The sequence below is a fragment of the Hypanus sabinus genome, chromosome 10, assembly GCF_030144855.1.
Source record: "Hypanus sabinus isolate sHypSab1 chromosome 10, sHypSab1.hap1, whole genome shotgun sequence".
Classification (NCBI taxonomy): Eukaryota; Metazoa; Chordata; class Chondrichthyes; order Myliobatiformes; family Dasyatidae; genus Hypanus; species Hypanus sabinus.
In genome coordinates this window covers 63,602,318-63,674,406 of record NC_082715.1, presented here as the reverse complement: position 1 = coordinate 63,674,406, position 72,089 = coordinate 63,602,318, and positions in this window count along the sequence as shown.

Genomic DNA, 72,089 nt, shown 5'->3' with positions numbered 1-72,089 from the left:
ATCAGGCATCGAGCCGGGACTCTTCTTCGAGGGATAGACACAGACAATGGGCATGAACATCGAGCCAGAACTCTGCCTTCCACTCAGGCACCAAACCAGGACTCTTCTTCAAGGGGTAGACACAGACAACGGGCATGAACGTCGACTCAGGACTCCACCTTCAACTCACCCCTGGCAGATTGACCTTGCCCGGACCCACTGTGGTGAAGGAAAGCGAATTGCTGGTACTCTGATGTGGGCTGGATCACTCCGGCTTGTCGTAGCGACGGCGACTTACTAAGGCTTCTTAACACTCTCGCCCTGAACGGCTAAAGCCAGGGGCTTATAAGCAGCCAGTTCGGGTCAAGATTAGATCACCTTAGTTGCCAAGCTCAAGGGACATATGAAACGGAATTAGAAGGGAACAAAGAGTCAATGGTCTGGATCATAACACAACCTAACTAAATTTAAAGGGGAACCGATCCGGACCATGACAGAGGGTCAATGGCAATTGGAGATGATAAGTGACTGGAGTGTTGCGATGGGTAACCATGAAGGGACCAATGGAGTGGGACAAGAACTTAACAGGTTTAATGTGTGGGGGGAGACCTCAGGAGGACAGCCAGACACAGTTCCCAGCCAGGGTAGTCTAGCTGGGCACTGCCAGTTGTTGACCTAACGACAATATTCACGGTTGGAAGCTAGGATAGCCCTTTATGCCCTCTTTCAACCATTCCAGCATTGGCAAACCAGGGCCCTGGCATTGGCTCCTCTGCAGGGAACAATGGGGGTTGGTAGCCATGAAGCACTTCAAAGGTGACATACCTGTGGCAGAGCAGGTATGTAGATTGTGGGACAGCTTGGCTCAGAGCAAATACTGCTTCCACGTGAAAGGGTTAGAGGTGACAAAGCATCACAGAAACCTTTCCACATGCTGATTGTTTATTTCTGACTGACTTTTGGTCTGTAGATGACAGGTAGAGGACAAGCTGACTGAGGTACGGAGGAGGGAGCTGAAGGCTGACCAGCAGTGGGAGACATATTGTATGTCCCAGACTGACACAATGAATTGTGGGAAGATGTGGAGGCAAACTACATGTTGGAGAACCGATCGTGCCATCTCCATGGATGACAGGTGTTTGGGGAGGGGAATGAAGTGGGCCGCCTTGGAGAACCAGTCCACCAATGTCATGTTCACCATGTCCCCCATCAGAAGATGGCAAACCCATGACAAAATCCATCGTGATGTGGGACCATGGATATTGAGGGAATGGAAGGGGCCACGGGTTGAGGACAGGCAGCAAAGAAATGACATACACATTGGCAAGATGGTGCCAGTACACATATACGACCAATGATAATGTCCTGTAGACAATATGTGAAACAACTTTTTACTGTGGTTCTACTGCTAAGCTGTATGTTTGATGTCTTCTTTGAATGGGTTCCATGGTGTTTCTGTATTTCTTTTTTTGTGGGTGCTTGCAGGAGGATGAATCTCAGAGATGTATTCTGTATATATACTTTGATAATAATTTTTTTTTTAATTGTTTTGAGTCTATGATCATGCTAGGCCACCAACACAGAAAATCCAGTCTGTCATGTGCCTGAATGGCCAGAGAGGGGTGAAGGATGGGGCCTAGGATGGAGCTCATGGCCACTGGCAAGTATAGCCGGAGCAGGCTTATGCTGAAGGCTGAGTGAATCTGGTTGTCAAGGCCCCAGATGATTGAGGCAAGAATCTGAGCAGATGGAATGATAGACTAAGGTAAATCTTCGTTTCCACTGTGTTGAACTACCATGACAGGGTATCCACCTTAGTGTTCTTGGAGCCAGGTAGGTAGGAGATGGCAAAATTCTATTGCTCAAATAAGAGAGCCCAGCAAGCCTGACATGAGTTGAGTTAGTGGGTCTGGTGTATGTATTTGAGGCTCTTGTGGTCTGTTCAAATCAGGAAAGACTCACTGTTTCCCATAAGCTAATGTCTCCTTTCCTCCAAGTCCCACTTCACGATGAATGGTTCCCAGTCTCCAACTCCATTACGTTCTTTTTAAAAGTTGAACTTGCATGAGAAGAAGACACAAGGATGTGTCTTCCTGTCTAGTCCTCACTGAGAGAAGATGGCCCCGGCACCATGTCAGATGCAGCTACTTCTACCACAAAAGTCCAGATTGGTTTGGTTGGCAGAGAATGGTGATGGTGGTAAAATATCTCTTGAGCTCCTTGAAAGCATGGTCCACAGCAGAATGTCAGATTATCCATGAGGTGGCTGGCTTGATGAGGGAGGTGAGAGGAGTGGCAACTTGGCTGTAGCTTCTGATAAAATGGTGGTAGAATTTGGAGGAGACCAAGAAGCACTCAAGATCTCTGAAGGAGTACAGCGGCTGGGGCCATTCAACAATGGTGTACGGTTTCTCCGCGTCCATGGTTGTGCGCTGGGGTGAAAGGACGTAACCCAGGGGGGATATGACTGGGGTGCAGATCTGGCATTTATCTAATTTGCAGTCCAGTTAGTTTTCGAGAGCTGCTAAAGGACTGAATGGATGTGATGGATGTCATCAAGGAGATCCTTGGAGAAAATGAGGATGTCATCAAGGTAGACGAACACATTCCTGTGTAGCATGTCTCAAAGGATCTCATTAATGAAGGCTTGAAAAACAGCTGGACTATTGGAAAGGCTGAAAGGCATTACCAAGTATTTGTAGAGGCCAGTGGGTATTCTGAAATCCGATTTCCACTCATCCCCCAGTGGACTGGTTTGTACGTGGGATGGAGAAGTATGCAAGACCAGAAGACATAGGTTTAGGCAAGGGAAAAAGGGCTTAGATCACAGAGTCACACAGCACAGAAACTAATATTTCAACTTGCCATCTCTTTGGTGAACATCAAATAATCCCACTTTCTGCACTTGTCTATAGCATAGTATTCCTTGGTGATTTAAGTGCTTGTCTAGACAGTTCTTATAAGTTGTGGTGCCTCCAACATCTACTCAGGCAGTTGAATCACCGTGCACAGAAAGCTACTGGTCCAGTGACGGCAACTGGGTTTAGTGTAGATAGGTATTTGATGGTTGACATGGACACAGTGGGCCTTAGGGTCTGTCTCTTGGCAGCATTTCTCCATGGAAACAATTAAACTACTGGACAGAAAAAAATCAAACAATCTGCGTACAAAGGCATACAGTGAGGAAAACTAAGTTTTTTTTTGGCTTATTCAGCAAGCGCTACATCAAAATAACTTTTATTGAACTCTGCTTCAGATGTTTCAAAGAACCAGGCTATCTGCTTTTATGTCTGCTGTATATAATTATTCATAACCTTAACAGTTTTATTCAAGGTCTGACAAACAGCATGTGCCAAAGAGTTACTTTTCATCCTCTTCCATAGCATTCCTTTATTTTGGAATTACATAAGGAATATTCCGCTGTATTTGGTGCTCTGATTTTCAATTCAGTGGAGTATTTAGCTGCCACTCATCACATACCCAGTTTCACAGATCTATTATCATCAAACCCATTAAATTCGTCCACACTTCCCACTGCATTGGGAAGGCAGCCAACATGATAAAAGAGCCCTCCCACCCTCTTCTCCAACCTTCCATCAGGCAGAAGATATAAAAGCCTGAAAACTCATACAAACAGGCTCAAGGACAGCTTTTGTTCCTCCATTGAACTTCTTGATGTCACTATCCATCTCATTGTGAATCTTGCACCTTATCTGTCCAACTGCACCATTTTCTCTGTAACTGTAACACTGCAGTATATTTGCATTCTGTTTTTTTTCCCCCCATTTTGTACTACCTCACTGTACTTATAGGTGGAATGATCTGTCTGGGTGTTAAGCAAAACAAAATTTTCAAAAGTGTCTCAGTACATGTGAGAAGAATACACCGATTACCTGTGTTACACACACATGCACGCACGCACGCGCGCACACACACACACAGACACACACACAAGATGCTGGAGGAATTCAGCAGGTCAGGAAGCATCAATGGAAATGAATAAATAGTTGACATATCAGCTGACATCCTTCTTCAGGACTGATTACCAAAGTTAGCTCATTTCCTGGCATTGAGTAGAACAGCTCCATTGTCCTTGTGAAACTTCCCCCACTGCAGCCCCAAATGCAGGAGCCTATTTGTAATTGAATATACTGTAACTGGAATTAATGCAAATTGAGAGACATATTATGTCAAGTGGAGGAAGCTATGGAGAGGTGCTGATTTTACAGAACTGCCCAAAATTAAAACCATAATCATAGTGTCAGGTCATTAACAGAAAAAGATACATTATTCAACAAAGCTCCATTCATCGCATTGTGCTGGCCTTCAGCCACATTACAATTATTCCAATAGATAAAACAACTGAAAATATTAAATGAACAGTTTGTATTCTCTCAATAAAATCAAGACCTAAGAAGATGTTAAAAGGCAGCAAACAGAAATTATTTTCAATTGGGACTCTGTACTCCCTGTAAAAATGTCTCAAACAGGTCATTTGAATACATAAATGCTTATAGATAAAAACTATTTTAAATTTCATATTTTATACCCAATATCTATCATTTAACTTCAGGTCTGAATATGTTAGATGGAGCCTAAGTATACTGTACATCAAGTACTGTAACTTGAATATATTGAAGAAACTTAAAAGTTAATATTATTTATTATATATAACCATACAACAATTACAGCACAGAAACAGGCCATCTCGGCCCTTCCAGTCTGTGCTGAATGCTTATTCTCACCTAGTCCCACCGACCTGCACTCAGCCCATAACCATCCATTCCTTTCCTGTCCATATACCTATCGAATGTTTTTAAACGATAATATCGAACCTGCCTCTACCACTTCTACGGGAAGCTCGTTCCACAGAGCTACCACGCTCTGAGTAAAGAAGTTCCCCCCTTGCGTTACCCCTAAACTTTTCCCCCTTAACTCTCAACTCATGTCCTCTTGTTTGAATCTCCCCTACTCTCAATGGAAAAAGCCTATCCACGTCAACTCTATCTATCCCCCTCATAATTTTAAATACCTCTATCAAGTCCCCCCTCAACGTTCTACGCTCCAAAGAATAAAGACCTAACTTGTTCAACCTTTCTCTGCAACTTAGGTGCTGAAACCCAGGTAACATTCTAGTAAATATCCTCTGTACTCTCTCTATTTTGTTGACATCTTTCCTATAATTCAGTGACTAGATTAACAATAATTGCTTCAGCAGTTTGCTTCTACTTACCCCTTACATTTTCTTAAAAATGATCTTATATTTTACAAAACGATTTTGAATTTGTGTGTGTGTGTGTGCGTGTATGTGTGTGTGTGTGTGTGTGCGTGTATGTGTGTGCGTGTGTGTGTGTGTGTGTGTGTGTGTGTGTGTGTGTGTGTGTATGTATACATTTTTAATTGTTATCCTACCAAAGATCATATTTCTATTCTATTGTGTTTTAGATGTGCACAGGAGGCATCTGAATGTGACTGTGTTTACCCACCACTGACATGCAATGTTTATAGGAAAAGCAGAGAGATAATGATGAACCTCTATTAAACACAGGAGATGCCACAACCAGAGAACGGCATCAATTTCTGATGTCAGTTCTGAGGAAATGTAGTGAGGGTTCTCAATAGAGTACAAAATATTTACCAGAATGTTTCCATGAATGAAGATCACCTGGAGTGACACGAGTTGCTTTGCTTAAGAAAACATCAAAACAGATCAAGATATGTGAATTTCATCTGAAAGGAATCCAAAATGGAGAAATTGAAATACCTAGGATGGTGAACTACAAAAAAAAAACAAACTCAGGAAAGAAATGGAAAGTCTAGCTAAAAAGCCTATTAAATTACACAGCTTTTGTTTAATGATCAAAATAATTATGAATGATGTTAGGGAAGCAAAACAATTATTATTTTAGAATTTGTTAGGCAGCTGATCCACTTAAATCCATAAAGCACATATAAAAACAAGCAATTCATGTACCTTTCAATTGAAATGTTCAGATCTAGCATGGCTGCTGATAATATACTGACTATGACTCTAACCAGAAATATCAAACTACTGCAGCATGTATCCCTCCCCCATCCCCGACAGGAGCACCATCAGGATCAGGTTTGGGTTTAATATCACTGGCATATGGCATGAAATGCATCTTTTTGCGGTAGCAGTACAATGCAATGTATAATTAATTATGTAATGCAAAAAGAGAGCAAAAAAATAGTTAAGTAGTGGGTTTATTTCCATTCAGGACTTGGATGCAAAGGGGAAGAAGCTGTTCCTGAAACATTGAATATATGTCTTCAGGCTCCTGTACATCCTCCATTGATGGTAGCAATTGATGGAGCACGTCCTGTGTGATGGGGATCATTAATAATGGATGCCACCTTCTTGAGGCATCATCTTTTGAAGATGTCCTCAAAGCTGGAGAGACTAGTGCCCATGATGAAGCTGGCTGAGTTTACAACTTTCTGTAGCTTTTTCTGATCCTGTGCAGTGGCCCCCTCCATACCAGACAGTGATGCAATAAATTAGAATGCATTCTACCATACATCTGTAGAAATTTGTGACAGTCTTCAGTGACATACCAAGTCTCTTGAAACTCCGAAAGGAATATAGCCACTGTTGTGTCTTCTTTGTAAAGCATGAATATGTTGGGTTCAGATTGGATTTTCAAAGATGTTGACACCAAGGAACTTGCAAATGCTCACCCTTTCCACTGCTGATCTATTGAAATGGTGTGTTTTCCTTCGACTTCCTCTTCCTGAAATCTACAATCAATTTCTTGGTCTTACTAACACTGAGTGCAAGGCTGTAGTTTTGACACCATTCAACCAGCTGATCTATCTCACTCCTGTACACCTCTTCATCACCATCTGAAATTCTGCCAATAATAGTTGTGTCTTCAGCAAGTTTATAGATGCCATTTGAACTGTACCTAGCCTCAGATTCGTGGGCGTAGAGTAAGTAGAGCAGTGGGCTAAGCATGCATTGTTGAAGTGCGCCTATGTTGATTGTCAGCAAGGAGAAATGTTCCTTCCGAACCGCACCCACTGTGGTCTTCCAATGAAGAGGATCCAGTTGCAGAGGGATGTATAGGTGCTCAGGTTTTGGAGCTTATTCATTAGAATTGAAGATGATTGTGTTGAATGCTGAGATGTAATCAGGAAGAAGCAGACGTTTCCCCATATGCCAGAGCTCACAGTGTCCCAACACAATATTCTAACAAAATGCAGTGTTAGTAAAGGTGTGCTTCTATAAGAAAAAACTTGTGCTCTATTTTGTACTAATATATGCTGGAGGCCAACAGATTTTAAAGTTACCATATACTGCACAGGAAAATACCTAAATATGTATTCTCAGTCAGTGACATTAAACATGCCACCTTTTTATAGTTGCAGATGATGGAACCAGTCCCCAAAGTGGAATAGTACACATAGGCATTGTTATGTAGGATCTATAGCACTACTGTCAAGGGATGAATTTCTAGGTAGAAGCACTTATTGTTTTGCTTAAAAGTAATTCAGACACATCATCCTTAATTACAAACTCTAATTTGCAGACAATTGATAATAAACCTGTGTGGCATAAATATTACTTACCACCACAACACTGATATATTGTTTGGAACCTACTGCACGTGGTTATGGACTGCCTTCATATATCAGCCAGGTTAATGGTGCTCAAACTCACTGGAGTGAGCAAAAAACATTTAACAGCACAGCCAGTGTACTGTTTCAAATCTCCTCTTCTTGTTGTGCAGCTGGCGGTAAGGCCTGGGTCCACATCATGGGAGGTTCATTTGGGTATGGCAGGCAATAAGTAGTGAAGCCCCCCACACTTCTGCTTCAGAAATCCATTCGGCACTCTGCATGTGGATCCATGGTTGCTATTGTGGAGCATGATGACAACAGCTCTGAACTGTATAAAGGTTTCATTTTCAGTGGATTGTTTCCCTTATCGAAGCCACCAATTAGATGACTGGAATACACTGTGTAGGAGACAGTGTCTCAGAACGAAGGACTCATGTGAGATCCCCCGGTGAATGTAGAGCACCGACCTGTAGTTAAAACTATTCAAGCATTAAAAGGCAAAATCTTCTGCAATGCCAGCATAGGTTCGGATGTTGGCATGAAGCTTTGAAAGTGCATCTGTACAGCTTAATAGCATGGGGAAGCCCTACGTAGTTGCAAGACAGGCTGCCTGAGCTGCCTGCCATTCTCTTCCCAAGCAGGAGGTGAATTCCCATCTTTTTAAACAAGTCTCTTGTACTAAACTTTTTCATAGTGTAAGGCACTACAAATTAGGAGATAACTATGTCTATTGTCAGAATCATCCCACACAGAAGTAGTAGTTAATGTAAAACTTCCAGCACTGCCATCACTCATCTCTTATTTAAACACCTACCAACCTTTTAGTCATTCCCAATAAACCTGCAACTCACTGAACATCCTTTCAATGGTCTAGTTGGGAAGGGGGTTCTTATGATTCCAAATCTAGTTTTCCCATACATTGTTTGCATATGTGCTAGTTGAATCAATGTGAAATACTTTAGAACAGAAGGACTGAGTAAAGACTGATGTCACCCAAAGGAACCAATGTATTTAGAGTAACACACAAAATGCTGGAGAAACTCATCATGTCAGGCAGCATTTAGGGAGAGAAATAAAGAGTTGAAGTTTACGGTCGAAACCCTTCATCGGGTCTGTTGAATTATCTTGGGCTGAAACATCCATTCTTTTCTCCTTACCATAGATGCTCTCTGACTACTTTCAAATCACTTACTACCTTTCCTTTCGGTTAGTCCTGATGAAGGGTCTCGGCCCGATACATCGACAGTGCTTCTCCCTATAGATACTGTCTGGACTGCTGTGTTCCACCAGCATTTTGTGTGTGTTGTTGCTCTCTGACCTGTTGAGTTCCTTCAGTATTTTATGCATGTTACTCTGGATTTCTGGCATCTGCAGTCTCTCTTGTACTTAACCAATTGATTTAACTTGCCAAGCACAATAACTCCCACTAAAAATCTGAGATCACAATTTAGGAATGAAATGCAAACCAATCAGCTGCACAGCTCAAACACAACTATTGTTGGCAGAATTTCAAATGGTGACTAGGAGGTACACAGGAGAGATAGAGCAGCCGACTGAGTGGTGTCAAAACAACAACCTTGTACTGAATTTCAGTAAGACCAAGGAATTGTGGACTTCAGGAAAGAGAAGTTGAGGGAACACACACAAGTTCTCATCGAGGGATCAGCAGTGGAGAGAGTGAGAAGTTCCTGGGTGTCAACATCTCTGAAGATCTGTCCTGAGCCCAACACATTGATGCAATTACAAGGAAGGCGTGACAGCAGCTGTATTTCATTAGGAGTTTGAGGAGGCTTCGTTTGTCACCAGAGACTCTGGCAAGTTTGTACAGATGTACTGTGGCGAACATTCTAAACAGTTGCATCACTCTATAGTATGGAAGGGCCACTGCACAGGATCAGAAAAAGCTGCAGAAAGTTGTAAACTCAGCCAGCTTCATCAAGGGGAACAGCCTCCCCTGCATTGTGGACTTCTTCAAAAGACGACAACTCAAAAAGGTGGCATCCATCATTAAGAAATCCCATCACCCACGACATTCCCCCTTCTGAGTGCTGCCATCAAGAAGGAGGTGCAGGAGCCTGAAGAGGCACACACAACATTGTAGCAACTGCTTTTACCCTTCCTCCATCGAATTTCTGAATGGACAGTGAATCCATGAAAACTACTTCACTACGTTTCCTCTTTTTGTGCACTTCATATTCAATTTAATGTTTTAATATATATTGCTTATTGTACATTATAGCTTTATTTTTAAAAATATGTATTATAACATACTGCTGCTACAAAACAACAAATTTCACAATATATGCCAGTGACATTAAATCTGATTTTGATTCTGATACATAAGGAAAGCAACACTGTGTAGCCAATTCTACTTCAAACGCCTATCTGGAACAAATCACAAACTCATGATATTAGTATGCCCAACAGCTTTCAATAGAATGGATTTATAATCCAGTGTCGTGACTCCCTTATAAGTAGTTCATTTCAATTCAGCAGCATCATACTTAAACACAAAGGATATTGATGAATATAGCTATCAGAAACTGCAAAATGACCAATCACTGAAGTAAGGAAATCATTTCACTTTCACTGCACGTCATATTCTATAAGATTTTATGTCATATATCAAAGGCAACAGAGTGTGCAAATACTGGTTGTACCGAATATAGATTCTCCCGCTGGAATACAATCACATTGAAATCTGGAATCTGCAGTCTCTTGTGTTTCCATTATAATCACACTGAACCACTCTCAGAATCATAGTGTGCAACTACCAGACACTGAAGGAGAAAAAAAGCAATCAACTTCAAGGTATCCAAAGTGTTCTGCAATTAAATATCCTTTCTAAGAATGATGGGGAATGGAACAGTGCAAACAAGATGCAAATAAGACAGAGTAAAGCCATACATCAATATAATATACAGTATGATTTTTAATTAGGAAATACATTTTAGATTTCCATTGATAAATGGTCATGGGATTTCAAAGCGTTGGAATTTTCCATCGCTCTATGAATGAAAATACTTGTGTAAGAGCGTAAAATTATAATGCCTTATGCAGAAATCAGATCTCAAAATTTTGTCACCAGGGATTAATCACAGTGCAAGGCCATTTTTCTAATGTAATTTTTGATAAATATTGTTCTTACATTCATGGGATATCCCCATGTCAAAACCACAATTAAATTGTTATTTAATTATAATATTTCATTTATCTAATCCATTTGTGATTCATGATACTCATTTTTATGTAATATTCCTAAAGCCTTATTTACTCCCCCTTATTTCTGCTTTACTTCAATTTCTTTTAAGCAATTCCCACTTCAATGTAACAGAAATGCTGTGTTATCAAGATCTGTCATCTTTGAAGTTATAGCTTTCATCTCTCATTCTAATTGGTTTAATGGTTGCCATACCAATGAATTGGTGCAGTCCGTTATCATTTGTTTATGGTGGGCTGGATGATGGAAGAATGGAAACCAAGTTTCCAAATAGATCAACAAAGTAGACCTTTCTCATAACCTGCCACTACACAAGCAAACAAGTGTTAAAAATTATTTACAGGAATCAAGATTTCAAAAAGCAAGCACATTTCTAAAATTAATGCATCTTGAAGGATTGGAAAAGGGAAAGAAAGTAGAAACTGAAAAATGGAAGTTGTTCATTCTTGCTCAAGTGATGTTTAAACTTCTGTAATCATAAAATGAAATCCAGAGATTATGCTTGAGAATGCTCTCTATAGCGCTCAATGTCCTAGTGAATCTCCCAAGTCCTTACTCCAGGAGGCAGCCCCACTCCAGCAATTCAGGCAGAGCTGATCTGGGTCAACATATTAGGATCACAGAAATAGAGGGAGACATATCAGCATCTTCTGGCCAGGAGCAGATAAAAACCAATAGGGTAATTGAGATAAGAGAGGGCAAAATGAGATGAAATGCATAATAGAGATATCTAATAACCAGGGAAAAGGGAAAAAGAAATATCTGTTTGCAGCCTTTCCTGGACCAGGCAAAAGGAGGGAGTGGTCAGGTATGAGTAACCCATTCCTTGGCCAGTTAGCAGCTAGATGCAGAGTAAGGTTACTGCTAACCAACAGGACAAATTAGAAATAGCATCACTTTATGTGTGGGAAATCATGAGTATTTTGAGGAGGTGGGCAAGAGGATTGATGAGAATAGGGTGGTAGATGTTGTTTACATAGACTGGCAATGCTTTTCCTATAGACCTGAAAGTGAGATAACATGGGATCCAGAGTGAGCTATCCAACTAGATACAAAATCAGCTTGGTGGAAGGAGTCAAATGGTGATAGTGGATGGGTCCTTTTCAGATTGGTCACTTCTGAACAAGGGTGTGCTGCAGGGATCGGTGCTGAATCTACTGTTGTTTGTCATATATATTCACAATTGGGATAAGAATGTAGGTGGCAAAGTTAGTAAGTTTGTAGATGATACCTAAACTAGTGATGTAGTGGACAGTAAAGAAGGTTTGTCTGAGGTTACAGCTACCCTTCCTTCTTGTAGGCTATGTGGAACAGTCTAATTTCCAAGCCATTACTGGTAACAATCCAAACTACTTCTGCACTGCATTGGTATCTTTTATAAGCCTATGGACTCTCACAGCTATCTTGACTGTACTTCTTTCCACCCTGTCACTTGTAAAAATGCCATTCCCTTTTCTCAGTTCCTCTGTTGCTGCCACATCTTTCCCAGAGTGAGACTTTCCTTTTCAACACTTCAGAGATGTTCTTCAAAGAACAGTGTTTCCATTCCTTTACCATTGATGCTACCCTCACCTGTACCTCTTCCATTTTCCAGACATCTGTCCTCTCCCCATCTTCCTGCCACCTTATCAGGGATGCAGTTCTTACTTAACTACCCTCCTGGTGTTCATCTACCATCCCATGAGCCTCACATCCAGTACATTGTTGTCCACAACTTTTGCCATCTTCAATAGGATCTTTATCTTTATCTTCCCCACCCCCTGCCACTCTTCATTTTCTGTGGGGATCGCTCTCTCCACGATTCCTTTGTCCATTTGTCCTTTCCCACCGATCTCCCTCCTGGAACATATTCATGCATACAGAACAAGTGCTGCACCTGCCCAATCACCTCCTTCCTCACCATCATTCAGGGCCTCAGGCAGTTCTTTCAGGTGAGACACCTGCAAGTTTGTCAGGGTCATCTGTTGTATCCAGTGTTCCTGGTGCAGCCTTCGGTACATTAATGCGATACAACATAAATTGGGAAACCGCTTTGTTGTGTACTTTCAATCCAACTGCAACAAAAAGAATTTCACAGTGTTCAAATATTTTAATTCCTCTCTTGATTCCTGTTCTAACTTGGCAGTTGGTGGCCTCCTCTACTGCCATGATAAGGCCACTCTCAGTTTGGAGGAGTAACACCTCATATTCAATTTGGGTCACCTCCAATCTGACAACATGAATATTGATTTCTCCAATTTACAGTAATTTTTCTGCCCCTCCCACCCTTCTTTCCCTTTCCATTCCCTATTTTAGCTCCCCTCTTACCTTTCCTTCTCACCTACCTATTACCTCCCTATGATGACCCTGGTGATATGACCCTATGATGACCCTTTCTCCCATGGTCCATTCTCCTCTCCTATCAGAGACATTCTTCTTCAGCCCTTTTCAAACCAGCACCTCCCAGCTTCTCATCCATGCCCCCCACCCATCTCTCTCTCCCCTCACCTCACTTTACCTATCAGCTTCTAACTTGTACTCCTTCCCCTCCCCCACCCCATCTTATTCTGGTGTCTTTCACCTTCCTATCCAGTCCTGATGAAGGGTCTCAGCCTGAAGCATTGACTGTTTATTCTTCTCCATTGTTGCTGCCTGGCTCGCTGAATTTCTCCAGCATTTTGTGTGTGTTATATGGCATGCTTGCCTTCATCAGACAGGGCATAAAGTACAAGAGCAAGGAAGTCAAGTTGCAGCTGTATGAAACAATAGTGAGGTCACACATGCAATATTGTGTGCAGTTCTTGGTGCCACGTAATAGGAAGAATGTAATTATGCTGGAAGGGGTTCAGAAAAAAATCACCAAGTTCCAAGACTGGAGGATATAAATTGTAAAGAGACATTAGATATGCATGAACTTGCTGGATTTGGAGGTTTAGGGATTAGCTTATACAGGTACGTAAGACCACGAAGGTCATAGAGAAGGCCATAAGACAGAGGAGCAGAATTAGGTCATTCCATCATAGCTAATTTATTAACCCTCTCAACTTCCATTCTCTTGCATTCTTCCCATACACCTTGACACCATGACTAATTAAGAACAATCAACCTCAGCTTTAAATATACTCATTAATGTAGCCTGTACTACCATCAGGGGCAATGATTCCACAGATTTACCATGGCGAGAGAAATTCCTCGTCACCTCTGTTCTAAATGGATATCCCTCGAAACATCTTCCCTACATCCACTATTCAGATCTTTTAATATTCAATGAGATCCCCCCCATCTTCATTCTTCTAAATTCCAGTGAGTATAGGCACAGAGCCATCAAACACTCCGAATATGTTAACCTTTTAATAACTTGAATCATTCTCATGATCCTTCTCTGAACCCTCTCCAATGCCAGCACATCTTTATTAGATAACAAGCCCAAAGCTGCACACAATACTTCAAGTGCGGTCTGACTAATGCCTTTTAAATCCTCAACATTATGTCCTTGCTCTTATATTCTAATCCTCTCAAAATGAAAGCTGACATTGCATTTAGCTTCCCTACCATGGATTCAACCCACAAGTTAACCTTTAGTGAATCCTGCACATGAGCTCCCAGGTCACTTTGCACCTATGATTTTTGAAATTTCTCCACATTATAAAATTGTCTCTGACTTTGTTCCTTCCATCAAAGTAATGCACATGACCATATACACCCCTACACTATATGCCATGTGCCACCTCTTTGCCCATTCTCCCAAACTGTCTAAATCCTTCTGCAGACTCCCTGCTTTCTTAACACTACTTGCACCTCCACCTATTTTTGCAAACATTGCCACAAGGCCATCAATACCATTATCCAAATCAATGACATATAACATGAAAAGTGCAGTCTCACCACTGACCCCTACAGAACACCACTGGTCACCAGCAGCAAATCAGAAAAGGTCCATTTTATTCGCAGTCTTTACCTCCTGCCAGTCACTTCTATCCATGATAGTATCTTTTGTGTTATACCATGGGCTCTCAACTTAAGCAGCCTCATGTGTAGCACCTTTATTCCCAATCTTTCTCTTCTGCCAGTGACCCAATCCTCTATTCATGCTAAAATATTTCCTGTAACACCAGAGTCTCATTTTGTTAAACACCCTCATGTATGCCATCTTCTCACAGGCCTTCTGAAAATCAAAGTAAAGAATATCCACAGATTCTCCATTGCCTATCTAACCTGTTATTTCGTCAAAGAATTCCAACAGATTTTCAGGCAAGGTTTCCTGTTAAGGAAACCATGCTGACCTTGGCCTATTTTATCACGTGCCTCTTAGTACTCCCAAAACTCATCCTTAATAATGGACTCCAACATCTTCCCAACCACCGAAGTCAGGATAAATGGTCTATAATTTCCTTTCTTCTGCTTCACTCCCTTCTTAATGAAAGGAATGACATTTGCAATTTTCCAGTCTTCCTGAACCATTTCAAAATCCAGTGATTCTTGAAAGATCATTACTAATTCCTCTACAGTCTCCTTAGAACCCTGTGGAGTATTCTGCACCTTGACACTCTCAAATTTCTGGAATGCTGTGAAAGTCTTCCAAAGTGATGACTAACACAAAATATTCATTTAATTGGTCCACCCCTTCTTCATTTCTTTGTCTCCCATTACTACATCTCCAGTGTCATTTTCCAGCAGTCCGATATCCATTCTTGCCTCTCTTTTACTCTTTATATATTTGAAAAACTTTTGGTATCCTTGTTTGTATTATTGGCTAGTGTACATTCATATTTCATCTTTTCTCTCCTTATGGCATTTTTAGTTGCCTTCTGTGGGTATTTCCCAATTCTCTAGCTTCCAACTAAAGTTTGCTCTATTGGAGCCCATCTCCTTTGTTTTTATGGTGTCTTTGTATTCCCTTTAGAATACATTTTCATCTTTGGGATGTATCTATCCTGTGCCTTTTGAATTGTTCCCAGAAACTCCAGCCATTATAGTTTTAGACCATTAGATACAGAAGAATTAGGCCTCATGGCCATTGAGTCTGCTCTGCCATTTCATCGTGGCATCTATAAAACTCTGCCTCAAATATGCAAAGAGACCTGGCCTCAACAGCTGCATGTGGCAAAGAATTCCATAGATTCACCACTCACTCTCCAAAGAAATTCCTCCTCATCTCCATTCTAAAAGGACACCCCTCTATTCTAAAGCTGTGTCTTCTGGTCTTAGACTCTCCCACCAAAGGAATCATTCTCTCCTCATCCACTTGATAGGTTACAATGAGGTCACCCCCTCATTCTTCTGAATTCCAGTGAATACAGGCTCAGAGCCATCAAACGCTCTTCATATGACAAGCCATTCAATCCTGAAATCATTTTCAATAATCTCCTTTAAACAATCTCCAGATCCATCACAACCTTTCTAAGATAACGAGCCCAGACCTGCTCACAATACCTTAAGTGAGGCCTCAGCACTGCTTTAGAAAGTTTTAACATTATCACCTTGTTTGTATATACTAGGCCTCTTGAAACGAATGCTAACATTGCATTTGCCTTCCTCATCACAGATTCAACCTGCCAATTAACCTTTTGGGAATCCTGCACAAGGACTCCCAAGTCCCTTTGCACGTCAGTTTTTTGTCTTTTCTCTCCTTTTAGAAAATAATCAACCCTTTCATTTCTTCTAACAAAGTGCATGACCATATGCTTCCCAACACTTTATTCCATTGGAGATTTCTTTGTCCATATTCCTAATCTGTTTAAGTCCTTCTGTATCCTCCCCACTTCCTCAAGACCACATCCCCTCCAACTATCTTCATATCATCTGCAAAATTTGAAACAAAGCCATCAATTCTATCATCTAAATCATTGACAAATAATGTAAAAAAAGAATTGGTGCCAACACAGATCCCTATGGAACACCACAATTCACATGCAGCCAGTCAAAAAAGACTCCCTTGATTCCTACTCTTTCCCTCCTGCCAATCAGCCACATTCATGCTAGAACATTTCCAGTAATACCATGGGCTTGTAGCTTCCTAAGTAGCCTCATTTGTGGCACCTTGTCAATGGCCTTCTGAAAATGCAAGTACACAACAACAAACGATTCTCCATTATCAATGCTGTTTGTTATTTCTTCAAAGAATTCCAGTAGATTTGTCAGGCAAGATTTTCCCTTGAGGAAACAATGCTGACTGTGGCCTATTTTATCATAAGTCTCCAGGTACCTTGAAAGCATATCCCTAAGAATTGACTCCAACATCTTCCCAACCACTGAGGTGAGACTAACTGGCCTATAGTTTCCTTTCTTCTGCCTCTCTCCCTTCCTGAAGAATGGAGTAACATTTGCAATTTTCCAGTCTTCCAGAACAATTCCAGAAACTAATGATTCTAGAAAGATGATTACCAATGCCTCCATGATCTCTTCAACCACCTCTTTCAGAACTCTGGGGTGTACTCCATCTGATCCAAGTGACTTATCTACCTTCAGACCTTTCAGTTTCCCAAGAATCTTCTATCTAGTTATGATAACTTCACACACTTCATGATGTCTGACATCTGAAACTTCCTCCATGCTGCTAGTGTCTTTCATAATAAAGACTGATACAAAATACTTACTCAGTTTGTCTGCCATTTCATTATCCATCATTACTACAGTATCATTTTCCAGTGGTCCAATATCCACTCTCGCCTCTCCTTTACTCTTTATGTATTTTACCACTATACCCTTTCTGGTCTTCTCCCTCTCAAACTGCAGGGTGAATTCTATTATATTACTATCACTGTCTCCTACAGGATCCTTTACCTTACACTCCCAAATCAAATTTGATTCAGATTTGATTAGGAAGCTTATGTGGATGATTAGGCAGATAAGTGAATGGCCAGTTTCATTGCCAGATTAGAGCAGCCTCAAACATAGAGGGATTGATTGAAGAGGAGTTGGGAAATATTACTGAGGTCTTAAGAGGCTGTCATAGTCCAGTCCACTGACTCCTTGTTTCTGTTGATTTCCTTTTCCCCATGTTTTGCCTGGTTCCTTGATTGAGGCACTTGATCCTCATTCGAACCGGCAGTATAGAGACTCTGGCATACATCTACTCGCTGCTGGTTCATCACCTCAGCAGTGAGGCTATGCTTGTTCCATGCCGCCGAGTCCAAGTCGAGTCAAGAGCCTGTTTTCCACAGTTCCTGTGTCGAATTGAGAGCCTGACGTCTGCAGCTCCAGGGCCTGCTGTCCAGCTGAGTTTTGCCACTTCCTGTGCTACCCAGAGTCGAGATACAAATGGATGGCTTTGTTTGTTTTAGTCGTCTTGTGTCCGGCTGAGTGTTGCTGGCCATTTGCCGCTCCTCCGAGCGAAATACGAATCGTCTGTTTTTGCTTGGTGGTGTCATCTTCGTGTTCCAAGTTCCAGGATCCTAGTCCAAGTCAAGTCCAAGTCCCAGCTCGGAGTCCAGGTCAAGTCCGAGTCCTGCATTGGGTCAGCTTTCTCAGCCGTCCATTGCAACAGAGACAGGATTTTCCATACAGAGAGTGGTGTATATATGGAACAAAGTGTCAGCAGAAGTGGTAAAGGCAGTTGCAATAACAATGTTCAAAAGACATTTAGACAGGTACATGAATAGGAAAAGTCTTGAGGGATATGGGCCAAATGTTGGCAAATGGCTCCACTCCAGGGGGGCATTTTGGTGAAGGAAGAGGAGGAGAAGCAGAGACTGGACATAAATCTCTCCCCCACACCCTGACTAACAATGATTCCACAGATTGTACATCCAAATCAAAGAATTTCTGATATCAACAAGAGAGAATGTCAGTGTCTTGGGCACATGGCCCGGCCAATCACAGTCATTTCAAATAGTCATTAGGAAAGGATCTGGTTTAGAACTGGTGGGATATGTTAAGAAGGCCTTCCAGAAAAAGTAATTGGGAATAACCTAGGTACTTGCAAAGAGCATTAGGAAGTTACTTCTAATCAAGAAGCTTATATAAAGCGAAGAGCCCCACTGATCTGTGGATATTAGTGACACATTAAAATTGCACCTGGACAAATGGAAAGAAACAAATCTTTCTCAATGGTCTGTAACCAATGAGCTTGGATTCCTCACAGTCAGCAGAAAATTACTAAGTAACAAAAAATCATGTATAATAAACAGTACAGAATATTGAAATTGAATTGACTTTATTACTTACATCCTTCATATACATTGGGAGTAAAAATCTTTACGTTATGTCTCTGTCTAAATGTGCAATGTACAAGTTATAGTAATTTGTAATAAACAGTATATACAACAGGACAGTCAATATAGCAAAGAAATACAATTGTATCAGCATGAATTAATCAGTCTGATAGCCTGGTGGAAGAAGCTGTCCCAGAGCCTGTTGGTCCTGGCTTTTATGCTGCTGTACAATTTCCCAGATGGTAGCAGCTGTAGTATGGTTGGAGTGACCTGGGTCCCCAATGATCCTTTGGGTCCTTTTTACACACCTATTTCTTTAAATGTCTGAATAGTGGGAAGTTCACACCTACAGATGTGCTGAGCTGTCCGCACCACTCTCTGCAGAGTCCTGCGATTGAGGGAAGCACATTTCCCATACCAGGCAGTGATGCAGCCAGTCAGGATGCTTCCAATTGTGCCCCTGTAGAGTCCTTAGGATCTGGGGACTCATACCAAACTTCTTCAAACATCTGAGGTAAAAGAGGCGCTGTTGTGCTTTCTCACTACACAGCCGGTCTGTACAGACCACGTGAGATCTTCAGTGATGTTTATGCCGAGGAACTTAAAACTGTTCACCCTTTCAATCACAGATTCATCAATGTCAATGGGGGTTAGCCTGTCCCCATTCCTCCTGTAGATTGTGACATGGAGGGAGAGGTTGTTTTCTTGAATATATGTAAGACAAAAATGTATGAATGGCGTCTTTTTAATGTGGCACCGATAAGTGGAGACTCTCTACATGCAGCTCTGATGGGAATCATCATATATTCCCATTTATGACTATTACAGCTGAAGCCTACAGTCAGCAGCATTATTTCAGTTAGCAGCATTATTTTAAGACATTTTAAAAATCTATCGCTACTCAAAATAGGTGGATCCTGGACTGCAGACTTTAGTTGTGAGTGCATTCCCCTTTAAGAAAATGTAAGCACGGAAGGTGAGCCCGTCTACTGTTACGAATGAAACTCAGAGGGCTTAGACCCCCCCCCCCCCCCCCACTCTCAACTATCCTGTTGGCAAACATACAATCTCTGCAAAGTAAAATTGAAGATCTCACAGCTTGACAGCAGTATAAAAAGGAGCTTTAGGAATTGCTATGTACATTGCTTCACAGGAACATGGCTCATGGCCACCAATTATGCTTGATAATTAACTCATCTTGCCCCACAAACTTGGTGATTCTGTCTCAATCCTGCTCACCTGACCTGGAACATCAAACAATCAAATGTCACCCATTTCATCTGCCAAGGGAGTTTTCCACCATCATCCGGGTATTGTATATTCCACCTCAAGCCAACGTCAGGCAGGTACTGGAGGAGCTGAGCTCCATAGTCAGTAGTCACTAAAAGGGCCTTCCATATCATTGCAGGGGATTTCAACCATACAAGCTTGAAGAAGTCTCTGACCAACTACCACCAACATTTCACCTGCAGAACCAGAAGAGCTAACACTCTTGACCACTATTACACCACCTTCGGGAATGCTTACCATACTACCCCATGCCCACATTTTGGAAAGTCTGATCACCTGGCTGTACCTCTACTCCCAGAATCTAGGCAGGGATTGAGGACTACAGCACCAGTGATAAGGACCAAGAAGGTGTGGTCAAGGGAGGCAGAGGAGTGTTTACTGGTCTGTTTTGAGTCAGTATATTGAGGGATTCATCTTCAAATTTGAATGAATACGCTACTGTTGTCCCTGACTTCTTCAAGACACATGGATGAGTGTGTGTCTTTGAGAACATACCGGACCAACCCACAGCTAAATCCAAGGATGAACCTTGAGATCTGTAGTCTACTGAGGGCTAGATCTGTGGCGTTCAAGACCAGTGATCTGGAACTATAAAAGAAGTGGAGGAAAAACCAGTGGACAGCAATGTTAAGAGCAAAGAAACAATTCTGATTGAAGTTAGAGATAGAATTGGATGGATGTCAGCTCTGGCAGGGTTTGCATGTCATTACTTACTACAAAGCAAAACCTAATATCATGAAAGGCTGTGATGCTTCACTCCCAGATTAGCTCAAAAACTTCTGTGCACACTTTGAAAGGGAGAATAAAACTACATCTGTGTGAATCCCTGCAACACACAGTGACCCAGTGATCTGTCAGAGGTCAATGCCAGAACATCATTCAAGGAGGTGAACCCTCACAAGGTGTCGGCCCCTGATGGTGTACCTGGTAAGGCCTGAAAACCTGTAACCAATCAACCTCAAGGACATCTTCAATTGCTCACTCTGTAGTCAGTGATTCCAACCTCATACAATCACATCAATGCCCAAGAAGAGCAGGGTGAACTGCTTCAATGACTATCACCCACATATACTCACATTCTCTGGGATAAAATGCTTCAAGAGGCTGGTCACAGCCAGATTCAACTCCTGCTGAAGCGAGGACCTGGACCCGCTGCAATTTCCCTATCACCACAACAGGTCTAGTGGATAGAGTGGATGCCACCTCACTGGCTACCCACTCCATCATGGATAACCTGCACAATAGCAAACCTACATCAGGCTGTTGTTAAATGATTACAGTTCAACAAAATCCTACACTCAGTTCTAATCAACAAACTACAAAACCTGGGCTTCTGAACCTCCCTCTGAAACTGGATCCTTGAATTCCTCACCAGCAGATCATACTCAGTACAGATCAGAAATCACTGACTATCAACACTGGTGCACCTCAATAATGCGTGCTTAGCCCACTGTGAGAATCTCTCCACACCTATGACTGTATGCCTAGGCACAGCTCAAACAGTACATATAAATTTGTCGATGCCACAATTGTTGGCAAAATTTCAGATAGTGAGAAAGAGATAGATCAGCTAGTGAGATAGATCAGCTGGCAACAACAACCTTGCACTCAATGTCAGTAAGAGAAGGGGAAGGGGAAGTCAAGGGAACACACACCAGTCCTCCGAGGTGTCAGCAGTGGCAAAGTATCTGAAGATCTATCCTGGGTCCAAAATATTAATGAAATTACAAAGAAGACACAACAACAGCTATATTCCATCCATAATTTGAGGAAATTTGGTATGTCTCCAAATACTCTTCCATATTTCTACAGATGTATCATCAAGAGCATTCTAACTGGTTGCATCATGAGAGGGGCCACTACAGTAAAGTTGTGAACTCAGCCAGCTCCATCATCGGCACTAACTTCCTGTATCCAGAGATACCGGCCACATGACAGATGCACTGCCACCTGGCTGGTTGGAGGACACACCACATGCCAATCAACATTTGGTCCCTCCCAACTAATCAATGCACACCTAAATTATTGGTCACCTTAATTGGATTATCGCGCCCAGCCCCATGCTATAAATGGTGAGACTTGTCCCTGGATTGGTCTCTCTTTCAGACCACCTCATTGGAGGTAAGTGTATTGATTTATGTTTGGGAAGGTCTATTGTTTGTCCTGGTAAGGAAGCCGCAGCTATCCAAGGTCAAGGGGGATAGCTGTTGTCGTGCTTTTCCCTTGTTCTTTGTTTGTGTAACTGTACCCTGTCCCCATACTGCTTTCTGTGCTTTGCTTGTGTTGACCCGACTTCCCCTTTAATAATAAACTCCTTATTATTAAAACTGTGTGTGTCCAGGCCTCTACTGTTGAGACTCAAAGAACCAGTTATTTCCATCACAACACTTCCCCAACATCCAGGACATCTTCAGAAGACAATGCCTCAAGATGGTGGTGTACATCATTAAAGACCGTTATAACCCAGGATATGCCCTCTTCGAATTGCTTCTATAAAGGAGGTACAGGAGTGTGAAGATACACACTCAGCGTTTCAGGAACAGCTTCTTCTCCTCCACCGTCAGATTATTGAATGGACAATGAACTCTACCTCTTTTTTTTTGCTTTACTTTTGCTCAACTTATTTAATTTTTTTAAGTATACTTACTGAAATTTATAGTTTTTTAATTATGTATTGCAGTCTATCACTGCCTCAAAACAATAGAGCCTTTTTGTCTTTGGAGTGACAGGATGAGAGGTGACCTGATGGAGGTGTATAAAATGATGAGAGGCATTGGTCATGTGGATAGTCAGAGGCTTTTTTTTCCAGGGCTGACATGGCTATCAGGAGAGGGCACTGTTTTAAGGTGCTTGGAAGTAGGTACAGAGGAGATGTCAGGGGTAAGTTTTTTTTACACAGGGAGTGGTGAGTGTGTGGAATTGGCTGCTGGCAATGGTGGTGTAGGCGGATACAATCAAAAGACTCCTGGATACATACATGGAGCTTAGAAAAATAGAAGGCTATGGATAATCCTTGGTAATTTCTAAGTTAGTACATGTTCAGCACAGAATTCTGGGCTGAATTGCATGAATTGTTCTATGTTTCTATGATATTAAACCTGATTCTGATTCTGAACTGGCAGAGATATGACAGAGGAAATACTGGCAGCTGGCAGGGAATTCACTCAGTGCATTTGGAGCTGCAACTGCATTCTTATACAAAAATCACATTTGATCAAATCATTACAAATTTGAGTGAAAAGTGGCAAAGTGAAAGATTAAATAAAGCACCTTGCATTGTTATGTAGGTAAACTGAAAGATTTTAGACAAGATATTTACCATGATTATAAAAGCTAGTAAATGCTTTAAAAATGAGAAAACATTTCAAACTGATTACGAAAGGAATATTTTTACTTCAATGAAATAAACTGATATCTGAAAGCTGCCGCAGTCTTTCACTGTGGGAATGAAAAGCCAGTGCAACTAAGTGTTACTTCTAAAGATTAATGCCTCTTGCTATGAAGTAGTTTTTAATCAACTGAGAGCGTCCAATTTCTACCAACTAGCACCACTGCCATTCAGCACCTTAAGATTCAGAGCACAAAGCAAAACCGCACAATACAATTACTGCATAAGATGCTTTTTTTTTTTGACCAGAGCATTTCACATTTCATGAAATACTATTGTGCTGGCTGCTGTAACTTCTTCAATAGAATGCATTGATCTAGTCTTCACAGAAACTGCCTTGAACACTGCTCAGTTTCTATTGAGTAACACAAGGACATAATCAAAACAGCATATTTTTGAAGGGAGTCCCAGCAGTTAGACTGTGGCGGAGCTTGTTTCTGTATGATAATAATGATCTTGACATCTGCGGCAACACAGTTGATGCAGTACTTTTTTTTCTCTCAGAGAGAAAGAGAGAGAGAGGGCAGAGGATGCAAATCAGAGGAATTTCTTTAACCAGAATGTGACAAATCTGTGGAATTAATTGCTACAGACAGCAGTGGAAATCAAGTCGTTGGGTATATTTAAAAGCGGAGGTTGATAGTGAGGTCATCAAAGTTTACAGGGAAAAGGCATGGCAATGGGTTTGAGTGAGAAAATATATCAGCCACGTAAAATGGCTGAGCAGACTCAATGAGCAGAATGGTCTAATTCTGCACCTATGTCTTAAATTCTTATGGGCTCATGGTCAAATGAGATGCACCCAGTTGAAAATTCCGAAAGTTAGAGGCATATTCGACATACTGTAAGGAATCAATTCCTTGAGGCAAAAGACAGCAAAATATTTAGATTCTTCACAATTGTATTGGAAATCACACATTTTCAAATTCATCCAACATTACAGAATTCCTTGCAGCATATTATGTGGTTATTTTTCATTTTGAAGAGAAGTTATTCATTTATCTTTTTGAAGTGTTCCATTTCTGCTACATCAAAGAAAGCATTTAATGTGGACTCACTTCATTTGGGAGTCTCCCTTGACTTGTGGTCTGAAGCCCCAGATGCAGACGTAAACTCAAGTCAGCTGATGCTCCAATACTGTATTGAGTGAGTACTGCACAGTAAGACCTGCTAACTTCTATGTTATATTTTAAAATGATGCTGCATTTGATGAAATAGATTCCCTAGTACTTATCAAAGAGAGGTGTTCTCCACACAACTGTGGACAATATTTATTCATTGACTATAATCACTATAGGTCTATAACGAAGAGAAGAGAAGCTGAGGCTTGCCGCTGAAGAAAAGTGCACTCACCGAAGAAACAGCACCAAGACAACACCAGAGGACAGCGCCTTCAAGTGCAGCTGCTGCAGCCGAGACTGTTACTCCCGTGTGGGCCTCTACAGCCACAACAGATGCTGCTCTACCAACACAGACTGAAGCAAGACTTTCCAGGTGCAGATCCATGGTCTTGCAAGACTAACGGATGCCATCATATATCAATCACTGAAAAACAAGTTATCTGGTTGCTATCTCATGATTATTTGTGGGAAGTTTTGCTGTGTGTGTAAATAAGGTACCACATTTCCAAATTATAGCAGAAGTACTTCATTGCCTAAATAAAAACTAAGAATGTCCTGCACTCTGAAGGACAATACACAAATACAATATCTTCCTTTACTAAAAATATTATACTATTTATTTTAAAAAGTTATAATTGGATGTTGTGAAGCTTTCACCCTTGTAATAATGTGTGAAATTGTTATTAATAAAAATAACTTTTTTACTAGTTAAATGAAAAGGGTGGATAAACTCCAGAATTATTAAGAAGTATTTAAATATTGTGATAACATACAATATTGCATATCTGATGGAGAATTTATAAGAATATAAATGCAACCAGATATCTTGAATAGTTTGGTTTGAATGCAACTCCAGACTCTATAATGTCCTCCAAAATGGTCAAGTAAGCTACTCATTTGTACCAATGCTACCAGGTTGAAAAGGACAGATTAGGGATGAGTATATGGCATTTTTGAGACACAAAATTTGGGCATTTCAGAGTCACTCCAAGTCCAATAGATCTTGAAAAGTTCTTTTCACAAACATCTACTGATCGGTGTCTCTAGACAGGGAAAGTTATTCCACTGTAGTTTTTGTGTCTGAGAAAAAAGTCTCCAGATTCCTCCAGCACACTCCTAAGGTTACATTGGCAAGTTAGATCCATTAGAGATAGCAGCACAACAGCATAAAGGTAGAAGGTAGAAGCGCTGGGAGAATTCAACATTGACCCTATAATGTCTCATGGCATCAGAGGTCAAATAACAGACTTGATAAGCCAAATGGCCCAATTCTGCTACTATGTCTTTTAGTCTTATGGTCTAAATATAGACAAAACTACCTATGTTACAACTTATCAATCTCCCTCAGCTGTTGAATGAGTGCAGTTCCAATAGTGAGTAACATTTGAAGCGAGAGATATCTCAAAATCCACCACTAAGATTGGCTTGATGACTCTTCCACAGACTGGTTTGGCTGAGTCCGAATGATCATAATTGCCATGTTGGGTATATTGCAGGTAGTAAGTGGACCAAAGCAAGGGATATGTCTGCTTGACCTTGTGTTCACATGAGGTAGAAAAATCTGCTCAGAAAAGTTATGGTAATGTCACTTACTGCAGAATTGTAGAAACAGAGCATCCCCTCTACTGTAAATAATTCACAGAACCACAGTCATCCTATGTCAGATAGGCTCATATGACATCTGTCACCTACAAATTGGGCAACCAGGAGGTATACTAGGGTGCTATAGTAGCATAGTGGTTAGCACAACACTCTACAGTACCAGCAACTTGGGTTCAATTCCCACCACTATTGGTAAAGAGTTTGCATATTCTTCCCATGTCCACATGGGTCAACTCTGGATGTACTGGTTTCCTCCCACAGTCCAAATACGTACCAGTTGGTAGTTTAATTGGGAATTGTAAATTGTCCCTTGACTAGGCTAGGATTAAGTCAGAGGATTGCTGGGTAGTGTGCTCAAAGGGTAGAAGGATCTACTCTAAGCACAAAGTACACTGCAGATGCTGTGGTTAAATCAAGACGTACAAAAAAGCTGGATGAACTCAGCAGGTCGGGCAGCATCCGTTGAAAGAAGCAGTCAATGTTTCTACTTTGTCCTGTATCTCAATAAATAAATAAACAAACAAATAAATAAACAAGTGTGGGCAAAAGAGGATACTGCTGCTGAAATCTAGAACAAAAAGGGCTGGAAGAACTCAAGAGATCAATCAGAATCTGTGGATGCAGTAGGTGTATTTTCAAATTGTGGGTTGAGACCCTGCATTAAGACTGGAGGGGGACAAGGACAGCAGTACCGGGGGGGGGGGGAATAGAGTGGGAATGATACTGGTAAGTGATAGTAGAACCAGTTGGGGAGTGGATAATAAGCAGATAGAATCAGATGGGGCAGAAGAGCAGACAGAGGTGAACAAAAGTGAAAAGAAAATTTGGTGGATGGGTTTACATGTGCAAGAAAACACTGAGGGCTGTATAAACGGAAACTGGAAAATTCCAAGTTCATACCATTGTGTTGAAAACTAGCCAAGCACAATACACGATGTTGTTCTTCCAGTTGGTTTTGTCCTCTCCGTAGCATTGTAGAAAGTCAAGGTAAAGGGATTGATGTAGGAATGGGAAGGAGATTTAAAATAATATGCAATTATAAGCTCAAGGTGACCATTGTGAACCTAGGAAAGAGCCTAGAAAAACTGCAATGCAATAAGCAGAACCAAGCAATCACACCACCAATTGCTAACACAATCAATAGCTCTGTGGTTCTTCTACATATTGTTGTGAATCACATTGTTCAGTTGTTGAAGAGGTAGATCCAAAGAAGGCAGATCCCAGAACATCCATCGACAATGATGGTGAGGCCAAGCAGGTGAATGTTGGAATAGAGCCTACCGCTAAATATATCTTTACCTGCCCACTCCCACCACTGCTTTCCACAGGGATCACTCCCTCATGATTCCCTTGTCCATTCATCCCTCCCCATTAACCTGCAAGGTGCCCATACACCTCCGCTCTCACCTCCATTCAGGGTCCCACACAGTCCTTGCAGGTGAGGCAACACTTCACCTATGAATCTGCTAGAGTCATCTATTGTGTATGGGACTCCCAGTGCAACCGCATCTGCATTCGCGAGACATATCATAAATTGGGGGACGGCTTTGTCAAGCACCTCCACTCCATCCACCATAAATGGGACTTCCCTGTGACCAAACTTTTAATTCCCATTCATATTCTGGTTCCAATGTGTCAGTCCATTGCTTCCTCTTGTGCCATGAAGAGGCCACCCTCAGAAGGGAAGTGCAACATATTGTGTCTGGGTAGCCTCCAACCTGATGGCATGAACATATGAATATCGATTTCTCCTTCTGGTAAACACATTAGACATCCCCACTCTTCCTCAATTCCCCACTCTGACATTTTACCTCTTCTCACCTGCCTTTACTTCCTCAGAGTCCCCTCCTCCTTCCCTTTTACCTATGGTCCACTCTCCTCTCCTACCGGATTAATTCTTCACTAGCCCTTGACCTTTCCCTCCCACCTGGCTTCACCTGTCACCTTCTAGCTATTCTCCTCCCCCTCCTCCCACTTCTTTATCCTGAAATTTTCTCCTTCCTTTTCAGTCCTGAAGTAGGGACTCGGCCCGAAACATCGACGATCCATTCATTTCCATAAATGCTGCCTGACCTACTGAATTCCTCCAGCATTGTGTGTGTGTTGCTTTGAAGCATTCACAGCTATGATCAGCCAGAGGTGCTGAGAAAATTATCCATCTCAGTTTGTCAGCCTGAAATTATTAACCTGCTCAGTTGAGGAAAAACACCAGAGACATGAAATTATCTCTGAAATGGTTTTTATTCAGAGAGGAGTTCGCAGCCCCATGCACTTCGGGCATAAGATAGTCAACTCCCAATTTGTTGGTTTACAAAGGTCATACTTATACCCAAAAGCAGGGTACTACATTCACAAATATGGTTATCGATTCAAATTCATCAATTGATTGGCTATTGCATAGCTAAGCACGCAAAATACTCGGAATAAGCATAGACGCAAGCGTAATACTCAGAATGGGTATGGACGCAAGCAAAACACTCAATAGGTATATAGCTCAAAATACTTTGCCGAACACACTGTCTTGTGATCGCAAGGTTCCTCTTCTTTCTGGTTGCCACATGCTGTCTGGCATCTTATTTTAGCTACCTCTTCCCTGTCCTCCTACGCTTCGCCAATGACATATCCTCTCCCTGGTCCTGTCTACATATTTTGCTACACTTACCCCTCACCCACCACTTCTACACATACCCCTTACCCTCTTCACATTCTCAAGCTTTCCCCTAGAATCCCCACTATCACAGAAACATTCCTGAGACAATTAAATAACTCTGTGATGAAAATCCTGAGAGCACTAGATACTGAAAACATCACATGACACTTCATTTGTAATGCTGAAGACTTGTGATCCAGAACTAGCTGTGTCTAAAGCCAAACTATTGCACTGCAACACACACAAAATGTAGGAGGAACTCAGCAGGACAGGCAGCATCTATGGAAAAGAGTATAGTCAACATTTCAGGACTAGAAAAAAGATGAGAAAAGTCTAAGAAGGTGGAGGGAGGGGAGGAAGAAAGACAAAGTAGTAGGTTGAAACCAGGAAAGGGCAGCAGTGAAGTAAAGAGCTGGGAACTTGATTGGGCTGGAGAAGGGGGATTCTGACAGCAATGAGTAGAAAGCAATGGAAGAAAGGGAACAGGGAAGAGCACCAGAGAGAGGTGATAGGAAGATAAGGAAATAAGGTGAGAGAGGGAAATAGGAATGGGGAATGGTGAAGGAGAGAGGGTACAATTACTGGAAAATTGAGAAATCGATGTTCATGCCATCCAATTGGAGGCTACCCAGACAGCACATAAGAATTTGTTCCTCCAGCATGAGTGTGCCTTCATCATGGCAGTAGAGGAGGCCACGGACTGACATGTCGGAATGGGAATGGGAAGTAGAATTGAAATTAGTGGCCACCGGGAGATCCCACTTTTTCTGACGGATGGAGCATAGGTGTTCGGCAAAGCCTCTTGTGCTGCTCACCCTTCCCTTTCTTCCATTGCCTTCTACCCTGTCCATTCATATAGGTGAGTGGAGTGTACTGTCTGAGTCAGTGGTGGAGGCAGGTACACTAGTGAAATTTCAAGAGACTACTAGACAGGTATATGGAGGAATTTAAGGTGGGGGGAAATACGGGAAGCAGGGTTTAAGGGTCAGCACAACATTGTGGGCCGAAGGGCCTGTACTGTGCTGTACTGTTCTATGTTCTATTAATTAACTTCCCAGCTCGTTACTTCCCCCTCCCCCTCTCCTAGTTTCACCTAACACCTACCACCTTGAACTTCACCCTCCCCTCCCCTAACCTTCTCAGTCTCACTTCTTATCTCTTTCTTCCAGCCCTAATGAAGGGTCTTGGCCCAAAGCATTGACTGTTTCCTCTCTTCCAGGATGATACCTGGCCTGCTGAGTCCTTCCAGCATTTTGTGTGTGTTGCTTGAATTTCCAGCATCTGCAGATTTTCTTTTGTTTTGTGTTTCCTCTTTACTTCACTGCAGTTACAGCACTAACATTTGATTCAGATTCAGCATTATTTATTACATGTACATCAAAACATGCAAAGAAAAATATCATTTGTGTCAACAACTAATACCTAATACCACCTAAGATTGTGCTGGGGGCAGCTCTCAAATGGCGCCACACATTCCAGTGACAACAGAGCATTCCACCATGCTCAGCAGAACAACACAGAACACAACGAAACAGAGCAGGACAAACAACAACAGCAAAAACTAGATCCTTTCCTCCCTTCCACCCACCACTCACAACCACAGACAGTCGTCCAACCTGGACAGGCTTCCAGGCTTCGAGCCTCTAGTGGTCCTATGGACTCACAGACTTACCAAGTGAACTTCCGACACAGACCCAGTGCTTCCGAGCTGGTAAGCTACACAGCAACAGTGCACTCTGCCATTCCCCCACCCTCACCCTCACCCTTACCCCTATACCTCTCCAGGCTAATGCATTCTTTTTTTAAATGTGCTACTTAAAACCTTTGATAGATGTGGTCTTACAATACTTTGCAAACTGCAACGTACCTTACACCCTGATATGCCAGTCCTTTCAACAGAAAGTCAAACAATCATTTAACTATTTTCACTGTGTTCGGACCAATCCCTGATATTTTAATGATGTAAATGGATCACTAAGTCATTTTGAACCTCTTCTACTTTCAGCTGTTCACCGTGGGATCTCTTCTGGGGGAGGAATGACCTGTTCAAAAGTGACGGGTTGCACCTGAACCTGAGGGGGACCAATATTCACGTGGGCAGGTTTGTTGGAGCTGTTGGGGAGAGTTTAAAATAATTTGGCAGGGGAGTGGGAACCAGAGTGAAGGAACTCAGGATAGGACAGATGGTGAAAAAGTAAAGATAACGTGCAGTGAGACTGTCAGGAAGGGCAGGCAGATGATGGAACTTAGTTGGCTAAGTATCAAATCATAAGGGATGCAGAATCAGAAAGGACAACAAATACGGTACTCAAGGTGTTGTAGATAGTAAAAGTTTTTTCAGGTATGTTAAAAATAAAAGAGAAATGAGAATGAATATAGGACCAATAGAAAATGAGGCGAGAGAAATAGTAATGGACAAGGAGATGGCTGATGAACTAAATGAGTATTTTGCATCAGTCCACCATGGATGACGCTAGCAGATGGCTGATGTTGTAGTGTATGAAGGAAGAGAAGAGGATACAATTACTATTACGAGAGAGATGGTGCTCAAAAAGCAGAAAGACCTAAAGGTACATAAGTCACCTGGACCAGATAAACTGCACCCTAGGGTTCTGATAGAGGTAGCATTCGAGAATATGTTGGCATTAAAATTGATCTTTCAGAAATCAATGCTCTTTGGCATTGTGCCAGAGGACTGGAAAATTGCAAGTATCACTCCACTATTTAAGAAAGGAGGAAGGCAGTAGAAAGGAAATTTTAGACCAGTTAGCCTGACCATAGTGATTGAGAAGATGTTAGAGTCAATTGTTAAGGATGAGGTGATGAAGTACTTGGTGACATAGGACAAGATAGGAGTCAGCATGGTTTCCTTCAGGGAAAATCTTGCCTAATGAACCTATTAGAATTCATTGAGGAGATTACAAGTAGGATAGATAAAGGGGATGCAGTGGATGTTATATTTTTGAGCTTTCAGAAGGCCTTCGACAAGGTGCCACACATGAGGCTGCATACCAAGTAAAGAGCCCATGGTATTAAAGGAAGGTTACTAGCACGGTTAGAACATTGGCTGATAGGTAGGAGGCAGCGAGTGGGAATAAAGGGAACCTTTTCTGGTTTCCTGCCAGTGACTAGTGGTGTTCCACAGTCATTGGTGTTGGGAACCACTTCTTTTTATTCTGTACATAAATGATTTAGATGATGGAATAGATGGCTTTGTTGCCAAGTTTGCAGATGATATGAAGATTGCTGGAGGGGTAGATGGTGTTAAGGAAACAGGAAGGCTGCAGAAGGACTCAGACAGATTAAGAGAATGGGCAAGAAATTGGCAAATGAAATACAATATTGGAAAATGCATGATCATACACTTTGTTAGTAGAAATAAAGGTGTGAACTATTTTCTAAATGGGGAGAAAATCCAGGAATCTGAGAGGTAAGGGGACTTGGGAGTCCTTGTGCAGAACACCCTGAAGGTTAACTTGCAGGCCAAGGCAGTTGTGTGGAAGGCAGATGCCATGTTACCACTCAATTCAAGAGGTCTAGAATACAAGAGCAAGGATGTGATGCTGAGGCTTTATAAGGCACAGGTGAGGCCTCATCTTGAGCATTGTAAACAGTTTTGGGCCCCTCATCTTAGAAAAGATATGCTAGCATTGGAGAGGATCCCGAGGAGGTTCACAAGGATGATTCTAGTAATGAAAGGGTTATCATACGAGGAACGTTTGCTAGCTCTGGGTCTGTACTCGCTGGAATTCAGCAGGATGATGGGGGATCTCATTGAGATGTTTTGAATGTTGAAAGGCTTAGACAGGATGTTTCCCACAGAGGGAGAGTCTAGGACAAGAGGGCACAGCCTCAGGATAGATGGGCACCCTTTCAAAACAGAGATGCTGAGAAATTTCTTTAGACAAAAGGTGGTGAATTTGTGGAACACACACAAAATGCTGGTGGAACGCAGCAGGCCAGGCAGCATCTATACAGAGAAGTGCTGTCGACGTTTTAGGAGTCTTGACGAAGGGTCTCGGCCTAAAATGTCGACAGCGCTTCTCCCTATAGATGCTGCCTGGCCTGCTGTGTTAAACCAGCATTTTGTGTGTTGCTTGAATTTCCAGCATCTGCAGATTTCCTTATGAATTTGTGAAATTTATTGCCAAGTGCAACTGTGGAGGCCAGGTTGTTGGGTGTATTTAAGGCAGAAGTTGATAGGTTCTTAAGTGGACATGGCATCAAAGGTTACGGGGAGAAGGCTGGGAACTGGGGTTGAGGAGTAGACAAAAAAAACTCAGCTGTGACTGAATGGTGGAGTAGACTCGAAGGGCCAGATGGCCTAATTCTGCTCCTATGTCTTATGGTCTTTTTTAGAAAGTACTTGGTTCCAAATTGCTGACATCCAAAGCAGGTGACCTCATATTTACCTTTACTGAAATCCATTTGGTGCAATCTGTCATTTACTTCCTTTATTAATATTCTCCGAGCTTCAATAATTCCACATACAGCTTATGACATTCCTGTACGTCACTGGCAAACTTCAATCAGAATCATAAATCTTACCTACTGTCCATGTATATATTTGAAAAAGCTGAATTCACCTTCTCACACATGATATGCAGCCCTGCAGCTCTTGGATCTTCATGTACACATCCAAGAACTGCTTAAATGGATTTCTGCCTCTACCATGCTTCAGTCAGTTCATTTGTACAGCTCTACCCCCATTCATCCAAGTTATTCACAAATACTGTGAACTACTGTAGCCCTAGGAAAGATCTTTGTGGGACACCAGCTTTCAAATTGCTTATATTCTTCTCACAGTGCCACTGAGTTCAATAAAACCAAGTTTTAGAGCCACTGCTTTGCTGCAGGTCTGGCACAGGCGATATGTACAGTATGTGCTCCTTTAGGCACAGTCTCCAATCTGAATACCTGCCCATTACCCCTATTCGGCTGTTGCTCATTCAATTACCTAGCCAGTTAAAAATAAAAATCCCTAACATGAGAAAATCTGCAGATGCTGGAGATCCAAAGTAATACACACACAATGCTGGATGAAATCAGCAGGCCAGACATCTATGGAAAAGTATAAACAGTCAAAGTTTTTGGCCGAGACCCCTGTTATATCATAAGCCTCAACTTTCATACTCTCTTAAGAGGGAGTTTCATTAAATGTCTTTTTGGAAGATTACATAAAGAATCATTAATTGATATCCTCCTCATTATTTATCAGACAAGAATTGGACATTATAAGCTTATATTGTACCTCTGATCAGAATATTTTCAAGTATTCCATTCATCTACACTTAATTATTGTCTCTAAAATCTACTCAATTTTTGACATAAAAAGTGAATTGATAAGTGCTATTTTCTAACTTTAAAGAGTGCTTCACTAAGTTAGAGAATATAAGATTATAGTGCATGTTGGGCAACAATCCCACTATTTACAATAATGCCATTATGTTATTGAGGGAACCCTCAACCACGGCTGAGGAATGATGTCCTTAGGACTTCCAGCATACTAGCCACGGCAGCAACAGTGGGTGCAAAGCAATTACCCACCATGTCCACGATTGCCCTATTTCCATTCACAATATCACTGCTATGAGTTTTCATTATTCTTCACAGTTGGACATTCACCAGCCAATTTTGCAGTCAGGCCCAAGATTTTATAAATAATGTTTAAGGATTCACAATGACCACAGTATATCTGTATGAAACTTTAAATTCTGAACATGCAGGTAAGCAGTGAATTATATATTTTTTACTTAATATCTGTTTTGCAATAAATGCAGTCACTCATAACGTGCTGGCTATCACAAGTGCACTGTACTTTTCAAAAAAAATGAGGCATTTTAATCATTATTTAAAATTTATCTGACAAGAGTGTAATCAGAAAGAAATAATGTAGGCTTAAATCACGTACAGACCTTTCCAGGTAAAGAACTCTTGACTTACGGATGCCCTTAAATACGAACAAGATTCCATAAATTCAAATGTCCAATATGTTCATTCCAACAAATGGCAGGACTCAATTCCTTTCTCTCCACGTTTAATAATTTTCAATCTTAAGTGCCTTTGATACAACTCAGTACAAATTTGAGTGGTATGGTTGCCATGATGAGCAATTTTTATGTTTTCCAACTTAGAGAGAAAATTGACTCTTTGGTGTCTATAAAATGCCCATTGTCAGCTGGGGGAAAACAGCATCTGAAAGATTATCTGTTTGGGTTTAGTTGTAATGTATCTCTCAATACGATAGACTCACTAGACTTCAGAAGAATGAAAGGCAACTTGTCTAAATCATAAAAACCTTAGAGGTCTCGGCAGAGTGGATGTAAATTGGTCGCTTCCTTCGCAACACACACAAGATGCCAGAGGAACTCAGGAGGCCAGACAGCATCTATGGAAAAGAGCGAACAATCAATGTTATGGGCTGAGACCCTTCATTAGGACTGGAAAGAAAAAGGACAAGTCAGAAAGGGGGACAAGAGGGGAGGAAGAAGTACCAGAAGGTAGGTGATAGGTGAAACTGGGAGCAGGGGAGGCGGTGAACTGAAGAGCTGGGAAGTTGATTGGTGAAAGAGACAAAATGGTGGAGAAGGAGGACTCAGATAGGAGAAGATAGAAGATGGAGGAGCACCAGAGAGAGCTGATAGGCAGGTAAGTAGATAAGGTAAGAGAGGGAAATAGGAATGGGGAATGATGAAAGGGGGGGGGGAGCAATTACCAGGTTAGAGAAATCGATGTTCATGCCATCAGGTTGAAGGCTACCCAAACAGAATATAAGGTGTTGCTCCTCCAGCCTGAGTGTGGCCTCATCGCATCAGTAGAGGAGGTCATAGACTGACATGTCGGAATGGGAATGGAAAGTAGAATTGAAATGGGTGGCCACCAGGAGATTCCACTTGTTCTGGTGGACAGAGCATACGGTAGGTGCTTGGTGAAGCAGTCTTCCAATCTATGTCGGGTGTCATTGATATACAAAGGCCATACCAGGAGCACTGGATACAGTCGATCACCCCAACAGAGTTGCAGGTGAAGGGTCGCCATACCTGTAAGAACTGTTTAGTGCCCTGAATGGTAGTGAGGGGGGAGACTGAGAGGCAGGTGTAGCACTTGTTCTGCTTGCAAGGATAAGAATCAGGAGGAAGATCAGTGAGTAGGAATGAGTGGACAAGGAAGACGGATAAGGAGTGTTTCCTGTGGAAAGCAGAAAGTGGGGGGGGGGGGGTGGATGAAAGATGTGCTTGGTGGTGGGATTCTATTAGAGATGGCGTAAGTTGCATAAAGATTACTTTCTGCACACAGAGGCTGGGGGGTTGGTAGGTGAGGACAAAAGGAACCCTATCCCTGGTGTGGCGGTGTGCAGATGGGGTGAGGGTAGATGTGTGCCAAATGGAGGAGATGCGAGTGAGGACAGCATTGATGGTGAAAGAAAGGAAGCCACTTTCTTTGAAGAAGGAGGACATCTCAGTGTTTCTGGAATGAAAAGCCTCATCCTGAGAGCAGATGTGGCGGGGACAGAGGAATTGAGAGAAGCGGATGGCATTTACAAGTGACAGAGTGGGAAGAGGTCCTGGTAGCTGTGAGAGACAGTGGGTTTGTAAAAGATATCAGTAGATAGACTGTCTCCAGAGATAGAGACAGAGAGGTCAAGGAAGAGGAGGACGGAGTTCGAAATGGAACGCATTAGCTTGAGGGAAAGCTGGAAAATGGGGATAAAGATTATGAATTCAACAAGCTCAGCATGGGTGCAGGAAGCAGCAGCAATGCAGTTGTCAATGTAGGACTGGGAAGAGCTAGGAGCAATACTGGTGTAGGCTTGGAACATGGATTGTTCAATGTTGCCGACAAAAAGGCAGGCACAACTGGAACCCATGTGAATGCCCACGGCTTTGGTTTGAATGAATTGGAGGGGAGGGGAGCTGAAGGAGAAATTATTGAGGGTGAGGACCAGTTCTGCCAGATGGAGGAGAGTTGTGGTAGAGGGGAACAGGTTGGGTCTGTTGTCCAGAAAAAAGTGTGGAGCTTTAAGGCCTTCCTGATGGGTGATGGAGGTGGTTAGGGGCTGGACATGCACAGTGAAAATTTGCCCATCTGAGCCTGGGAACTTGAAGTCGGTGAAAAGATTCAGAATCAGTGAAGTGTCAGAGGAAGGGATTGACAAAACAGTGTCAAGGGATGCAGGTATAAGCTTGGTGGGGCAGGAAGAGGCGGAATCAACAGGTCTACCTGGACAGGCAAGTTTATGGATCTTGGATAGGAGGTAGAAACCAGAGTTGCAGGTGAGAAAACTATGTGGTTGGTGGCAGTGGATAGAAGATCCTCAGGGTTGAAAACGTAAGAAATAGTGCAGGAGACAATAGCCTGGTGCTCCTTAGTGGGGTCCTGTTCAAGGGGTAAGTAAGAGGAAGCATCTGAGAGTTGTTGCCTGGCGTCAGCAAGGCAGTGGTCAGCCCACAGCACCCCCACTTATCTGCCAGTTTGATAGTGAGGTTAGAATTGATGCAGAGCGAATGAAGAGCAACACATTTGGAAGCAGTGAGGTTTGAATTGGAGAGAAGTCTGGAGTCATTGGAACCGGCATTGATGGCAGTGGAATTAAGGTTCTGAATCTGCTTGGGATCATTGGAACCAGTGTTGGTGACATTAGTGACACTGGTATGGATGTATTCAGAGTCATCAGGATTGGAAGAAATTCGTAATCTGGGGGAATCCAATAGTATTGAGATCGGCTGTATGAATCATGGTCTGGGGACGACCATGGCTGTTGACATTGGAGACGACAGGTTTTGCAGGTCTGGAGACAGGTGATCTTCCAATCCTTGCTGAATGCGAAGAAGGCGATGAACCAGTGATTGAAGGCACGCAGGATAGGTCTATTGCAGATGACGGAGAGAGAATCCTGGAGTTGTGGCAGCTAATGGGACAGTTACACCAGACACAGTGCCACATAGAACGCAGCAAAAGAAGCAGTCAACTGAAGGCGAGTACCTGGGGTCTTCAGAAGGTCTGAATCAAGAAGCTCGTAAACAGATCTGGGTGCCATGTGGCTCAATAAGATGGTGAAGAAGTGTTTTCAGGGAAGATACATGGCTGTGGTAGAGGGTCTAGGTGAGCCCTTTGTCAAGGAGTCAGAGTCACCCTTCTTTGCATGCTTGGGTGTTTCCTTCAGTGGAAGAATCTAAAATTTAGTATCATTGTTTAAGCATAAGTGGTCACCTATTTGAGACAAAAATTAAGTGATTCTTTTTCCTCAAATGGTTGAGAATTTTGGAAACTCTTTTTCTCAAAGGACGATGACAATAGAGTTGCTGAATATTTTCAAGCTGGAGGAGATGGGTACTTTATAAGAGGAAGGTCAAACTATCAGTAAAACAGAAAAGCAGAATAAGATTATAATTAAATTATCAATGACCATATGAGATGGCAGACCAGGCTCAAGAAATTACATGGCCCACACTTGCTCATAATTCATGCAGACATGGACTATATTGATTTAATTGGTCTGGAATCAATATTGAGGTCTCAGAAGATTACTCTCTCCTATTGTTAAGTTATTATACTGTTAATGAATGATGGAGGAGCTTTTTGCCATGCTCATCTTTTTAACAGTACAGCTGACTCTTACAGAGTTCAAAGAGTTGTTTTTGGATAAGATAAGCATTCAACCATTATCCTTGCTCAGCTTCTTGGCATAAACAAGAACTAGTCTGCAGTTCTTAATGTAAATTGCAAGCAATAATCAGTCTGAAATTAAAAAGACAGTTTTGCAAACAAACAGCACTGTCTATAAAACACAGGTGGATGGACCATGACACATTGCTGGCTCCTCAAGAGATGCAGTTTTAGGCAATAGGGTTATATTAACTGGGCTGCATCAAAGCATACAACACTGGCTAAGTTATTTAGTACAAGGAAGCTTGCAGACCAGACTGATACTAGAACTTAACACATCAAATAGTTGATCTATCAATAGCTGGGAGATTTGTGTACTCAGAGAGTCAGCCCTCACAGCTTTAACTTTGGATATCTGGGATCTCTGTCCCCAGAGCACTTAGGCCATTTGTGTGAATTTCCCAGCAAAGGAATCTGAAAAATATCACATGTATGAAGTCACCAAGTAGCAAAAAAAACCCAGTATAAATGTTAGAGAGCAGTCAAGCTTGATAGGAAGGATCAAGGACAATCAGAAGGATGACAGAAGAACAGGGTAATTAGAATCCATTCCTCTGCCTTTGATTTCTTTGATGGATGACTTGTTATCTGCAACTCACTGGTATGACTTTTCAGCTTATAAGAATTGTACCTGTTTTGGAAGTCCTTTGTGTTTTAAAAATTGTTTATAATGTGGAAATCTTATATAAAATAGAAAACATCTGAGAGTTTTAAACGTGTTTTAAGAATTTTATAAAATTTAAACATGTATCGCTAAAAAATAATTGAAATGAGTTTAAGCAACACACACAAAATGCTGGTGGAAAGCAGCAGGCCAGGTAGCATCTATAGGGAGAAGCGCTGTCGACGTTTTGGGCCGAGACCTCTGCATTTTCTGTGTGTTGAAATGAGTTTAAACTATTTTGCTAGCTGGAATTATCTCCTCCTTGGTAGATAGGAAGGTCTCACCATTCAAATAGTGGCTATTGGCAGCTAAACCCACCACAGAGGATAAACAGGAAATTGATCTTTGAAGAGTAGCTGGTCACTCTATAACCTCCCTTTAGTGAGGGTACACATAGCAATTGGATAAAGCTTAAGATCTTCGTTTGAGTTCAGAACTTGGTGGACAGCAAACCCAATACCATCAGAAGTGACGAGTAGTCTGGCACAGTGTATGATTCTGTGAAAGCAACTATGTCAGGCCCTTGCTATGGGTAGTATGCTACCAGTACCCATACATTTACTTTCTAGCCGTGCATAGCTGAGTTGAAGAGAGTATTTGATTTTCCAGTATGGACTCAGAAGACAGCCCACAGTCTGTACCTGCATCAAGGAAGGGGGTAAGTGAGAAACTATGTAGTAAAGTTCTGCACGCTTGCTGTTAAGATCTCTCAGCATGGGCTAAGCACAAAGTTTGGCCTGAGATTGCAGTACATGATGAACAGGAAACCCGGATGACCTGATAAATCTGGCCATTCGAATACAACTGGGCAGTTGAGTGGCACAGAGGGAGAATGCTAGAGCCTCCTTTTCAACAGATCCCCATGTGACTCTCACCACCCAGTACACAGTTTGCAAAAGAGCCCGTGCAGGTGGGGGTCCTGAATCTATCTCAGGAGGAATGATATTAGTGCAGAACAGTCCGTGGTCTTCTGGGCATCAGCAAAGGAGGAGACCCAACAGTAAGAAGTGGAATTCTAATGGGTGGGTTCCCTTACAAGCATCTCCCCCTAATTGAGTAATGCTCCCAGCTTCTCTGTCGTACAAAACATTTATTGACTTCAGGGCAGCCAGGAACTTCAGAAATAACTTCCAGGCTCAAAAATAGGGAGTCCCCACTCAGCAATTGAGAGAGAATATTGATTGGCTTCTGGGCAAGATCAACCTTCCCACAGTACCTCTCAAACTTGTGCTAGACAGCAACCATAAGGAACAGCTCTCCTTCGAGCTTGTTGATTTGCCTGAAGTTCCATTAGTGCTTGGCCTTCCCCTGGCACTCTTGACACAAACTACAGATCGATTTGTCCCAAAAGGTGCTCCGAGAGGGAACTGGCATGCCTGTCTACCTGCCTAGTTCCAGCTCAAACCCCTGTCAGCTTATCTCCTCCTGAGCCAGCCGCGAGTGTGACCTAGTGCGGAGTTCCAGCTGAATATGCTGACTTTCTTGTGGTCCAGTCCACCTCCCTGCCTTCACACCAGTCATCTAACTGCGCCACTGACCCTTAACTGGTTCCAGTCCTCTTCAAGGCTGGCTCTTTCTCCGGAATCAGTGCCTATGGAACAATACATCAAGGAGGCATTGGTCTTAGGATTTATCCATCCATCTACCCCACCAGCAGGGATGGCTTCCTCTTGTGTGAGCAAGGATGGCAAGCTCCATCCCTACATTGATTATCAGCTCTTGAATAGCAACACAGTGAAGATCCCTCTTCCCTGCTTGCCTCTGCATTTGAGCATCTCCACATAGCAACCATATTCTCTAAGATAGGTCTGCATCATGTTTACAACCTAGCTCACATCCACGAAGGGGATGAGTAGCTGACAGCATTCAACACCCCCCTGCCACTATGAGTACCTTGCGATGCCATCTGCTCCGACCAACACCCTTGCTGTTTTTCAGGCCCTGGCCAACGATGTGCCCTGGGTCATGTTGAATGTTTGCTTTTGTGTATTTGGATGACACTCTTATCTATTCCCCTTTTTTGCTTGGAATATGTCCAGCACATCTCAGATGGCTCCTTGAAAATTACCTTTCTGCCAAGAGCAGGTGTCATTCTTGGGGTGTATCCTTAATTGTCCATGTAAAGATCAGGCACTCACAGAGTGGCCCAAACCATTTATGTTCAGACTGGTGAGGTGATTGAGGTTTGCAAAATTTTATCACCACTTCCTCAGGAATTTTAGTTCCATAGCGGCTCCCGTAGATGCACTCATCAAGAAGACCTCTGCAGGATTCCAATGGACAAGTGAAGCAGACCAAGCATTCTCTGAGCTAAAGCAATGTTCCACCAGTGCTTCAGTGCTGCAACATCCATACCCATCCTGTTCAGGTTGAGGGTGATGCATCTGATGTCAGCACTGGAGCTGTACTCTCACAGCAGTCTTCAGTAGTTAATCAGCTGCACTCCTGTGCTTTCCTTTCCTGCTGCTTGACTCCTGCAGAGTGTAACTATGGTGTTGGTAACTGAGAACGTCTGGCTGTCAAGGAGGCCCTCGAGGCATGGCAACAGTAGCTGGAGAGAGCAGAGAACTCTTTTCTGATACAGACAGATCACAAAATCCTTTCCTACATTCGTGATAGCAAAAGGCTCAACACCTGTCAAGTCTGTTAAGCTGTTTCCTCACCTGGTTAATTTCATCCTCACCTACGATCCTGGCAACAAGAATACCAAGGTTGATGCACGGTCCTGGCAGTTTGACCTCTCTGAGAATAATACTAATCCAGAGCCCATCCTTCCCTGAGCATATATATAGCTGCTATGATGAGTAGGGGAATAGATGTGAGGTGAAAGCTACCCAGCAGTTGGTTTCAAGCCCAGGTAAGGACCCTCTGAACTGTCTGTTCATCCCAGTCATTGTGCACCCTCAAGTGTTGAAGTATTTCTTCCTATCTGGTTGACTACCAAGGATTCAATTGATCTGAATACAGAGACGATTTTGGTGCCCATGTATGTCCCAAAGTGTCCATGACATCCCTGCCTGTCCCACTTGTGTCTAAAACAGGGGTGGGCAAACTTTTTGACTTGTGGGCCACAAAGGGTCCTAAAATTTGACAGGGGGGCCAGACCAGGAGCAGATGGACGGAGTGTTTTGGTAATACACCTCATAAGAGAAAATAAAATATCATGGGATATGTAGAAAACATGTGCTTTAATTTCAATTGAAAATGAACAAATGCATTACAACAAAATATCTGTCTTTGAAGTCCCATGGTATTTAGCTATTTATTGAAATGACTTTTAAAACACTGAAAATTAAATGAATAAAATACAGCTTTTTTAATAGTAACAGTTATTTTAAAGCATTGAAAATTCTGTTATCCTTCAAGATATTATCATCATCACTCTCCTCCTGACTGTCTTTATTTCAAAAACGGTAGGAGATGCAGGTCTACTTGTCCTGCTCCTTCTTATTCAATTGTCCCCTGTGCCAAAACTCAACAATGATCAGCACAAAGACAGAACAGTGACAGCGCGCCAGTATGCAGAGCGTGTTATTTGATCTGGAACGCATTTTTTATTTTGAGAACGTACGTGCACCTGCGCACTACTCATGTCCATCACTTAACAGAAATGACATGTAACATGTAAGGCTTATTGAAAAAAATATTTTCAAATGCATTTTTTACATAACACAACGAAGAAACTTATTTTTAATTTCAGTGGGAACAGTGTTGTTGGTCTCCCTTTTTAGCCAGCGCATCAAAGTCTGGATTTAGTTTTGTTGTGGCGATTCTCAGGATGGATCTGAGGTGTTGGTCAGTTAACTTGGATCTGTGGCTGGCTTTGTTGATGTTCATGACGCTGAACGCCTGTTCACACAAAGAGGTCGAGCCGAACAAAGAGTAAAGCGCAAATATGGAGTAATACGCTGCACCTCAACAAAGGTCAATGTATATAGAGTGCGTCATCTATTGGGAAAACAACAGAATTGCAGGGAAAAAATGCTAACAAGGTATATTAATATAATTTCATCAAGTTCTGCGGGCCGGATTAAAAAGCTTAACGGGCCGCATATGGCCCACGGGCCGTAGTTTGCCCATGCCTGGTCTAAAACATCCACACCTTGCTGGTTTGCTCTGCTCACAGCCTGTGCCACACCACCGCTGGTAATCTTCCTCATTGTTGGTTTGCCTCCGTCAGATGGGAACACTACCATTCTGGTAGTTGTGGACCAGTTCTCTAAAGCAGCTCACTTCCTTGCTCTCTGCAAGCTTCCATCAGCTTAACAGTCTGCCAACCCATGGTTTACCATGTGTTCAGGCTAAATGGTTTTCCTCAGGATATAGTGCCCGATCAAGAATCACAGTCCACGTCTCATTCTTGGCAGGTTTTTAGTTCTCTTTTGAGAGCTGCAGCTAGCTTCCTATCAGATTTCCACCTCCAATCTAACAACCAGACTGAGAGAGTGAATCAGGAATAGGAGACAGCCCTGAACTGCCCATCTCTTTCAACCACATGACCTGGAGCTACTAACTCATTTGGGCGGAGATTGCCCACAATAACCTCCAGTCACACTCCACTGGCATGTCCCCATTTGAATGTCAAAAGGGACTCCAGCCTCCGCTCTTCCCTGACCAAGAGATTGATGTGGAGATGGGCCAGAGCTTCTCTGCTGCGCAGCCAGGAACAATATACCCTGCAGGCTAATCAGCTCCACCAACAGGGGAGCTCTCTCAAGCAAGAGGAAAAAGTGACTGGCATCTGGAGACATTCCACTGAGAGGAGAGAGCTGCAAGTTGGCCTCATGCTGCGTGGGACCATTTGCTTTGGAGAAGCTATCAATAGAATCTCCTGTATTCTGCACCATTAATCATCCATGAAGATTGAAACAATGTTTCTCAGCTCAAGGCAGTGACTTCTCCATCAATGCCCCAGTTATACTGCCCCCCCACTTTGTGGATGGGTACCTGATCTTTTCTGCGTGGTGCATCTTTGCATGCCTGTGTTCAGTACCTCATTGATTGGTAGGGGGGAGGGCCAGAGGACAGTTCTTGGCATCCAGATCAACACACCCCAGATAAGTCTCTCATCTGGGACTTCCAGCAGGCACAGGTATTTGGTGCTCGGGGTGAGGGGCCCTGACACTACTACGGAAACTGCCACAGAGTCTGGGTGCTCTTGCAAGCAGACAGCTGAAAGAAGATGGCCATCACGCGCGTAAGAATGCACACAATCCAGCCGATTAGGGTTTCTTTTTAATTGTATTTAACTCTCTTTTTTTGTGCCTGTCTTGTCGACTGAAACAGATCATGGCTGGGGTGACTCAGGTCCCTTTTACGCACCTGTCTCTGTAAGTTTCCTGAATAGTGGGAAGTTCACATCCACAGATGCCCTGGGCTGTCCTCACCACTCTCTGCAGAGTCCTCCCATTGAGCGAAGTGCAGTTCCCATACCAGGCAGTGATGTATCCAGTCAGGATGCTCTCAATTGCATCCCTGTAGAAAGTCCTTAGGATATGTGGACTCATGCCAAACTTCTTCAACCCTCTGAGGTGAAAGAGGTGCTGTTGTGCTTTTTCCACCACACAGCCAGTATGTACAGATCATGTGAGATACTCGGTGATCAGTATACTAAGGAATTTTAAGCTGTTCACCCTCTCATCCGCAGATCCATTGATGTCAATAGGGGCTAGCCTGTCTCCATTTCTCCTGTAGTTCACAACCAGCTCCTTTGTTTTTTGTGACATTAAGTGAGAGGTCGTTTTCTTGACACCATTGTATCAGAGAGATGACTTCTTCTCCATAGGCTGCCTCGTTATTATTTGAGAAAAGGCCAAACAATGTAGTATCATCAGCAAATTTATTTAGCCAGTTGGAGCTGTGGGTGGTGAATCAGTTGTGGGTATACAGAGAGTAAAGGAGGGGGCTTGGTACACAGCCCTGAGGGGCTTCTGTGTTGAGGGGCGGAGGGGCAGAGGTGAAGGAGCCCGCTCTTACCACCTGCCCACGATCTGACAGGAAATCCAGGATCCATTGCACAAGGCAGGGTGAAGGCCAAGGTCTCAGAGCTCTTTGTCAAGCCTGGAGGGAATTTTGGAGTTGAATGCTGAAATGTAGACAAAGAAAAGCATTCTCACATAAGCATCCTTCTTCTCCAGAAGTGTAAGGACAGTGTATGGAGCTGTGGCTATCGCATCATCTGTCAATTGGTTTGTAGGGAGTCCAGTTTGGGTGATAGCAAGCTGCAGATGTAATCCTTGACCAGCCTCTCAAAGCATTAGCTTATTATTGAGGTGAGTGTGGCAGGACACCAGTCATTCAGACCTGTTACCTTGGTCTTTTTAGGTACAGGAACAATGGTCCGTGTTCTGAAGCAGGAGTGCACTCTACATTGGGAGAGGGAGAGATTAAATGTCTGCAAACACACCAGTCAGTTGTACCGTGCGCATCCTGAGTACCCACCCTGTGATGCCATCCTGTCACAGCCTTGTGACTGTCCACTTGTTGGAAACACCTACGTACCTCAGCCTCAGAGATGACCAAGGTATAGGTCACATCGGCAGCTCTCCTTGGGGCCTCAGTGTTGGCAATATCAAACCGAGCGTAAAAAAGATTTAGCTCATTTGGGAGAGAGGCAGCAATGTTGGCAGCACCACTGCACTTTGCTTTGAGGTCTGCAATGGCGTGCAGACCTTGCCATAAGTTGCAGGTGTTGCAGGTGGAGAGTTATGTCTGGATCTTGTTGCTGTAATGTCGTTTTGCTGCCTTGATGACTTTGCGTAGATCATAGCTGCATTTCTGACTGGGAGATCTCCTCTCACCACCAGCCAGGCAAGGTCTTGGTGCCTGTTGATGTGGCATTCTGCCAGATGGCTGGGCAGTCTGCTTGGAAAACTACTCCACTGTGTTCATTGAATCCTTTTCCTGCAATGTCTGAAGGACTTTCTGTACTAACCACTGCCTGATGGCCTTGTGGTCAAATGTGATGGTCCAGAAGAAATTTTCCATGATGGACAGGTAGTGGAGCAACATCCAACTGACTCGGACACTGCGCAGCAATGGGGCCAGGCCCTGTCCTTCACATAACCAGAGACAGATAGAACCTCAGCACGTGATGCCCACATGTTTAGGTTCCATGCACAGCCCGATGCAACCACTCCTGGAGTGGTCATCAGGGTGAGTGCCCCCGTTGTATGGTGTGACCCATCTGACCCACTCCATCTTGGATCCCCAGATGGACCTGAAGACAGCATGAGTGATTCCCAAGCCGGACCAGTGGGGGAATCGGCCACACAGCAGCTCACAGCTGATGACCAGGGTCTACCCAGTCCTCCCCACAATCCCAGTTTCTGTTTTACCCTCTCAGTCCATTCAAGCCAATTCTTGTTGCGTGCCTCAGCCCCTCCAGCTCCTTCACGTAATCAAACCTGATGTTAAAGGGGACACCGGATTGGTTAGGCCAGTTGCTGAAAAGCATGACTTAACACTCGGTGTAGTTAACCCTGACTCCTGATGCCAACTCAAACTGGTTACAGGTGCTGGTCAATCTGCAATCTGACCTCATATCTGAGCTGAAGATGGTGACATCATCCATGTACAGGGAGATTTTCACTCGTGTCCCTTCAATACCCAGCAGATTCACTCCACTTGTGCTCTTACCCTTCTTAATGGCTTCAGCGCATGAACAAGACGGGATAGAAGGCGACCCTGTTTGACTGCAGACTTGTTGGGGAAGCTATCTACTTGCCACCTGGTGAATTTGATTGCACTACAGATGTCTGTGTACAACAGTTAGATCCAATTCCTGTTTCCCTGCCCAAGGCCCATTTTGGTTAGTGCACCCATCATATAACCATATAACATATAACCATATAACAATCACAGCACGGAAACAGCACGGCCATCTCGGCCCTCCTAGTCCATGCCGAACTCTTAATCTCACCTAGTCCCACCTACCTGCACTCAGCCCATAACCCTCCACTCCTTTCCTGTCCATATACCTAACCAATTTTACCTTAAATGACACAACTGAACTGGCCTCTACTACTTCTACAGGAATCTCATTCTACACAGCTATCACTCTCTGAGTAAAGAAATACCCCCTCGTGTTTCCCTTAAACTTCTGCCCCCTAACTCTCAAATCATGTCCTCTCGTTTGAATCTCCCCTACTCTCAATGGAAACAGCCTATTCACGTCAACTCTATCTATCCCTCTCAAAATTTTAAATACCTCGATCAAATTCCCCCTCAACCTTCTACGTTCCAATGAATAGAGACCTAACTTGGTCAACCTTTCTCTGTAACCTAAGTGCTGAAACCCAGGTAACATCCTAGTAAATCGTCTCTGCACTCTCTCTAATTTTTTGTATCTTTCCCATAATTCGGTGACCAGAACTGCACACAATATTCCAAATTTGGCCTTACCAATGCCTTGTACAATTTTAACATTACATCCCAACTTCTGTACTCAATGCTTTGATTTATAAAGGCCAGTGTTCCAAAAGCCTTCTTCACCACCCTATTTGCATGAGACTCCACCTTCAGGGAACTATGCACTGTTATTCCTAGATCTCTCTGTTCCACTGCATTCCTCAATGCCCTACCATTTACCCTGTATGTTCTATTTGGATTATTCCTGCCAAAATGTACAACCTCACACTTCTCAGCATTAAACTCCATCTGCCAACGTTCAGCCCATTCTTCTAACCGGCATAAATCTCCCTGCAAGCTTTGAAAACCCACCTCATTATCCACAACACCTCCTACCTTAGTATCATCGGCATACTTACTAATCCAATTTACCACCCCATTATCCAGATCATTTATGTATATTACAAACAACATTGGGCCCAAAACAGATCCCTGAGGCACTCTGCTAGTCACCGGCCTCCATCCCAATAAACAATTATCCACCACTACTCTCTGGCATCTCCCATCTAGCCACTGTTGAATCCATTTTATTAATCCAGCATTAATACCTAACGACTGAACCTTCTTAACTAACCTTCCATGTGGAACTTTATCAAAGGCTTTGCTGAAGTCCATATAGACTACATCCACTGCCTTACCCTCGTCAACATTCCTCGTAACTTCTTCAAAAAATTCAATAAGGTTTGTCAAACATGACCTTCCACGCACAAATCCATGCTGGCTACTCCTAATCAGATCCTGTCTATCCAGATAATTATTAATACTATCTCTAAGAATACTTTCCATTAATTTACCCACCACTGGTGTCAAACTGACAGGTCTATAATTGCTAGGCTTACTTCTAGAACCCTTTTTAAACAATGGAAACACATGAGCAATACACCAATCCTCCGGCACAATCCCTGTTTCTAATGACATCTGAAAGATCTCCGTCAGAGCTCCTGCTATTTCTACACAAACTTCCCTCAAGGTCCTGGGGAATATCCTGTCAGGACCTGGAGATTTATCCACTTTTAAATTTCTTAAAAGTGCCAGTACTTCCACCTCTTTAACTGTCATAGGTTCCATAACTTCCTTACTTGTTTCCCACACCTTACACAATTCAATATCCTTCTCCTTAGTGAATACCGAAGAGAAGAAATCGTTCAAAATCTCTCCCATCTCCCTCGGCTCTACACATAGCTGACCACTCTGATTCTCTAAGGGGCCAATTTTATCCCTTACTATCCTTTTGCTTTTAATATAACTGTAGAAACCTTTCGGATTTACTTTCACCTTATTTGCCAAACCAACCTCGTATCTTCTTTTAGCTTTTTTAATCTCTTTCTTAAGATTCCTTTTACATTCTTTATATTCCTTGAGCAATTCCTTTACTCCATGCTGCCTATATCTATTGTAGACATCCCTCTTTTTCCGAACCAAATTTCTAATATCCCTTGAAAACCATGGTGCTTTCAAACCTTTAACCTTTCCTTTCAACCTAACAGGAACATAAAGATTCTGTACCCTCATAATTTCACCCTTAAATGACCTCCATTTCTCTATTACATCCTTCCCATAAAACAACTTGACCCAATCCACTCTCTCTAAATCCCTTCGCATCTCCTCAAAGTTAGCCTTTCTCCAATCAAAAATCTCAACTCTAGGTCCTGTCCTGTCCTGTCCTTCTCCATAATTATATTGAAGCTAATGCTATTGTGATCACTGGACCCGAAATGCTCCCCAACACATACATCTGTCAGCTGACCTATCGCATTCCCTAACAGGAGATCCAACACTGCCCCATCTCTAGTCGGTACTTCTACGTATTGTTGCAAAAAACTATCCTGCACACATTTCACAAACTCTAAACCATCCAGCCCTTTTACAGAATGAGCTTCCCAGTCTACGTGTGGAAAATTAAAATCTCCCACAATCACCACCTTGTGTTTACTACAAATATCTGCTATCTCCTTACACATTTGCTCTTCCAACTCACGCTCCCCATTAGGTGGCCTATAATACACTCCTATCAGTGTCACTACACCTTTCCCATTCCTCAATTCCACCCAAATAGCCTCCCTAGAGGAGCTCTCTAATCTATCCTTCCAAAGCACCGCCATAAGATTTTCTCGGACAAGCAATGCAACACCTCCTCCTCTGGCCCCTCCTACTCTATCACACCTGAAGCAACTAAATCCAGGAATATTTCATTGCCAATCACACCCTTCCTGCAACCATGTTTCACTAATAGCTACATCATCATAATTCCAGGTATCAATCCACGCTTTAAGCTCATCCACCTTTCTTACAATGCTCCTAGCATTAAAATAGATACATTTAAGATACTCTCCACCTCCTCCTCTCTTTTCATCCCTAAGAATGCATTCAAATTCATTATCCTTTTCTTTCCTCTCCCCTACATCTTCGGGCTGAGCGCATCCCTTCTCCATCACCTGCCTTTCCTCCCTCACACACTGTCTATTTACTTGCTCTATTGGTGAACTAACCTCCTCTCCCATAGTTTCCTCAAATTGATTTCCGCCCCCCCCCCCATCTTACTAGTGTAAAGTCTGCCCTGGAGCCCTAGCAAACCTCCCCACTAGGATATTGGTCCCCCCAGGATTCAAGTGTAACCTGTCCTTCTTGAACAGGTCACGCCTGCCCCAGAAGAGGTCCCAATGATCCAGAAACTTGAATCCCTGCCCCCTGCTCCAATCCCACAGCCACGCATTCATCCTCCACCTAATTCCATTCCTACTCTCATTGTCGCGTGGCACAGGCAGTAATCCCGAGATTACTACCTTTGCGGTCCTTCTTCTTAACTGCCTTCCTAACACCCTATACTCTCGTTTCAGGACCTCTTCCCCTTTCCTACCTATGTCATTGGTACCTACATGTACCACGACCTCTGGCTCCTCACCCTCCCACTTCAAGATATCTTGGACGCGATCAGTAAAGTCCCGAACCCTGGCACCAGGGAGGCAAATTACCATCCGGGACTCCTGATCACCTCCACAGAACCGCCTGTCTGAACCCCTGACTCTCGAGTCCCCTATTACTATGGTCCTCCTTCTTCTATTCCTACCCTTCTGAGCTACAGGGCCGTCCTCTGTGCCGGAGACTCAGCCACTGTCACTTCCACCAGGTAGGCTGTCCCCCCCCCAACAGTACTCAAACATGAGTACTTATTGTCAAGGGGTACAGCCACTGGGGTACTCTCTAGTACCTGCCTCTTCCCCTTCCTGACCGTGACCTACCTATCTGCCTCCCGTGGCCTCGGAGTGACCACCTGCCTGTACCTCCTCTCTATCATGTATGTGAGTGATATCCTGTCATGGGCTTTCTCTTGGTTCAAACTGAGCAGGCCTTGGACAATATATTAAAGTCTACATTCAATCGCAAAATGAGTCTCCAATTCCTCATGCCATCTCTTTCACCCATCTACTTTTAGCTAAGGGTAATGATGCCCTTCCTCGCAGAGTTCAACATGCTGTCAACCAGAAGCATAGCACTGTACATGTCCAGCAGGCCTGGGCCCAACATGTCCCATGTTGTGTACAAATCAGTCAGTAAGCCGTCACTTCCAGGAGTTTTATTCAAGTCAAAGGAACAGTCAGCTCCTCCAGGGTCAGTGGCTGTTCCAGACTCTCCTGCCTGCTGTTGTTTGACACCTTTGTTTTGGGAACAGTTCTGGCATCTTCAGTCATTTAATCCTTAGCATGCAGAATAAGGGCTTCCTGGCCACAAATAGCTTCGCTTAATCAATTATTATCTTTACAAAAGCAAATTAACACATAAAAAGGAAGAAAAGAATGCACTTTCTAAGAGGAGTCAAAGAAAATGCAGGGTGTGATGGTATTGGGTTTGCTGACTGTGAAGTTATAGTATAAAGGCACACAAAGTCCTTAACCCTTATTTGATATAGATAGTTACAGGTATCCTCACTAAACGGAGTTTATACTGTAACTGTCCAATCTTCAAAAGCTAGTTCATTTCCCTGTTTATGATGAGTTTAGCTGCCAATACCCACTATTTGAGTGGCAGGTCCTCCCTAGCTCCTGAGTAGGAGATACTTTCAACTAACAAAGTAGTTTCAAGAAAGTTCATTTACTTATAGTGATACAAGGTTACAGTCAAACAATATGTTAAAACACATTTAAAACTCACAGAAGATTTCTATCTAAAAATGACTTCCAAATTACAAACCATTTGGAAGAACCACACCAAGAATTTTGAAAACACAGGTACAATTCCTCTAAGCTAAAAAGACGTCATCGACTTTCAGACGAACCAGTCGTCCTTCACAGAAATCAAAGGCAGAGGAATGGATTTGAGTTCACCCTGTGTTTTTGTCATCCTTCTTAATGTTCCTTACCATTCCTAAAAAGCCTGAACAGCTCTTGAAATTTGTTCTTTTTTGCCTCAGGTGAATTCACACATGATATTTTTTTCAGATACCTTTTCACACAGGTCATCTAAAGGCTTCTTGAGATAGAGATCCCAGGTGCCAACAATTAATGATGCAAAGCTGACTCCATGAGTACAAAACCTTCCAATACTATTACAAGATCAGCTATTGATATGCTAAATCATAATATAACCTTCTGGTCTGCAAGCTTCCTTGAGCTTCGTCAGCATTGTCTGTTTTGAAACAAGCCAAATCAAGTAACCCATCACCTTTTGTTGCACCTCTTGAGCAGATAGAACAGGTCCTATGGGCCAGCAAGTCTGCTTTCGAGAGAGCACTTGTTTGCAAAGCTGTCTTTTTAACTTCAAATTGATTACTGCTCACCACTTACATTAAGAACTAAAGACTGGCTCCCTTCAATGCCATGCAGCTAAACAAAGAATATCACTTAAAAGTTTAACTTATTCAAAATCAAAATTTTGATCATAAATACCTCATAGCTGCTGTGTTTTGAAAGCTGAGTTTGACAAAAACAAGGCCTCCCTGGTCCAAGATAATGAATATCCATCATAAAAGTTTATGCATAATCAAAGGGACACAGAGAAACACTTAAAAGCAAGTATAAGAATACAAGATTACTTAAGTTTTTTTGAAACAAGAAAACAATTGGAGAAGGAAAAGCAAATCTTCAAACACAATGAATGAATGTGTGTACATATTTTGTAACAACTATATGCTCTAACCAAAATGGAAATAATAGGCTCTCTCCGAAGATAAATAATCAAAGCAATTTGGAATCTTACTATTTAAGATTGTTTAATGTCATTTCCTGAACATAAATCTAAGGAGAACAAAATAATTATAATTACAGATCAGATGCAGCAAAAAAACACACAAATGATAAATGACACAGAATAAATGTAAAGTAAGATAGTTTATATAGAGATTGACTGCATGTCCATAAAGTGATGCTGGGCTGTACATAAGGTGACTGACAGGAAATAACAAAATGCTGGTGGAGTTGGTGGGTGGAGGTGTTGATCAGTGTTACTGCTTGGGCAAAGTAACTGTTTTTGAGTCTGGTGGTCCTGGTGTGGATGCCACATAGCCTCCTTCCTGATAAGAGTGGGATAAACAGTCCTTGAGCAGGGTTGGTAGGATCCCTCATGATGTTCCTGGGCCTTTTCTGGCACCTTTCTTGCTGTATACGTATATGTCCTTGAAGGCAGGCAGGATAGTTTCAATGATGCATTGGACCATTTTGACTACCCATTGGAGTCATAGGTGCATAGAAAAGTACAGCACAGAAACAGACCCTTCAGCCCTTCTAGTCCAGCACCTGGACCACAGCCCTCCATACCCATACCACCCATGTACCTATTCAAACTCTGCTTAAACTTTGAAAGCTAAGTACAGTGGTGCATACACCACTTGTGTTGGCAGTTCGTTCCACACCCTCATGACTCTCTGAATGAAGAAATTTCTCTTCTTGTTCCCCTTAAACTTCTCATCTTTCTCCCTTAATACAAGAGCTCTGCTTGTATTCCCACATAGCTCAGTGGAAAGGCCTGCTTGCAATCACCCAATCTATACGTTGTAGAGCCCCGTCTGCCACAGTGTAATTTCCATTCCATGCAGAGATACAGCTCGTCAGGATGCTCTCTACTGTGCATCTGTAGAATGACGTGAGTATGGAGGTGCAAAGTCCAGCTCTCCTTAGAACGTAGAGGTGGTGAGCTTTCTGGACTGTGTACGATGTGTAAGGGGACAATGAGAGGTTGTGCACAACATGCACTCCTAGGAGTTTGAAACTGCTTGCAGTTTCCTCTGCTGGGCCACTGAGGTAAAGAGGGGTGTGAGTCATGTGAGTTCCACTAAAGCTGATAACCCTCTCCTTTGCCTTGTTGACATTGAGGAAGAGGTTATTTGCTTGGCATCAGACCTTGAACTCTTCCACCTACTTTCTCTAGGCTGTCTCATTGTTGTTGGTGATGAGCCCCACCACTGTCATGTCATCAAATGAGATAAATAAGATGAAAGATAAGGGCATGCTTAAAATATCCAAAACAAATAAATCAGAATATTGTGTATAGACATCACACAGGACTAAAACTGACAAAAGATGAGGCACAAATGACCACAGTTAGAGAAATGGCAAACTGGAAATAAACCATGATGGGGGGTGTAAACAGGGCAACCTAGCCAGTTAGATACAAAATTGACTTGATGGTAAAAGACAGAGGATTATGGATCTTGGTCAACAGGGCCAGTGACCTAAGAAATGGCAGATGGTATTTAGGAATGCTGTAGAACAGAAAGACCCAGTGCCACAGTTATGTACATAGCCCCATGAAAGTGACAACACAGATGGGCAGAGTAATGAAAAAGGTGTTTAACACACTTGCCTTCATTAGTTGGACTGTTGAGTATAGGGGTTGGAATGTCATAGTGCAGCTATACAAGTCACTGGTAAGGCTACATTTGGAGTACTGTATGTTTGCCCTGCTATATGTCTTTAAAGTGGAGAAGGTGCAAAATAGATATATGTGGACTGGAAGGCTTGGATTATAAGGAGAGGCTTAATAGGCTAGCATTTTTATCAGAGGATCATAAAATGCTGAAGATGCTCATAATTAACATGAGTAGCGAAAGTCTTTTCCCCCGAGTCAGGGAATTGAAACCAGGGGAGATATACTTGAGGTAAGAAGAGAAGGATTTAAAGGAGTAACTTTTTCACACAGAGGATGGCGGGTTAATGAAAGCAGATACAGGCAGGTACAATTATGTTATTTAAACGGCATTTGTCAGTGCATGGACAGGAAAGGATTGGAGACTTATTGACCAATGAGAGTAGCTCAATTTGGCAGTAAGTGCATTGAGAATGTATTTGTGCTAAATCGCTCTTTTGATAACTACCCTTGGCAGTTGTTCAATATTCACTCGTGTAAAATTTGAACTTCACATCTTTTTGAATAACTTCCATCTCATGGTAACCCAGTATCCTTTTGTTCTAGAATCTACCCCCATCCCCCAACACCTCGGGAAAGGATTCTGGTTATATACAGTACTGTGTCTTAGGTGCAAGTACTTAGTTAGTGTGCCTAAGACATCTGCACAATGCTGTAGTAACTTTATGTGCTGTACTGTACTGCTGCCATGGAAAAAGGATGCAAGTGTCATAACTTATGTGAGTAATGATAAACTTGGTTCTGATATGGGTTTCTATTGTAGTCTGAGAGAGGGAAGGAACCAAGAAGAGAGGAATCAGGTTTAGAAGAAGGAGAAAGGAGAGGGAAGGGGTGGGAAGCGTCAGAGACGCATTCTGTAATGATCAATAAACCAATTATTTGGACTCAACTGACCTTGCCTGGTATGTCAGGGCTGGGTGGGTTTGCACCCCTGCCACACCTTGCCCCTGGCATTCCTTCTCTGCCACCTGTCCCACACCCCTCCCACACTGCTACACCCTCACCATTCAGAACGTCCTTTGCTCCCACTAGATTTACAGATTTGCTCTCTGCTCCACATTGACAAATATAGTACCTTTGCAGATGCTTAGCACCCTAGATATATATGTGTGCCTAAGCCTTTTGCATAGTACTGTAATGAATCTATGTCCCTCCTAACTTTATGAACCTCCATTAGGGCACCCACTAGCTTCCAATGTTCCAATAAAAATAGACCCAGTCCATTCAATCTCTCCTCATATGTAACTACAGTTCTCCATTCCAAAAAACATTCCACTGAAGAAAACCACAAATTATTGGAGAAACTCAAGAAGCAGTTAGCATCAGTGAAGAAAATGTTTCAGACCAAGACCCTTCACCTGGACTGAGAGAGAAGTGTGACGCCCTCCAGCAACTTGTGCTTTGCTTCAGATTCCAACATCTGCAAATTTTTTGTACCTATATACCTATGTATTGCTTCAGCATTCTCTCTGTTGCAACCACACTATTTCTGTAGTCTAACAACTTTATATGTCCTACCAGAATTATCTTACACTTGTCTGGATTAAATTCCATCTACCACTAGCCTGTCCAACTTTTGTACTGCTATATATTTAGACAAACTTCTTTGCTATCTACTGCTCCAACAATTTTTGTGCCATTGGCAAACTTACTAATTATACCAGCAACATTCTCATCCATGTCATTTATATAAACAAACAACAGAAGTCCCAACATTAATCCCTGCGGTATACTTATTACACATGCTGGATAAACACCCATTCATCACTGGCTTCTGCTCCCTGTCCCTCTACCCCTTCCATCTTCCACAGCAGACCAAAAGTGTGTTGCCATAAAGAATCATGCAGGTCCTGTCTGAGCCCTTGTTTCAGAGAATTAACAGCCCTAATGCTGCAGTGTGATTTTGTTTCACAAGGAACCCAATTGTGCTTAAGCATGAAATGCAGCAATATTTTTAATGCACAAATTATCTGCAATTCAATTTCCCAACTTTGCTGAAAAGAAATCAAGCAACAAATTGTAGAGTACTCTGTATATTCCATGGTATATTATAAATGAAGGAATAATAAAACATTGAATAAAAAAAATCTTCATTATATTTGAAAAATGATTAAGGAATATTCCTGGGAAGTACAGTATATTTTGGTTAATTGGGCCATTGGTTAATGGGCACAGCCACTCATTTAGGATAACACTGAAAGAACAAAAACTAGTCATGAAAATAGGCAGGATTCCTTTTATTTGTCTGGGCCACTGTACCACTTAATTGTGACAGGAGACCTGCCAAACAGTTTCTAACTACCATTTGTCACGTGCACTTATTGTGGCCATGAAACACTACACCACGCTCAAAGCAGATGGTTTTTAAGTAGCATCAGTTGTGTGTGTCTGTGTTCAAAAAACAATGATTTTTGTCACTGATAGTTGGCAAGAAAGAAGCAGTAAAACAATTCAGAACTGTTTTGCTCACTATGGTTTTAAGTACTCAGGTTTGGAGATGTCAGAAATTGCTGGGTGTAGTGATGAAACAATTTCAGTTCTTCAACAATTTATGAACTGCAAAGAATTTGAAATTATTGACCATCATCTAGAACATTACAATGAAAATGAAGATTTGGAGAATGCAATCATCAAAAGCAATTGTATGAAGGTAGTCCATGTTCTACACAAGGTGTCTGCACTGATTTTGTTAATTTACAATCAATCAAAAGAATACAGCAGCGTGCACTGGATGAGTTCTTCTGTCGATAACTATTGGAACAAATACACAGGTTTATAGTACTATAATAGTATTGATAGTGTTCTAATCCATTTTGTATTCTATTTAAATGCACAATTTGCCACTCAGCTATATGTTAGTTTGTAGGTTTTTTTTTTACTTTTTAACTATTTCATTGAAACTTCCTCTAATTTGAACAGCTGCTTAACTGATTAATAATGTACTGTTCCCAATGTGTCACAATTAATTGGAATCCACTGTCATCCTTTTGCCAATGGTCGGTTAATGCAGCTGAAGAGTTTTGATCAAATGACAAGATAGGGCTGATTACAATTTGGAAGCAATAAATATTTTCAAGATCATATTTCCAGTGTCTCTTTCAAAAGCTGGCTATAGACACATACTAGATTAATGATATCAATCTAATATACTATATGTAATGTACTTGAATTTTCAAGAAGCATTTATTCAAGTTCCACAAAACACTTTTAATACTCGTGACATAATATAAATATATTTCAAAGCTGCTTGCAGTAAAAAAACAAATGCCTAGATGGGACTCCCTAGTAGGGGAGTGAATCAGGTATCCTGACTCTTAGAATACAGGAATTTGTTGTGTGTCCTTTGCAAATTAAATAATTTTGCCTAGGTAAATCCAACAGATGGTAATAATTAAGAAAACAACATGGCTAAATGGCAAATATAAAAGACAATGACAGTATTCAAAATGGTCCAGGCATGATTGAACAACAATATAAAGCAATGGAAATGGACTTCTGCTCAGAAAATTTATTCTGAATTCAGTCTTGTAAATGTAAAAAAGAATTGCCACTTGTAAAAGGAAAATAATTAAGAATGATTGAAGGACAATGAAGTGAAATTTAATGGAAAATTACTCACATTTCATGCAATTGTAATTACATGTCAATAATAAAATTTGCAAAGGCCTGTAAGCAGATCAGTTTTTAGATTTGTTTCTCAGTGGAAGATTGGTGTGGGGATCAGAAACAAAACTGGATTGAAAGTGGAAGTCCATAAATAACTCTCAAGATTGCACAATCTGACAGCAGATAAACATTAAAAAACAGATAGTGTTGTACATCAAAGGATATGGATTCCGATATCTGTTCAACAAAATGCATCTACAACTTCCTTCCATCGTATTTGTACATATTATGTCAAGTTCGCAATATAGATACATATAATTTGATCACAAAAAATACACTGGTTCATGTCATCTTATCAAGGAGTCCATCTAAATTTAAAGTAGGAAACAACTAAGATGGTGCATTATCATCGACATTTGAATCAAAATGTACTTTTGATACCTAACTAGAGAAATTAACAGAATTTCCTCATTAAATGGTTTTTTCTACTTTGCACCAAGTGGATGATTTGTTTTGTTAATTTAAGGAATTTGGTACCATTGAACTGTCAGACCTGTTAACTATTTCAATCTGGAATGGGTATTTCAGAGGGCAGTCAAAAGACGGCCATGTAGATTGATCTGAAGTCATGTGTATTCTCAAACCAGTAAGGATGGCATCTTAGCAACGCACACAAAATGCTGGAGGAACTCAGCAGGCCAGGCAGCATCTATGGAAAAGAGTTTCAGGCTGAGGTCTTTCAGCAGGGCTGGACAAAAAAAGATGTGGAGTAGAGTTAAAAGGATGGGATGGGTGGGAAAAACACAAGGTGATGGATGAAATTGGGAAGGGGAAGAGTGAAGTAAAGAGCTGGGAAGTTGATTGGTGAAAGGGTTATAGGGCTGGAGAAGGGGGAATCTAATAGGAGAGGACAGAAGGCCATGGAACTAAAATGGAGGCGGGGGGGGGGGGTGGGTAGGAACACCAGAGGGAGACCATGGGCAGGCAAGGAGATAAGGGGAGAGAAGGAAAAAGGGATGGGGAATGGTGACAGGGGTGGGGGCCATTACTGGAAGTTCAAGAGATCAATGTTCATGCCATCAGTTTAGAGGCTACCCAGGCAGACTGTAAAGTGTTATTCCTCCAACCTGAGTGCGGCCTCATCACAACAGTAGAGGTGGTCATGGATGGACAAACCGGAATGGGAATGGGAAGTGGGAGTAAAATGGGTGGCCATTGGGAGGTCCCACTTTCTCTGACAGATGGAGCATAGGTGTTCAGCGAAACAGTCTCCCAATCTACGCTGGCTCTCACCAATATACAGGAGGCCACACTACAAGCACTGGACACAATACGATCCCAACAGAACATAGGTGAGGTGTCATGCACCTGGAAGGACTGTTTGGGGCTTTGAATGATAGTGAGGGAGGTAGTGTCCGGGCAGGTGTAGCACTTGTTCCACTTGCAAGGATAAGTTGCAGGAGGGAGATCAATGGAGAGAAACGAATGGACAAAGGAGTCGCATTGGGAGCAACCCCTGCGGAAAGAAGAAAATGGGGGTGAGGGAAAGATATGCTTGATGGTGGGATCCCATTGAAGATAGCAATTTTGCTATCCCTGAAAAAAAGATCCTAATGGATTGTTGTCTGTATCATTATAGACACAATAATTATGTTTATAATGTGTTTAATATATTTATTATGCATCTAGTTAAAATCCAGCTGCCATAGTTGGATTTGAACTCCTGACTCCAGATCACTAATCAAGGGCCCTGGTAGAGTAATTTAACCACTATGCTGGTGGTGTCCTAAGGGTAATAGCTCAGGCTGGATTTGTAGAGCCTGTAGTAACACTCCTGCTCATCCCTGTCTTTGATGGGCCACCTCTTCAGTGTTTCTCCAGGTACAAAGATAGCAGCCAGTCTACCCGGTTCCCCTTTCACCTGCCTGGTGGTGCTTCACCACCATCTGGTGATGACCTTGCTGAAAGCTGTCAAGATCTTAGTCAGCTTGTCATGCACATATAAGGAGGGTGTGTCTCTTGAAGAAGGAGGCTAGAACCAGTCATCACAATCTCAGAATAAAGGAAAGGCTGGATAGAACTGAAATGAGGAGACATTTCTTCACTCTGTGGCTTGTGAATTCTTGAAATTCTAGGTCCCAAAGGGCTCTGGAGTTCATGCAATATGGAGATCAATAGATTTTTTAGGGTGTTAAGGGGAGCAAGAAAATTGATGCTGAAGTAAATGATCAGTTATGATATTGGTGAAGGAAGAAACAAGCCTATAGGGCCAAATAACCTATTGCTTTTCCTGTTTATGATATTGTATTCTTGTGAAAATCAGTCCAGTTAATCCCTGATCAAAATTGATTCCTGTTGAATACTTTAATGACATTAAGTTCTCCCTTTTTCATCTCCTGCAGATCAACATAGCTGTTTGTTTTATCTTACAGTTATCAAGATCATGTTGATTAAAATCCACTTTCATCCAGACATCAGGGACAAAATTCAGCTATTGTATAACTATTCCTATTATGTGATTGCTGTCACATTAATCCATAACTTTATCTTCAAATGGGCAAAGGAGTTCACCAATTATATGCCCAGAAAAGAAATTCTACTATAATTAATGTTCTGCGATAACAAAATACATTTTAATAATGCCTTTAATCTGAGAAGTAACTTGGAATGTTTTCCAAGGAACAAATAAATATTGATACCAAGGAATAAACAGACTAATCAAGCAGATGATCAAAATCTTGTTTAAAGATGTAAAGACATAAAAGAAAGAGATGAAAATGTGTTAAAATTTAGAGGATGGAATTCAGGCTCTTAAGACTTTGACAGCTGAAGTCACAGCTGAAGATTTTGCGAGCCAAGTCTATGGAGAGATTTCAGAGTAAACAAAATGATTTTATAATCAAGATTATGCATAGCTTGGAATCCATGTAGATCAACAAGCACATGGTGTGCAAAAGTTATTCGCGAGTTGCAACATGACTAACAGAACTTTGGAAGACCTTGGGTTTACGGAAAGTGGAACAAGAAATAAAGGTGACTAAATGGAATCAGCAGCTCTGGAAGTAATATAAGGGTGCTGCAGTAGCAGATGTTTTGAGACAGTGGCAGTATATACATATACACACACCGTGTCACAGAAGCCCCACCATCATTTTTGAAGCTAAACAAAAACTTGTGTAAAAAATACATGAAATGGACAGATGCCAAATGCAATCAGAATTCCTTTCCAGTATCTCAATTGCAACTGTACCTGTTAAAGAGGAAAATCCAAGCCAATTCTGTATCCAGAATTTTCTTTACAACTGCTTTCTGTTGGATACACCATATTTAACATTTGTCAAAATAATTATAAACTAAGTTATCAATAATCCACTATCAGGAATCCAGAAATCCTGATGGTTAACTGGATACGTTTCCATGCTCTATTCTCATGGTCTCACCTTGGCCTCAGTTCCCACACTCCTTTTCAGCTCACCATATCCCTGGTTTCTGTGCTCCCTTCCAATTGTCCTGGGTGTTTACTGGATATTTGGGAAAGGAGCTCAACAATTGACTGCTTATGTATTTGGAAAGGAAACTAACAAGCTTTTCTGGAAATCATATTTCACTCCTCAGTGGATTTATCTTTCATGTAATATGGAACAAACACAGTGTAAGGCTATCCTTCCTGGAATGCCTCAATCTATTTCTTTTTGGATTCACTTTGCACCCTGACTCTGGGTGTACAGTGTCAGTGTAATTTTGGTGCACTGCCCAAGTCAATTTCTAGCAGTGCAGTGTGGATGAGATCTGACAGACCAAATAACCTAAATATTGTGTTAAAATAATACATAAAAAAACTTACAACAATATTTTGTCCATTTCTTTAATAATGCATGTATAAGCTTTTATTTGCACAGTAGCTTAAATTTTCAAAATGCTATGAACTGAATTGAATTGAACTGAATTGACTTTATTTCTTACATCCTTTATATACATGAGTAAAAATCTTTACATTATGTCTCTATCTAAATGTGCAATGTACAATCATAATAATTTATAATAAATAGAACAGTCAACATAATACAGTACAGAGTATGCTCAAATCAGCATGAATTCATCAGTCTGATGACCTGGTGGAAGACATTGTCCTGGAGCCTGTTAGTCCTGGTTTTTGAATTCAAAAATCACTTGTTGACTAATATTGGTGCAAGATTACCACCTGCCCCAATGCAGAGATGTGATCAAGAGTTTAAATTTGATTGCCAATGAAGTGGCACTTTAGACTGACTGATAATATGCATATAGACACTCACATATCCCTTTCACGTGTCTTAAGACTATCAAGAGTGGGAGGGGGAGGAGAAGTTAGGGGGTGTACCAGCCCTGCTGGCACTCCACTCTGTGCACTTCTCTGTTAGTGTGCATCCAAGTCCATACTAGTATGTATCTAGTCCATACTAAGACCATACTAACAGGGGAGGATATGAAAGATAATACTGCTCCTGAAAGAAAATTGTTACTGGAAGGAAAGAAAGATTTGTAGCCAAGTATCTGGTAGGGAAGTAAGGTCCCTCTGCTTTCTGGCAGCAGGAAGAGCAAGTTCATTGAAAGTTCAGCTGAGCCCATGGCAAGGCCAGTAGCACCAAACCCTCTCAGATTTCAAATCCATCTGTGCAGGTGCTGCTGATTGTCGGAGGAGGTACTCAGCCAAAGAAAACAATAAGCTTGAATAAGAATTTCATTGATGTTTTTAAGGGGAAGGTGCCCAAAACTATCTATACAACCACCATTGCTCCCTGAATTGGCATGCAGCATTTAACAATATTTTCACTGAAAGAAAATCACACATCACTCTTTCATCCTGGTATACTTTTACATAAATTCGGCCATGTCTAGGCCATTCCAATGCCTTGAACATTTTTTTCTCCTACTCCAAAGAGAAAGCTTTCCTGAAATTGCCACACAAAAAAAATGTAATTAATGGTGAACACTAGAATGAACAGAACAGAATAGAATAAAATGGTTTTAAGAGATGACAAGACCAGGTTAGAACATGACACAGAAGATTGCTTATAGTCTTATAATGCATATAGTATGTAGTGTGATTTTTTTTAGGGTTTCAGGCAGATAAAATTCAGGTACTGTTCATCCACAGTTGAATTGTATTGAATAGAGGGACATGTTTGATAGGCTGAGTACAGATCCTCTCCCGATTACAGCAAGTTTCTTTTCCTGTGAACTGTTTATAACCTGCAGTAATTTCCAGATTGGAAATCTGGCCGAGTTCCTACTCACCTGTAGATACATGCAGCTCTGCAGCAGCTGGCAAATCTATCTTGATAATCCCCAAATGCATGTTGCACTTGCACCTACCTACTTGTATTCCTATGTGTCAATGGATGTACAATCTGTGGCTTTAAAACCCAGTTGCTCTTATCAATTTCTCATTTTGTCTCTTGTTTCACTTCTGTACTCCTGGAGTGGTCATCCCTTTCAACAGATTAGTTGCTGTGAATATATGACCAAAATAACATCTGGACTTCACTTTAAAGTTCCATTTAAATAGCTATTCTGGAGAGCTATGGAGAATATATACAAGTCATAATATAATATTTTCTCTAAAGAAATTTTAAGCTTTAGATTGATTTTACACTAATCATTGCCATACATTAATCACAGACTATGAACAAAAAGATATTGAGGTCCTAAAGTCAAGTCACTTTTTATTGTCATTTCGACTATAACAGCTGGTACAAACAGTAAAAACAAGACATTTTTCAGGATCATGGTGCTGCATGAAACAGTACAAAAACTACACTGAACTGCATAAAACAATACAAAACACTACACTAGACTACAGACCTACCCAGCACTGCATAAAGTGCACAAAACAGTGCAGGCATTACAATAAATAATAAACAAGACAATAGGCACAGTAGAGGGCAGTAAGTTGGTCAGTCCAGACTCTGGGTATCGAGAAGTCTGAAGGCTTGGGGTAAGAAACTGTTACAAAGTCTGTCGTGAGAGCTCAAATGCTTTGGTGCCTTTTCCCAGATGGCAGGAGAGAGAAGAGTTTGTATGAGGGGTGCTGGGAGTCCTTCATAATGCTGTTTGCTTTGCAGATGCAGCGTGTGGTGTAAGTATCTGTAATGGTGGGAAAAGAGACCCTGATGATTTTCTCAGCTGACCTCAATATCCGCTGCAGGGTCTTGCGATCTGGGATGGTGCAAATTCTGAACCAGACATTGATGCAGCTGCTCAGGATGCTCTCAGTACAACCTCTGTAGGATGTGGTGAGGATGGGGGGTGAGAGATGGACTTTCCTCAGCCATCTCAAAAAGTAAAAACGCTGCTGGGCTTTCTTTGCTACAGAGCTGGTGTTGAAGGACCAAGTGAGATTCTCCTTCAAAGTGCTCCTATCCAGTCAGTGATTAAATCTTATTGGGCTATCTTCCAGAGAAGATGATGATAAAATGCGAGATCCAGGTAGAACTATGGACAGTAGTAAAAGTTTCACCTTCAAACCAAATTTTGCTTCCTACCCTTGTAAAGAAGTAGAATAAAAATAGAAGATTCTGGAGTATTTTTAGAAAAAGAAGGAGTGTTTCAGATCAAGATCTTACATCAGTCCCTTGAGAGAAAATAGTTCTAGATTGCAGAGGTATTGAGGCAGAGATGGAGAGGAGAAAGTGAGCATTACTGCGTGTGAAGCTGGAGTAATCCAAGTGATTCCAATGTTTATGTCTTTGGATTAATAGGTGAATGTGAGCAGTCAGCAAGAAGGAAAGCAAGAGTTGGGAAATGCAGGTCAGAGCTCATCCTGAAGTCTGAAACCAAAAGAATAATGTAGGACATGCTCATCTAAGCAGATCAGGTGGTGTCTGTGGAAGGTGAAAACAGAGCTAATTCTGCAGGTGCATAGCCTTGTAGCAGAACTTGCCAAATTTTATATTAAAAGGGAAAATTAATTATTTGAAAAAGATGAGTTGGATGATAAGTCATGAAGACTCATTGTGCCAAGAAATAAGGAAAAAGTCTTGTTGCTTAAGTTTATATTGGCCATTATTACAGGTTGTAGACTAGACTAAGAATAGAATGGGAAATTAAGGTAACAGATAGCTGGAAGCTCAATTGTCATCATTAACTGTATAATGCTGGCTGGTGGCGCAATGGCATCAATGCCAGACTCTGGAGTGAAGGCTCCCGAGTTCAAATCCAAGTCGGGCCACCTCCTGAACGTGCTTTCCATGCGTGCCGGGTAACAGATTTGTCTGGCAAAATTTCCCCTAAAGGAAACCATGTTGACTTTGGCCTAATTTATCATGTGTATCCAAATACTCCAAAACTTCATTGTTCATAATGGACCAACATCTTCCTGTCCACTGAAGAAGTCAAGCTAGTAGGTCTATAATTTTGTTTCTTTTGCCTCCTTCCCTTTATAAAGAATGGAGTGACTTTTGCAAATTTTCACTCCTCCAGAACCATCCAGAATCTGGTGATTCTTGAAAGGTCATTGCAAATGCCTCCACAATCTCTTCAGCTACCTCTTTCAGAAACCTGGTGCATATTCTAACTTGCCCAGGTGATTTATCTAGCTTCTAACCTTTCAGCTTCCCAAGCACCTTCTCCTCAGTAATACCAACCTCACTCACTCCTGCCCCATGGTGGTCTTGGATTTCTTGCATACAGCTAGTGTAATCCACAGTGAAGACTGATTCAAGATTCAAGATTCATTTATTATCAAAGAATGTATAAATTATACAATTCTGAGGTTTGCTTGCCCACAGAAAGCCACAAAGCAAGAAACCTGAAAGAACCCAATTAAAAAAAATAAAAAAAATAAAAGACTAACACTCAATGCACAAGAGAAAGAAAAATATAAATCATGCAAACAATTGAAGCAAACAACAGCATTCCAAACAAAAACAAGTCCTCAGATCTGAATCCCAGAGCAGCCCGGTGTAGGTCCAAAGCCTCACTTACCAGTTATTCATATCAGCAGAAACAGGGCACAGTAGCCGGGGCAGACATCATAACCTCAGCACCATGGAGATGACCATCGCAGAGAATGAGCGAAATCAGCTCTTGTCCTGACCAACAGCCTGCCCTTTCAGTTTGTCTGGGTCGGCGTTTCCTCAAACACAACGATGGAACAGCGAAAGGCTCCAACGTCCTGCAGAGAGGAGTGAAGTTCATGGAGAGTGAGCAAAATTGGCTCTCACCTCTGAGATGACCCGGCATTTAAATTGTCTAAACGGTGTACTGTAACTCACACTAGGCCAAGATCACACTGCACAGCGACTTGCTTCGGGGCCCACCTGAAGATGCTCTCAAGCTCTTCAAGTCAGCTCGGCGCCCAGAGTGATCCAGCCTCACCTGGGCTTATTGAATGAACATCGGAACCTCTCTGCCCAGCCCCCAACTTCTTCTTTTGCACCCAGAGCACTCCAACCTCACACCTGGGCCAGCTGTATGGGCATCGAAACTCCAACTGCAACGATCCTGCAACACACCATCTCGGCTCATCTGCCGAACTTGCCTCACCATCACACACAACTTCACTATTTGCAGCAATAATTTAACACAATTTACCACAGAAAAAGTATTTTTAGTGACGTTTTCAGTTGGATTTCTTATCTTTTTGACTACCAGAATTTGTCGCACACTTTCAGTAGTGCCATCTTAACCGGAAGGTATTAGATGTTTCAAAATAATAATGAAGTTCATCTACCATTTCTTTGTCTCTAGTACTATCTCTCCAGTGTTGCTTTTGATCCATCTGTCCAATATTCACTCTCACCTCTCTTTAACTCTCTCTCTCATATATATATATATATCTGAAAAAACTTTTGGTATTCTCTTTTATATCATCAGGATCAGGTTTATTATCACTGGTATGCATTGTGAAATTTGTTAACTTAGCAGCAACAGTTCAATGCAATACATAATATAGAAGAAAATAATAAATAAGTAAATCAATTATAGTATACGTACAGTATATTGAATAGATTAAAATCATGCAAAAAACAAAAAATACATAAAAAGGTGAGGTCGTGTACATGGGTTCAATGTCTATTTAAGAATCAGATGGTAGGGAGGAAGAAGCTGTTCCTGAATCACTGAGTGTGTGCATTCAGGCATCTGTACCTTCTACCTGATGGTAACAGTGAGAAAAGGGCATGCCCTGGGTGCTGGAGGCCCTTAATAATGATGCTACCTTTCTGAGACGCTGCTCCTTGAAGATGTCCTGGGTACTTTATAGGCTGATACTCAAGATGGAGCTGACTAAATTTACAATCCTCTGCAGCTTCTTTCGGTCCTGTACAATCACCCCCATTCCCCCAGCATACCAGACAGTGATGCAGCCTGTCAGAATGCTCTCCATGGTACATCTATAGAAGTTTTTGAGTGTATTTGTTGACAAACCAAATCTCTTCAAACTCCTTAAGTATAGTCGGTGTCTTGCCTTCTTTATAACTGCATCGAATTATTGAGACCAAGTTAGGTCCTCAGAGATCTTGACACCCAAGAATTTGAAACTGCTCATTCTCTCCACTTTTAATCCCTCTATGAGGATTTGTACGTGTTCCTTCACCTTACCCTTCCTGAAGTCCACAATCAGCACTTTCAGCTTACTGACATTGAGCACCAGATTATTGCTGAGACACCACTCCACTAGTTGGCATATCTCACTCCTGTACACCCTCTCGTCACCATCTATGATTCTACCAACAATGGTTGTATTATCAGCAAATTTATAGATGGTATTTGAGCTGTGCCTAGCCACACAGTCATGGGTAGAGAGAGAGTAGAGCAGTGGGCTAAGCACACACCCGAGGTGCACTTGTGTCGGTCGTCAGCAAGGAGGAGATGTTATCACTAGTCTGCACAGATTGTGGTCTTCCGGTTAAGAAGTCAAGGATTCAATTTCAGAGGGAGGTACAGAGGCCCAGGTTCTGTATCTATCAATCTGGATTGTGTGAATGATGGTATTAAATACTGAGCTATAGTTGATGAACAGCATCCTGACATAGGTGTTTGTGTTGTCCAGGTGGTCTAAAGCCATGTGAGGAGCCTTGGAGATTGCATCTGCTGTTGACCTATTGTGGTGATAGGCAAATTGTAATGGGTTCAGGTCCATGATGAGGCAGGAGTTCAGTCTAGTCATGACCAACCTCTCAAAACATTTCATCACTGTCAATGTGAGTGCTACAGGGTGATAGTTATTAAGGCAGACCACATTATTCTTCTTTGGCACTGGTATAATTGTTGCCTTTTTGATGCAAGTGGGAACTTCCACCCATATCAGTGAGAGGTTGAAAATGATATTAATGGTTAGCTTACCTTCAAATTTCACCTTTTCTCATCTCTATGGCTTTTTTAGTTGTCTTCTGTTGGTTTTTAAATGCTTCCCATTTCTCTAACTTTCCACTATTTTTCTATATTATATGCCCTCTCTTTTTGTTTAATGTTACCTTTAACTTCCTTTGTCAGCCACAGTTGCATCATCCTCCCTTTAGAATACTTCTTCATCTTTGTGATGTATCTATCATGTGGGTTTTGAATTACTCACAGAAATTCTGTTCTCACATTGCTGTTCTGCAGTCATCCCTGCTACTGACCCTTTGCAGTCAACTCCAGCCAGCTCTTTTCTCATGCCTCTGTAATTCCAAATCCAGAATTGCCTTTCTCCTGGTGCGCTCAACCACAAGGTCTTCTAAAAAGTTATCTCATAGGCATTCTGCAAATTCTCCCTCTTGGGATCCAGCACCTACCTGATTTCTCAAATCTACCTGCATATTGAAATCCTCCACGACTGTTGTAACCTTTTTACATGCCTTTTCCATCTCCTGTTGCAATTTGTATCCCACATCACTGTTTGAGAGATTGTATATAACTCCTATCAGGGTCTTTGTACTCTTGCAGCGTCTTATCTCTTCCCACTCTTCTTGGCGTGTGGCCAAGTGGTTAAGGCGTTGGTCTAGTGATCTGACGGTCGCTAGTTCAAGCCTCAGCTGAGGCAGCGTATTGTGTCCTTGAGCAAGGCACTTAACCACATATTGCTCTGTGACGACACAGGTGCAAGCCGTATGGGTCCTAATGCCCTTCCCTTGGACTACATCAGTAGCGTGGAAAGGGGAGACTTGTAGCAAGGGCAACTGCCAGTCTTCCATACAACCTTGCCCAGGCCTCAGTCATCATCAAAAATCGATGGACAACCAAAGAAGAAGAACTCTTCCCACAAGAATACTACGTATTCCAATCCTATGTCACCTCTTTCCAAGAATTTGATTTCATTTTTTTTTTTACCAACAGAGTCTCTCATCTCAGCTGAAGATCATTGAGTTACAGCTCCAGTTTCTTAAGACCATCTCTCAGGAACTGCAGCTCAATGCATTTCATGCAGATAAAGCTATCAGTGAGACTGGAAATCTCCCAGAGTTTCCACTTCTCACAAAAAATATACTGGACTCATTCTCATTGCAGTAGCTATAGTGTAATCAATAAAGAGAATTTTTAAAACACTAACTCGAAACTTAGTTAGTTGCTCAGCCCGTTCTCGCCAAAGCCTTTTCAAAGCCCCAAGACTCTAACGCTGTCCACTCCAACAATAATTGCTCCTGCAATAGCCATTCTGTTTACACCTCACATCTTTTTATTGGCCTTTTCTGAGTGCCGGAGAGATTGTTTTAATTGCAGCCTGCCAAAGCATTCTGAAAGGCCCTGATCTCTTCTTAAATTTCACACCGCCTCAGTCAAACAAGCGACTGCTCACCATAATGCTTCCATATCGATCCAAATTCTTGATCAGAATTTCTGGCTGAGTTTCCTGCCTGTGGAGTTTTTCTCTGGGTGACTCTCATCACCTGATACTCCTTCCTCACCAAAAATAAGAAGTTAATCCTCACTTTTTGTAATAAAGCTGTTACAGCATGTACTATACTTCTGGAAATCTGAAACTAAAACCTCTGCAGACTTGATTCAGTAATTGTGCTCTCCAAGTCAAGTTTATGACATGTCAGTCCCTATCAGAGTCATTTTGCAGTATGCCTTCAATAAGCATCTAAGCAAAATAAGTACGTTAATAAATATGCACTGGAAATGATATGTAACTTTGACTTGGAGGAAGACATTGGTGCTTTGGGGATTCTTCAAAGAGCAAAGAATCAGAGAAATGTGGATATAATTAACACAAATCATTGAAAAGAAACATAGAAACAGAAATCTACAACACATTACAGGCCCTTCAGCCCACAATGCAGCATAGGAACACACCCTTCAGCAAACAAAGTCTGTGCCTACCATGATCCCAATCTAAACTAATCTTATCTGCTTGCTTATGGTCTAACTCCCTCCATTCCCTGCCTGTTCATTGGCTTGTCTAAATGCCTCTTAAATCTGGAACAGTCCATGTTTTAAACCTACTTCAATCATAAAACATAGAAATCTACAGGCCCTTCAGCCCACAATGTTATGCCGACCATGTAAACTATTCTAGAAACTGCCTACAATTCCCTTACCTCATTGCCCTCTAATCTTCTAAGCTCTGTATAACCTATCCAAGAGTCTCTTAAAAGACACTATTGTATCCACCTCTAGCATTGTCACTGGCAGTGCATTCCATGCACCCACTACTTTCTGTATGAAAAACTTACCCCTGACATTCCCTCTGTACCTACTTCCAAGCACTTTAAAACTATGCCCCCTCGTGTTGGCCATTTCAGCCCTTGGAAAAAGCCTCTGGCTATCCACATGATCAATGCCTCTCATCATCTTATACACCTCTATCAGGTCACATCTCATCCTCTGTCACTCCAAGGAGAAAAGGCCAAGCTCACTCAACCTATTTACATAAGGCATGCTCTCAAATCCAGGCAACATCCTTGTATATCTGTGTTCTTTCTGTATAGTATCCACATCCTTCCTGCAGTGTCGTGACGAGAATTGAACACAGTACTTCAAGTGGGGTCTGACCAAGGTCTTGTATATCTGTAACATTATTCCATGACTCTTGAACTCAGTCCCATGATCAATGAAGTCCATCACAGCATACGGCTTCTTAACAAAACTGTCAATCTGTGCAACAGCTTTGAGTGTCCTATGGGCATGGACTCCAGGATCTCACTGATCCTCCACACCGTCAAGAGTCTTACCATTAATATTATAGTCTGTCTTCAATTTTGACCTACCAAAATGAAGCACTTCACACTTGTCTGGGTTGAACTCCATCTGCCACTCTTCAGCTCAGTTCTGCATCCATTCGATGTCCTGCAGTAACCTTTGACAACCCTCCAGACTATCCACAACACCCCCAACTTCTGTATCATCAGCAATTTTTTTGTATTATTTCGATGAATGTAATGTAATTAGTATTGTTACTTTGTTAAGCAAACTGTTGTAGGTGATGAGAATGTAAATTTTAAAAAATCACAAATGCAAACAAGATTTGGTAAAATTTTTGACAGGCCGGCAAAAACATGGATTAGACTCCAGTATGTATTGATTTTGCACTGGTTATCTCTGTTTAAAAGAATCATTTGAATGACTGAATGTGAAACAGAATGAAGACAGCATGATGAACTGCAATCCAGGGTGCTATTTAGGCCATAAAGACGTTTACTGTGGAACATGATTGATGAGAGCCAAACAGAAGGGGTGCTGAGAATAGATTCTGGTGGAGCCTCAGGGTAATGTTTTGGGAGTTGGAAGAGAAGCAGGCTTCAACTAGATAGTTAAGTGCAGAACAGAGAGCACTTGTACCTAACTGGAAAGGAGTCAGTCATCCAATTCATTGCCTTTGGGGGGATAGAAAATGAGATGTTGCATTTACTTCCAGTGACTACTAATACAGGATTGAATGATTAAGATTAATATCAATTCTTTCAATATCTAATTTGTATGTGATTATTGCAGAATGAATGTGGCATTGTGCTGAACAAG